Source organism: Hydra viridissima, unplaced genomic scaffold, assembly GCF_058129835.1.
Source record: "Hydra viridissima isolate aposymbiotic clone 2 unplaced genomic scaffold, HvirCarnegie_v1 scaffold_30, whole genome shotgun sequence".
Classification (NCBI taxonomy): Eukaryota; Metazoa; Cnidaria; class Hydrozoa; order Anthoathecata; family Hydridae; genus Hydra; species Hydra viridissima.
In genome coordinates this window covers 118,643-189,030 of record NW_028324325.1, presented here as the reverse complement: position 1 = coordinate 189,030, position 70,388 = coordinate 118,643, and the positions used below count along the sequence as shown (strand labels likewise).

The 70,388-nt window shown below is 34.6% G+C and overlaps 4 protein-coding genes across 6 annotated transcripts; all 4 read left to right on the top strand.

Annotated features, from left to right (window-relative positions):
• The first annotated feature begins 622 nt into the window (after positions 1–622).
• Positions 623–6,332, top strand: LOC149876121 (uncharacterized). Its single transcript, XM_090075692.1, has 4 exons — positions 623–5,028; positions 5,285–5,350; positions 5,612–5,668; positions 5,826–6,332. Exons 1-4 carry the CDS (start codon positions 2,037–2,039, stop codon positions 6,143–6,145), a joined length of 3,435 nt encoding a protein of 1,144 aa, XP_089931818.1. The 5' UTR covers positions 623–2,036; the 3' UTR covers positions 6,146–6,332.
• Positions 6,333–18,579: 12,247 nt separating this feature from the next.
• On the top strand, positions 18,580–29,072 carry LOC149876120 (uncharacterized). Its single transcript, XM_090075691.1, has 7 exons — positions 18,580–18,651; positions 21,626–22,711; positions 23,636–24,646; positions 24,903–24,968; positions 25,231–25,287; positions 25,444–25,562; positions 29,061–29,072. The coding sequence occupies exons 2-7, from the start codon at positions 21,655–21,657 to the stop codon at positions 29,070–29,072; spliced, it is 2,322 nt and encodes a 773-aa protein (XP_089931817.1). The 5' UTR covers positions 18,580–18,651; positions 21,626–21,654.
• Positions 29,073–37,084: 8,012 nt separating this feature from the next.
• LOC149876119 (uncharacterized) lies at positions 37,085–44,979 on the top strand. 2 transcript variants are annotated; one of them, XM_090075687.1, is made up of 5 exons: positions 37,085–37,137; positions 40,798–43,818; positions 44,076–44,141; positions 44,403–44,459; positions 44,616–44,979. In XM_090075687.1, exons 2-5 carry the CDS (start codon positions 40,827–40,829, stop codon positions 44,933–44,935), a joined length of 3,435 nt encoding a protein of 1,144 aa, XP_089931813.1. In that variant the 5' UTR covers positions 37,085–37,137; positions 40,798–40,826; the 3' UTR covers positions 44,936–44,979. The 2 variants fall into 2 exon arrangements, with proteins under 2 accessions (XP_089931813.1, XP_089931814.1); XM_090075688.1 differs by lacking the exon at positions 37,085–37,137 and having other exon boundaries at positions 38,295–43,818.
• An 11,257-nt stretch (positions 44,980–56,236) lies between these two features.
• On the top strand, positions 56,237–64,155 carry LOC149876118 (uncharacterized). Of its 2 annotated transcripts, XM_090075686.1 has the most exons (5): positions 56,237–56,308; positions 59,969–62,989; positions 63,247–63,312; positions 63,574–63,630; positions 63,787–64,155. In XM_090075686.1, exons 2-5 carry the CDS (start codon positions 59,998–60,000, stop codon positions 64,104–64,106), a joined length of 3,435 nt encoding a protein of 1,144 aa, XP_089931812.1. In that variant the 5' UTR covers positions 56,237–56,308; positions 59,969–59,997; the 3' UTR covers positions 64,107–64,155. The 2 variants fall into 2 exon arrangements, with proteins under 2 accessions (XP_089931812.1, XP_089931811.1); XM_090075685.1 differs by having other exon boundaries at positions 56,243–62,989.
• The last annotated feature ends 6,233 nt before the right edge of the window (positions 64,156–70,388 follow it).

The following is a 70,388-nucleotide window of genomic DNA, read 5'->3' as shown; positions in this document are numbered from 1 at the left end:
ACCCTTTGAGCCAGTGATGCTGTTGCTGTTGTTTTTGTTATAGCTGCAATGAGTGTTTGTTAATGTTCACCCACTTTGCTTGTTTTGTTTGTGTTTTTGTTTTTGTTTATCAATACCCTTTGAGTCAGTGATGCTGTTTCTGTTGTCGTTGTTATAGTTGCAATGAGTCTTATTAATGTTCACCCACTTTGCTTGTTTTGTTTGTGTTTTTGTTTGTTTTTTTTTTCATCAACACCCTCCTAGTCAGTGATAGTGTTGCTGTTGTTTTTGTTATAGTTGCAATGAGTCTTAATAATATTCACCCACTTTGCTTGTTTTGTTTGTGTTTTTGTTAGCTTTTTTTTCATCAACACCCTCTGAGTCAGTGATAGTGTTGCTGTTGTCGTTGTTATAGTTGCAATGAGTCTTATTAATGTTCACCCACTTTGCTTGTTTTGTTTGTGTTTTTGTTTGTTTTTTTTCATCAACACCCTCCTAGTCAGTGATAGTGTTGCTGTTGTTTTTGTTATAGTTGCAATGAGTCTTAATAATATTCACCCACTTTGCTTGTTTTGTTTGTGTTTTTGTTAGCTTTTTTTTCATCAACACCCTCTGAGTCAGTGATAGTGTTGCTGTTGTCGTTGTTATAGTTGCAATGAGTCTTATTAATGTTCACCCACTTTGCTTGCTTTGTTTGTGTTTTTGTTAGCTTTTTTTTCATCAACACCCTCTGAGTCAGTGATAGTGTTGCTGTTGTCGTTGTTATAGTTGCAATGAGTCTTATTAATGTTCACCCACTTTGCTTGCTTTGTTTGTGTTTTTGTTTTTGTTTATTAACACCCATTGAGTCAGTGATGCTGTTGCTGTTGTTGTTATTATAGTTGCAATGAGTGTTTGTTAATGCTCACCGACTTGGCTTGCTTTGTTTGTTTTTTGTTTTTTGTTTTATCAAAACCTTGTGAGTCAGTGATGCTGCTTTTGTTATTTTACTTGTAATTAGAGTTGTTACTGTTCAGCCGCTTTGGTTGTTTTTTAATCTATCTTATTTTATCACCACTCTCTGATTCGGTGATGATGTTGCTGATGCTGTTGTTGTTGTTTTACTTGCAATGATAGTTGTTACTGTTCAGCAACTTTGCTTTTATTCGTTTTTGTTTGTGTGTTTGTTAGTTGTTTTTTTTTTATCAATATCCTCTGAGTCAGTGATGCTGTTGCTGATGCTGCTGTTGCTGTAGTTGGTTTTTATGCTTGCAATGAGAGTTGTTACTGTTCACCCACTTTGCTTGTTTATAATCTATTTTATTTTGTTAACACTCTCTGAGTCAGTGATGTTGTTGTTGTTATTATGCTTGCAATGAGAGTTGTTACTGTTCACCCAGTTTGCTTGTTTTGTTTTTTTATTTGTTTTGTTTTTTTTTCTTTTTTGTTTTTGTTTTGTTTGTTTTTTTTATCAATACCCTCTGATTAAGTGATGCTGTTGCTGTTGTTATACATGCAATGGTTGTTGTTACTGTTCAGCCACTTTGCTTGTTTTTTTTAATCTGTTTTGTTTTTTCAACACTCTCTGAGTCAGTGATGCTGATGCTGTTGTTGTTATTATGCTTGCAATGAGAGTTGTTACTGTTGTAGTTATGTCTGTCATTTGTCCTTGTTAGCAAGTTCTATTTGCCCTCTCTTGCCTTTTTTCAACACAGTTTCTTTCTTTGAGTCATATGGTTGCGAGATCCTCTCAAACTCCATCTCTTTATTTATTTGTTTCTTTTTTTTTTCTCATTCTCCTTCTCATAATAGCAATCACTGTTGCCACCATGCATGTAATGCTAGTTGCTCTCGTTCTTCTTCTTTTGCTAGTGCAAGCTTTGTTTCTTCTTGTTGCTCTCTTTACTTTCTTCTTGCTCTTTTGCAGAGGACTCGAAAAAACACAGCTCTTCGCTGTAGTTGTGTTTCTCATCAATCCACGCAACATTCCAGGATTGGATACAGGCAGAAGAAAAAAAACTCTCACTAACTGTTTTCTTTTTTTTTTAGCTTAAACCGTTGCAAACAAACACCTGAACATGTCTTCTTCACAAGAAAACAACTCTGTTGTTGCTTCTTCTCCAAACTCTAAAGCAAAAAAAAAGAAAAGAAAGCAGTCACAAGAACAGAGAGACTTAAAGCTCAAAAACAAAGTCAGGGCCGCATTAGTTGCAGCGTGTGGCTCCGTAAACAGGGTTGTACCTTTCTATGGTACCAAGAAGAGGTACGCTGTTAGCTGTCCGATGCCTTTGTGCAAACATTCGTCCACAAGCATTAAAAGACACTTGACTAAAAAAGATCATTCTTGGACTTTGGATGAAGCTTCCATCTTTTACTCTGCAATGGTCAGGAAGTTTCAGCATGCTCGTCTCGAACGCAAGTCCGGCTGTCCAAAACCTTACCCCTGTTTGCAATGTTGGAAGTATTACGACCGACTGGACATACACTTGAAAGAGACTCATTTCTACGATTCCAAGATGATCAAACAAAAGATTGCAGAGGCAAAGCGATACGACAACGAGAAGCTCTATGTCCCTCAATTTATTCGACCTGCCTTCTTTGGTATTAAGCCAGTAGCTGAACAAGCGTCTGCATCAGGCTCTGCATCCTCTGCTCCTGGGCCTTCCTCCTCTTTTTCTTCTCCGGTTCTTTCCTCTGATCCTCTTTTAAGCTTGCCCTCACCAGTTGCTGGTTCGTCCGAGGCTCCTTCTGCAAACCAATGCACCTCTGTAGAAAACAAAGAGCTGAACACCGAATCCGTCCTTGACTCTGATTTCGATTCCTTAGAGCACTTGGTTTCCAGCTCCTATGTCTTGACCGAAGAAAAGAGACTCTTGTTTCAGCTGGACAAAGATGCTTTTCACTTTTATTACCAGTCAGCAGATGAGCTCTTCAGAGACTTTGAAAAGTGGCTTGTGGTAGCCAACAACAACACTTGGTCACAAGCAAAAATCTACAAAAATGCAGTTGTGGAAATATTGACTTGTTGTGACAGCACGTTGACGCTGCACCCAAACGCCCTCACCAATTCCAATGTTTTGGAGGATAGATACTTCTCCTTGCACTTTAAGAAAATTCAGCTCAATTCCAAGCTGAGTGAACTTGACCAAACAAAAGCCATGTCTTGTCACACGTTGTACAACCGCCTCGTCTCCCTTTGTCTCCTGTTTCGTTTCAGTGAAGCCAGAAACGTCTATTTCGGACTTTCTCATGAGGCCATCCGACGTTTGCGCTGCAAGGTGGATGAGTTGCGAAAAGTGCTGAGGCCCTTTCGTTCTTTGAGGAGGAGCCTTGTGAAAAGAAGAAAAAGCATCAACATCATCAATGTCAGTTTGCTGACCGAATATGGCAAGTCTGCATACGTAAGAGACTTAGTGGAATCGATTAGAAAGGCGTCTCTTCCGCTGACTAGAGACAATGCTGTGTCTCTACGAAACCATCTTCTGCTCTCTGTCACTGTAATTAACAGTTTAAGAAAATCTAACATTGCTCTTTTAAACATTAGAGACTACATGGCTGCTGAGAAGAGTGAGTGTGGATATTGCATTGTGCAAGAGCGCTACAAAACAGCATACAAGTACGGAGCCAAAAACATTCTAGTGCCGAACGACTTGAAAGTGTTGATCGATATTTATTTGCTGAGATACAGAGACCTTCTTGTCAACGACTCTCACTACATGGCTGCAGACACCAAGACTGTTTTGGAGTTGAGCGACTGCTACAGGCCCCTTTTTCCTTCGGTGAGAGCCAACAAAGACGAAGGTGTGACACTAGGTGCAACTAGAGTGCCTGTTTACCAGATGGGTTCCTCTGCTATCACCTCTAGCCTGACGTCCTGCTTCAGAAAAAGCCAAGTAAACATTCCCATGAAGCGTCTTACTCCCACTTGCATTCGCGGTTCGATAGCCACTTACTTTGCCAACAACAGCAAAGAAGATCGCGAGCGGTTTGCTACACTCTACATGAAGCACAGCAGACACACAATGGATAGCTTTTATGTGTCCCAGTGGAACGCTGCAGAGGAGTTGCGCTTTGCCCTGGGCATCGGACAGTCCTTCGGAGTCATAGAGTCTTTGACTGTTGAAAAGTCTGAGAGACCACCAAAGGAGGAGAAGGATGTGATGGACTGGCTCCGAACTAATGCAGAGGAGTACGGTTTTCATGATGTTGAGGACATTTTTGAGGAAGATTCAGACTCCGGTTCTGACTCTGAAGAATGTGCTGCTACTTTCGGTTGTACCACAGTGGTTCCATTTTCTCCAGCTGTAGAAAACAATGCTCCTTTAGAGGACAGCAACGAACATGTTGTAGATTTCTTGTGTGAACCTAGCTCAACTCCTGTTTCGTCTGTTCCTTCTGAACAAACAATCGCTGGTCCAGTTCTTGAACTATCCTCTGCTCTTGCACAACTAGTTCCTAATGAACAAGCTGTTTGTATGGATGTAGATCAGACTCTAGCTGTTCCTGTTGGCACAGCTTGTTCTCCTCTTGCATTAACATTATTTCCTGATGAACCGGATTTTATTGAACACCATGCACAACTTTCTCCAGTTTACTTTAGTGAGCAAGTGGTTGCCAAACCTGTTTCTGCTGCTCCTGCTGAACAAGTTGCTTTCAGTCCTTCAAAAGAGGTTTTTTCTGTTCTGCTGGAAACAGTGTCTAATGTTGCTTCACAGCAAGATAATCTTATGGCTGTCACACGTGTTTTCCATGCTCCTCCTGAAGCTGCTCTTCTTGAACCTGCTCTTCTTGAACCTGCTCTTCTTGAACCTGCTCATAAGCAAGTGGTTGCCAAACCTGTTCATGTTGCTCCTTCTCTGCAAGTTGTTTTTAATCCTTCAAAAGAGGTCTTTTCTGTTCCTCTGGCTCCTAATCTTGTTGCTCGTCAGCAAACGATGGCCAAACCCAGTTTGTTTCTTTCAGCTGTTCCAGTCCAACAGGCTGGTACTGTTCTTGAAAAACAGCCCTCACCTGGTGCTGTTCAATCTGTTGGTAGTCTATTTAGCCAAAGTCTTGCTTGTACATCCAGAGGTAAATTCTTTTTGATTTTTGATTTTTATGCAAATCTCAACACGCTTTCAAAAAATAAAAATGCCCAAATTAACTCCTTGCCCTATTGTTATTGTTAAAGCTGTAAAAAAAAAAAAAAAAAAGAAAAACAATAAAAAAAACAAAAAAAAAACAAAAAAAACAACACAGAAGTGTGTATGTATTTGTTGCAGGACTAATTCTGTGATTGCTTAAATGTTTACACAAGTGAATGATACTAAAACTGATTATGTTTTAGAAGTAAAAGATCCAAGAAGAAAAAAAATCAAGTTGGAAATGCCATCTTTTACTCAAGAACACATCGGTAATGTAAAACCTAATTTATACAAACATATATAAACACAAACCTCTTCTTGCACAATTTCAGATGGTTAACTGTTAATAAAAACTTGCCATCATTGCTAAGTGCACTTTTAGAAAGTTGTGTCTACCCGATTTCTAATGATGAAGTTAGAAACTTCACCGTTAGAAATCATGCACAGCTTGTTATTATCTCTAACACTTAGAAACTGTTGATGGTTTTTTTATGAATTAGAAAAATGAACATGGTTTTATTTTATTTCAGGATCAACTCAGCCAAGAACAAAGGAAAACAAAGCAGAAGTTAGCCAATGCCAATTAGGTAATCTTTCAAAAACCAGTTGTTGCTATCAGTGCAAACAATAAGGTCAACAAAAAAAAACAAATAAAAAAACAAAATTAATCTTGTCATGCTTCAGAACCAAATGAATATTCGATTTAATCTCTTTGTGTTATGACTTGAGTTTGTAAAATTTTAGATGAAATAGTTGAAAAGCTGAATGCTTGCCCTGGCCACAACGAATGGTTCAACACCAGAAGTTTTCCACGATGTGCAGCTTTGGTGTTGGCATACATCTTGCAAGACGTGTTTACAGATGTAAGCTCAAGTTGCTCGTACAAAGATTACCTTGGCATCTTGGCAAATCATAGCAGTGACAAGCTCATTCATGTCTTGCAAAAGTACTCCTACCGAAGCCATATTAAAGACAAAATTAAAAACATGAAGCTAAAAATTCAAAAAGAGGGTAGTTTAGAAAAGTTTGTTCAATATGGCAATATAGTGAGACCATTTATGTAGTTTAGAAAAGTTTGTTCAGTTTGGCAATAAAGATGGGCCTTTTGTGTAGTTTGTTTTCTCTATGCTTTTGCAAATATATTTATCTGTTTCGCTAAATACATAATAAACAAGAAGTTCTGTTAAACTGTTCTCACATTTCTTATTTAAAGATAGTTCAAACTTTTTTTATCTTTAAAAAAAAAAAAAAGTCGTTTTGTTATTCTGTTAACACTTTTAATAGAGTTGCATTTAGAATTATTTCTGATGTTTTTAAGAGTTTGTTAAAAAGCAAATTAATATTTTCTGTGATGTTAAACTGCATAAGTGAAATTTAAAAAAGGAAAACTGCTCCAACCATTTTTCGGAAAAAGAAATCAAAAAGTTCCTTATTTTAAAAGATCTAGACATCCATTTCTTCTTCAGCAAAATAGCGAGGCTTTTTTTATGAACTCTTACTCTCTATTTTTTCATATATTTACACAAAGGATTTTATTTAGTTCAATGTAAACATACATAGAAGTATATTATGTTTTTTTTTTGTTTTTTTTTTTTTTATGGTGTCTAACTTTTGTTTCACTTCTATTTTATTTTACGTTTATCTTGTATTTTATCATGCCTTATTGGTTTTTGCGTTTTGTGATGTCAAGCTGCGTAAGCTAAACTTAAAAGAGGAAAACTACGCTAACTTTTCTTTGAAAAAATATTCAAAAAGTACCTTAAAAGAGAAAGCACACGAATTTAAAAAGTTGTATCTTGCCATCCAATTCTTCTTCTGCAAAGTAGTGAGGCTTTTGCTCTCTAACTTATCTCTATTTACGCAAAGGGTTTTATTTCAATGTAAACACGTATAAAAGAATACTTTGTTAAAAATAATGTTAAAGGAGTTGCGTAAAAAAAACGTCTGAATAAACTTTCTTTACAAAAAAAAACAACTAAGAAACAAGCGCGCCTAAGAAAAACCAGATCGCGATTCACTAAGTCAATAGACGAAAGAAACAAACTTTAAAAAGTCTTTCTAGACAACAAATTCTATTTTTGGCAATGCAGTTTTTGTATTTATGCAACCTATCTTTTGTTTCACTTCTACTTTATTTTACGTTTACCTTGTATTTTGTCTTGCCTTTTTGCGTTTTGTGATGTCAAGCTACATAATCTAAACTTAAAAGAGGAAAACTAGGCTAGTAGAATATTATGTTGTTGGTTTTATATGCAGCCTAACTTTAGTTTCATCTATATTTTGTTTTGCGTTTATCTTATATTTTATCTTGTCTTTTTGAGTTTTGTGTTTTGTGATGTCAAGCTACATAAGCTAAACTTTAAAGAGGAAAACTACGCTAACCTTTTTTTGAAAAACTATTCAAAAACTACCTTTAACAAAGTAGCGGGGCTTTTTATGCACTTTTACTCTCTAACATACCTATATTTGCGCAGAGGATTTTATTTAACTCAATGTAAACATACGTAGAAAAATATTGTTACCCGTTTATTTTATGCAGCCTAACTTTAGCTTCATCTGTATTTTATTTTACGTTTATCTTATATTTTATTTTGTCTTTTTGAGTTTTGTGTTTCTTTGTGATGTCAAGCTACATAAGCTAATGTTAAAAGAGGAAAACTACGCTAACCTTTTTTTGAAAAACTATTCAAAAACAACCTTTAACAAAGTAGCGAGGCTTTTTATGCACTTTTACTCTCTAACATACCTATATTTGCGCAGAGGATTTTATATAACTCAATGTAAACATACATAGAAAAATATTGTTACCCGTTTATTTCATGCAGCCTAACTTTAGCTTCATCTACATTTTATTTTACGTTTATCTTATATTTTATTTTGTCTTTTTGAGTTTTGTGTTTTGTGATGTCAAGCTACATAAGCTAATGTTAAAAGAGGAAAGCTACGCTAACCTTTCTTTGAAAAACTGTTCAAAAACTACCTTAGACATAATCTAGATTTAAAAGAGGAAGACTACGCTATTTTTGCTTTGAAAAAACTTTCGAAAACTACCTTAATCGATAGAGATAGCACACGATTTTAAAATGTTGTATCTAGTCATGCACTTCTTTTACACCAAAGTAGCGAGGCTTTCTATGCACTTTTACTCTCTAACATAGCTATTTTTGCGCAAACGGTTTTATTTATTTCAATTTAAACATGCCTAGTAGATTATTATGTTGTTGGTTTTTTATGCAGCCTAACTTTAGTTTCATCTATATTTTATTTTGCGTTTATCTTATATTTTATCTTGTCTTTTTGAGTTTTATATTTTGTGATGTCAAGCTACATAAGCTAAACTTTAAAGAGGAAATTTACGCTAACCTGTCTTTGAAAAACTATTCAAAAACTACCTTTAACAAAGTAGCGAGGCTTTTTATGCCTTTTTACTCTCTAGCATACCTATATTTGCGCAGAGGGTTTTATTTAATTCAACTTAAACATACCTGTTAGATTATTATGTTGTTGGTTTTTTATGCAGTCTAACTTAAGCTACATCTATTTTTCATGTTACGTTTGTCTTATATTTTATTTTATGTTTTTGTGTTCTGTGATGTCAAGCTACATAAGCTAATGTTAAAAGAGGAAAGCTACGCTAACCTTTCTTTGAAAAACTATTCGAAATCTATTTTTGAGATAATCTAGATTTAAAAGAGGAACACTACGCTAATTTTGCTTTGAAAAAACTCTCGAAAACTACCTTATTCGATAGAGATAGCACACAAATTTAAAAAAGTGTATCTAGTCATCCACTTCTTCTACAGCAAAGTAGCGAGGCTTTCTATGCACTTTTACTCTCTAACATTATGCATTTTACTCTCTATTTTTGCGCAAAGGGTTTTATTTAATTCAATTTAAACATGCCTAGTAGATATTTTATGTTGTTGGTTTTTTATGCAGCCTAACTTTAGCTACATCTATTTGTCTTATATTTTATTTTATGTTTTTGTGTTCTGTGATGTCAAGCTACATAAGCTAATGTTAAAAGAGGAAAGCTACGCTAACTTTTCTTTGAAAAACTATTCAAAATCTACCTTTGAGATAATCTAGATTTAAAAGAGGAACACTACGCTAATTTTGCTTTGAAAAAACATTCGAAAACTACCTTATATTTTATCTTGCCTTTGTTAGTTTTGTGTTTTATTATGTCAAGCTTCATAATCTAATCTTAAAAGAGGAAAACTGCGCTAACTTTCCATTGAAAAAGTACTCAAAAAGGACCTAAATCGATATAGATAGCTCACGATTTTAAAAAGTTGCATATAGTCATCTTCTTCAGCAAAGTATCGAGGCTTTTTATGGATTTTTACTTTAACAAAGTTGCGAGGCTTTTAATGCTTTTTTACTAACATACCTATATTTGCGCAAAGGATTTTATATAATTCAATTTAAACATGCCTAGTAGATTATTATGTTGTTAGTTTTTTATGCAGCTTATCTTTAGTTTCATTTATATTATGTTTTAGGTTTATCTTATATTTTATCTTATCTTTTTGAGTTTTGTGTTTTGTGATGCCAAGAATTTTAAGCTAAACTTAAAAGAGGAATGCTACGCTAACCTTTCTTTGAAAATCTATTCATAAACTACCTTAGACAAAAGCTAGATTTAAAAGAGGAAAACTACGCTATTTTTGCTTTGAAAAAACTTTCGAAAACCACCTTAATCGATAGAGATAGCACACAATTTTAAAAAGTTGCATATAGTCATCCACTTCTTCTGCAGCAAAGTAGCGATGCTTTTTATGCACTTTTTCTCACTAGTTTGCTTATATTTACGCAAAGGAATTCATTTAATTCAATCCAAGCATATATAGAAGATTATTATGCTATGATTTTTTTTTTCTTTTATGCAGCCTAACAATTATTTCACCTATATTTTATTTTACGATTAACTTTTATCTTACTTTTCTTTTTTGAGTTTTGTGTTTTGTGATATCAAGCTACATAAACTAAACTTTAAAGAGGAAAACTACGCTAACCTTTCTTTGAAAAACTATTCAAAAACTACCTTTAACAAAGTAGCGAGGCTTTTTCTCTCTAACATACCTATATTTGCGCATAGGATTTTATTTAATTTAATGTAAACATACCTAGTAGATTATTATGTTGTTGGTTTTTTATGCAGTCTAACTTTAGCTTCATCTGTATTTTATTTTACGTTTATCTTATATTTTATTTTGTCTTTTTGAGCTTTGTGTTTTGTGATGTCAAGCTACATAAGCTAAACTTAAAAGAGGAAAGCTACGCTAACCTTTCTTTGAAAAACTATTCAAAAACTACCTTTAACAAAGTAGCGAGGCTTTTTCTCTCTAACATACCTATATTTGCGCATAGGATTTTATTTAATTTAATGTAAACATACCTAGTAGATTATTATGTTGTTGGTTTTTTATGCAGTCTAACTTTAGCTTCATCTGTATTTTATTTTACGTTTATCTTATATTTTATTTTGTCTTTTTGAGCTTTGTGTTTTGTGATGTCAAGCTACATAAGCTAAACTTAAAAGAGGAAAGCTACGCTAACCTTTCTTTGAAAAACTATTCAAAATCTACCTTTGAGATAATCTAAATTTAAAAGAGGAACACTGCGCTATTTTTGCTTTGAAAAAACTTTCGAAAACTACCTTATTCGATAGAGACAGCACACAAATTTAAAAGTTTGTATCTAGTCATCCACTTCTTCTACAGCAATGTAGCGAGGCTTTTTATGCACTTTTACTCTCTAACATACCTATATTTGCGCAAAGGATTTTATTTAACTCAATGTAAATATACATAGAAGAGTATTGTTACCCGTTTATTTTATGCAGCCTAACTTTAGTTTCATCTATATTTTATATTGCGTTTACCTTATATTTTGTCTTGCCTTTGTTACTTTTGTGTTTTGTTATGTCAAGCTTCATGATCCAATCTTAAAAGAGGAAAACTGCGCTAACTTCTCATTGAAAAAGTACTCAAAAAGGACCTAAATCGATATAGATAGCTCACGATTTTAAAAAGTTGCATATAGTCATCTTCTTCTTCAGCAAAGTATCGAGGCTTTTTATGGACTTTTAATCTCTTATTTACCCAAATTTGCGCAAAGGACTTTACTTAATTCAACTTAAACATGTCTAGTAGATTATTAAGTTGTTTGTTTTTTATGCAGCCTAACTTTAGTTTCATTTATATTTTATTTTACGTTTATCTGATATTTTATCTTGTCTTTTTGTGTGTTGTTTTGTCAAGCTACATAAGCTAAACTTAAAAGTGGAAAACTACGCTAACCTTTCTTTGAAAATCTATTCAAAAACTGCCTTAGACATAAGGTAGATTTAAAAGAGGAAGACTGCGCTATTTTTGCTTTAAAAAAACTTTCGAAAAATACCTTAATCCATCGAGGTAGTACACGAATTTACAAAGTTGTATCTAGTCATCCACATCTTCTATAGCAAAGTAGCGAGGCTTTTTATGCACTTTTGAGTTCTATTATCTCTGTTTACGCAAATGGTTTTTGTTTTTTCTGTGTAATGATATACAAAAGAGTATTTTGTTAAAGATTATGCTGCAGGAGCTGCGTAAAAAAACTCTGGTGACCTTTCCTTAAGAAAAAAGCAACTGAGAGGCATGTGCGCTTTAGAAAATTCAAAATCGCGATTCTTCAAATTAAAAGACGAAAAGAACGAACTTTAAAGCTCTTACTAGACGTTTGTGTTTATGATAGGCAATGCAGTTTTAGATTTTATGCAGCCTAACATTTGTTTCATCTATATCTTATTTTACGTTTATCTTATACTTTATCTTGCCTTTTTGAGTTAGTATTTTTGTGATGTCATGCTAAATAAGCTAAACTTTGCTAATTTTTATTTGAAAAAATATTCAAAAACTACCTGATTATAAGCTAGATCTAAAAGAGGAAACTGCGCTAACTTTTCTTTGAAAAAAAATTTAAAAACTACCTTAAACATAAGCTAGATCTAAAAGAGGAAAACTACGCTAACTTTTCTTTGAAAAAATATTCAAAAACTACCTTAAACATAAGCTAGATCTGAAAGAGAAAAACTACGCTAACTTTTCTTTGAAAAATTATTCAAAAACTACCTTAAACATAAGCTAGATCTGAAAGAGAAAAACTACGCTAACTTTTCTTTGAAAAATTATTCAAAAACTACCTTTAAACATGATTTAGATTTAAAAGATGAAAAATACACTAACATTTCTTTGAAAAAATATTTAAAAACTACCTTAAACATAAGCTATATCTAAAAGAGAAAACTACGCTAACTTTTCTTTGAAAAATTATCAAAAACTACCTTTAAACATGATTTAGATTTAAAAGATGAAAACTACACTAACATTACTTTGAAAAAAATATTTAAAAACTACCTTAAACATAAGCTAGATCTAAAAGAGGAAAACACGCTAACTTTTCTTTGAAAAAATATTCAAAAACTACCTTAAACATAGCTAGATCTGAAAGAGAAAAACTACGCTAACTTTTCTTTGAAAAATTATTCAAAAACTACCTTTAAACATGATTTAGATTTAAAAGATGAAAACTACACTAACATTTCTTTGAAAAAATATTTAAAAACTACCTAAACATAAGCTAGATCTAAAAGAGGAAACTACGCTAACTTTTCTTTGAAAAAATATTTAAATACTACCTTAAACATAAGCTAGATCTAAAAGAGGAAAACTACGCTAACTTTTCTTTGAAAAAATATTCAAAAACTACCTTAAACAAGCTAGATCTGAAAGAGAAAAACTACGCTAACTTTTCTTTGAAAAATTATTCAAAAAACTACCTTTAAACATGATTTAGATTTAAAAGATGAAAACTACACTAACATTTCTTTGAAAAATATTTAAAAACTACCTTAAACATAAGCTAGATCTAAAAGAGGAAAACTACGCTAACTTTTCTTTGAAAAAATATTCAAAAACTACCTTAAACATAAGCTAGATCTGAAAGGGGAAAACTACGCTACCTTTTCTTTGAAAAAATATTCAAAAACTACCTTTAAACATGATTTAAATTTAAAAAAGGAAAACTACGCTAACATTTCTTTGAAAAAATATTTAAAAACTACCTTAAACATAAGCTAGATCTAAAAGAGAAACTACGCTAACTTTCTTTGAAAAAATATTCAAAAACCTACCTTAAACATAAGCTAGATCTGAAAGGGGAAAACTACGCTAACTTTTCTTTGAAAAAATATTCAAAAACTACCTTTAAACATGATTTAAATTTAAAAAAGGAAAACTACGCTAACATTTCTTTGAAAAAATATTTAAAAACTACCTTAAACATAAGCTAGATCTAAAAGAGGAAAACTACGCTAACTTTTCTTTGAAAAAATATTCAAAAACTACCTTAAACATAAGCTAGATCTGAAAGGGGAAAACTACGCTAACTTTTTCTTTGAAAAAAATATTCAAAAACTACCTTTAACATGATTTAAATTTAAAAAAGGAAAACTACGCTAACATTTCTTTGAAAAAATATTCAAAAAGTACCTTAATCGAAAGAGATAGCACACGAATTTAAAAAGTTGCATCTAGTCATCCGTTTCTTCTTCATCATCAAAGTAGCACACGAATTTAAAAGTTGCATCTAGTCATCCGTTTCTTCTTCATCAAAGTAGCGAGGCGTTTATGCACTTTTTATTCTCTAATTTATCTCTACTTACGCAAATGGCTTTTGTTTATTTCAATTTAAAAATTTTCAAAAGAGTATTTTGTTAAAGATATGCTGCAGGAGCTGTGTAAAAAAACTCTGGTGACCTTTCCTTAAGAAAAAGCAACTAAAATAGATGTGAGCCGAAGAAAATCCAAATTGCGATTCACTAAATTAAAAGACAAAAACAACAAACTTTAAAAGTGAAACCATTTTTACAAGCGTATTTTGTAAAGATGAAATGTTCTTATTACATTCTAACGTTACGAAAAGGATTTTCTTCTGTTCAAATATTTATTACAATTTAAAGTGTTAAATAATGTTACAGAAACGACCTAAGACGCCTGTTATATTAATTTAAACGAACAAAATATAGATAAAAAAAAAAGAAAAAACTATCATTTAAAAAAAAAGAAAAAAAGAAAAGAAATAGAAATTGAGGAAAAACAAAAATAAGAACTTCTAACAAAGAGCTTTTCTTTTTATTTTTCAGATTTTAGATGCTTAATTCCTTGGAATGAAAAGTTGAACTGATGACCCACTACTAAGGTTGTTCCTAGCCTTCCGTTCTCAAACTAGGCAATTCTGAGAGGCTGTTTGATTAAGTACCGTTGATAGTAGTATCGCACGTAAGAGACTTCTAAAACTCTGATTATTAATTCCTTGAATGAAGAGATGACTTCATACTCACTAACGAGGTTGTTCTTAGCCATCCGTTCTCAAACTATGCAAAACAGTGAAGTTGTTTGATTAAGTATCACAGTTTGCTGATTTGCGTGCACCATTGCCGAAACTGTGATGCTTGGTTCCTTGATTGGATTGAAGAAGCTCATCACCATGCTTTTTACAGACTTGTCCGTTGTTATGTTTTGCAATTCAGTGGTTCTGTTTTGCAATTCATTTTCTGTTTGTTTAAGTACCATCGATGGTGGTGTCGTGCATGCAAACTTTCCGAACTCTGATGCTTGTTTTTCTTGAATGGAGAGATGAGCTTATACTTTAGGTGACTTTAAAACTGCAGTAATTAGATGCCTCGAATGGAAAAACGAACTCATTCATTACAGACCAAGGTTGTTCCTGGCCATCCGTTAACATATTAGGCAAAGGAGAAAGTTAGCTTTATTTGTCGTGCAGATTGTCCGCTTTGACGTAAAATGCGACAAATTTGCTGAACGCTCTGTTTGCGCCGCCCAAGAGTCATTCTGTTTCTGCGTTGCTAGCGTCTGTCGGCTAAATACAACTGTAGACTCCGCGCAAGCTTTTTCACCGCAAAAGTTGTACAGAGCCACACCGAAGGCTAAAATCGACTTTAAGGTCGAAGGTTAAAATCGACCCTAGAGCTTTGAAAACGACGTCACGAAATTTTCAAGTACATCATCGAAGAAAATTACGGCGGCCAGATGCGACTCTTAGTACTAACTCTTCTAATCTTAGTACGTTAAGCATTCCAGTCGAGAGATCAGACGTTTTTTCGTCACCTAAGAGACCGGCCGATCCGTTTGCGACGCTGCGGAAAGAAAGAAGATGGCAAACCACAGGGTTGTTACCGTAACAAACCTCCGTGAGTACCTCCATCTCGAATGGCTTTTGGGGAAACGTTCGTTTTAAACTCAAAGGGATGGTTGTTAAAGCTCACAAAAGCCTGGTTAACGATTTTCTAACGGCAGAGACCGTGTTTACAATGGATGCAGGCCGTTTGCCCGAGCCCAAAGCGCAAGACCTTTCGGAGAACTCCTCTAGGTCGATGCAACGAAACTACTAGACGCGTGCACCTAGCGGCACGTTACAACCGAAGGACGCCCCTCGTGGACACTATACGAACGCAATTTTTCATTGTCCCCAGGCTTCCAAACCGTAAAACCATCCCCCTCCAATCCTAACCCCGTAATTTTCTTACTCTTTCCCCCCCCCCCCCCCCACCCCTCTTAATAAAAAAAAAAAAGTTTCCTTCTCTCTTTTTTTCTAGCTTTTAGCCGGCCCTCCGCTAGAAGGGAATAGGGAGTAACGAAGGTTTGACATCAAAGTAGCGTTTCGTATAAGATTTGTTTGGAAAAATTTGACAATTTTTATGAAAGCCAAGCACTAGTTCAAACTGGAGATAATAAAACGAAGTCGAATGATCTCACTTCTCAAACCACTGAGCTGCCATTGGTCGGCAGTTTCATGTTTGGAGACTATTGAGCTGCCATTGGTCGGCTGTTTAATCGTTGCGATTGGTCGGCAGTTTTATCGTTGGAGACCATTGAGAGATATAAAAGGCACTTTTTTTTTTTTTTTGAGCACAACATTAAACGCTTAATCGTTAGATCTTGTTACAAAGGCACCCTTAGAATGCCGAATTGAAAAAAAAAAACAAAAACCAAAACAAACAGAAAAAAAAAAAAAAATGAAACCGAAACGGGCATTCTTTTGAGCATAACGTTAAAAGCTAAATCGTTAGAGGTTTTATTAAAAAGGCTCCTTTAGGATGCAAAAGACAAAAACGGAAAGTTTTGCTTTCCTGGCCACAAGCGATAAAATTGTTAGTAAAACGCACTCTAGCATTCTCACGTTTCAGACGTGACCCAATGTTCGAGTACTCGAACAGGTCCGCTCTACCGTGAATAAAGGTGGAACTAACACACACTACGAACTAGTCACTGTGTTGGTTTCCTGAAATTTCTACAGTCCATGAAACGTATCTTGTACAGAGTTCATAATTTTGGATCATGGGTGGGCTGCTCAAATGAGCACTCTGCCCAATTGAAACAAAGGAAAAAAAAGAAAAAAAAGAAAAAAGAAACCGAAACGGGCATTCTTTTGAGCATAACGTTAAAAGCTAAATCGTTAGATGTTTTATTAAAAAGGCACCTTTAGAATGCGATGTCCTAAAATATTTTCCTCGATATTTTAAAAAGTAAACAAATACAAAACTAAGCCTCACAACTGGCGACAACTTTCAATAAGCAAACAAAGCAACAACCTTCCTTTCGAATTCTTTATATTTTAAACGAAGACGAACAAACAAAAACACAAACAAAAACAAAAACACAAACAAAAACAAAAACACAAACAAAAACAAAAACACAAACAAAAACAAAAACACAAACAAAAACAAAAACACAAACAAAAACAAAAACACAAACAAAAACAAAAACAAAAACAAAAACGTGAGTCGACTGATTTCGCTCAACTGCCTTAGACGAGAAGTCATAAACGTTTGCTTGTGCCAGCAAATTGCAAATTAAGTTGTAAATGAACTGCACCGCAAAAGCTTAACCACAGTTTATTAAGCATATTAAGCCTTTGCTGACATGTTAGGACATTTTAAGCCTTTGCTATTATCATGAGGCTTTTGCTCCACGAGCCAAAAAAGTACGCTAGAGTTTGACAAACTGCATCGCGGTCGAAAAGTGTAATTACGCCAACACTTTTATCCGTTTTAAGCATTTCGTTTTCGCACGAACAACAATTAAAGCAGCTCGTTGAGCTTAACGACGTTCGTGTATTTTTTTTCGAAGCCAAAACTTCGGCTATAAGTAGAATGAAGAGGCACTTCGAAAAACAACAAAGCTGTTCGCAGTCGATAGCAACGAGCGACAACATCTCTGCGAGTCTGGCATCAAGGTAAACATTTTTTTTTACATTTTCATTTGTTAGTGCCACTTTTGTGTACATTATGTATTCAAAAATTTCTTGCTGACGCTAGATTTTTCGTTTTCAATGAACAACAGTTGCAACCTCTAGTCGTTTGCTAAAACAGCTTGCTAGGACAACCAAATCAATCATATGTTGTGAAAATTTCTTTTTGTTCAACTGACTAAGGAAGATCGAGCGAACGCTTTTTTTTTTTATAACTTGTTTGTATCATATTGCTATTAAGAAAACAGCGTTGTGTATACTAAACGTGACATAATTGGCAATTATCCGTAACTAAAAATAAGATAGAAATTACAAACTTGATACCATATTTTAATTACTGTAACAAAACTAGACGTCATCGCGTGAGAAAATAAATGTTTATGACACATAACCTATTTTTTTGTTTTTTTTTTTCTTCTCTTTTTTCCTTTTAATCTCTTTTCTTTCGTCCAAAAAGCGTTTTGATTTTTGCCTCGCCACAAGCGATGAAATCGATAAAAAAACCTGCTCGGACATTCTCAATTCTCAACAACAAAAGCAATCAAAGTTCTAGCTCTCGAGCACGTGCGCCAACAGGTTGATGAAACCGTTCAAATATGCTCGATCGCTAGAATTTAAAAAAAGAAACAAGCCAGAAACAAACCAAAATAAAAAAAAGCCAAAAACAAAAATGGACATCTTTAGAACGCTTAAATTTTATAAAATATTTTCCTCTGCGTTTTTAACCAGCTAAACTGTCGTAAAGTTTTTTCGGTGCAGTTCATTTAAAAAACTTAGTTTTCAACTTTTAAACGTTTTAGACTTCTCGTTTAAGGCAGTCGAAAGAAATGAGTCGACTCACTCTCTCTCTCCCTTTTCGGTTTTGTTTTTGTTTACTTGTTTTTGTTTTTTCTTCGTTTGCCTTCGTTTGCCTTTGTTTGCTTTTGGAAAAGTTGTCGCCATGCGAGACTTAGTTTTTTTTTGGCTCAATTTGTGATTAAGTGAAGTTCTAGTCTTGAAAGTGTGCAAAGTGTGGGCCAATCTGGTGGCTGGAGTGATGACACGTGAATGCTGGAAATTCCAGACTTTGAGCGGATTCAGCGTACATAGAAAGAAAAAGTAACATTCACGTGGGTCTCTCCTAAGCTTGCCATTGGTCGGTCTGCTGGCCTTAAGTACCCCCCCCCCCCCCCTCAACGTCACGTTTGCTCAACTTTCTCGGTCTTTGGCGCCCAAAGAAAGCTCGAGGAAGGATAAAAATGGCGAGGTTTCGGTACAGCGTTTTCTGTTTTTCCTATTTGTTTTTGTTTGTTTGTTTGTTTGTTTCGTTTGTTTGTTTATTTATTTAATCGTTTTTTTGTTTGTTTCGTTCGTTTGTTTGTTTGTTTCGTTTGCTTCGTTTGTTTCGTGATGTTTTGTTTTCCCTTCTTGATGGCACAAAACAGAAGCAAACAAGACTTTCGGTTATGTTCGGTTATATTCGGTTCAATAAAAGTTTGTTGGTTTCTGCACAACAACAACAACAAAAGTCCCTCTGTCCCTCAAAAGCAGTTTCTCCTCTGTCCAAAAGAAGAGCTTCTTTGTAATCGATCTTGTCTGAATGCAGCTCTCCTTTTGCCTATAGGTTTTTATTCCAACCCTTTTGTTGTTGTTAGTGCCATGTTGTTGTTATTGTTATACTCTGTAAAAGCAGTTGTTGCTGTTGTACTTGTTTGTTGTTTCTAAAGACACTGTTGTTGCTGCTGTTTGCGCTGTTAGTAATCACCCACTTGGCTTGTATTTTTGTTTTTTGTTTTTTGTTTTATTTATAAACACTCTCTGAGTAAGTTTTTATGCTTGCAATGAGTGTTTGTTAATGTTCACCCACTTTGCTTGTTTATAATCTATTTTATTTTATCAACACTCTCTGAGTCAGTGATGGTGTTGCTGTTGTTTTTGTTAGAGCTGCAATGAGTGTTTGTTAATGTTCACACACTTTGCTTGTTTTGTTTTTATTTCTTTATTTTATCAACACCCTTTGAGCCAGTGATGCTGTTGCTGTTGTTTTTGTTATAGCTGCAATGAGTGTTGTTAATGTTCACCCACTTTGCTTGTTTTGTTTTTTTTAATTTATTTATTTTACCAACACCCTTTGAGCCAGTGATGCTGTTGCTGTTGTTTTTGTTATAGCTGCAATGAGTGTTGTTAATGTTCACCCACTTTGCTTGTTTTGTTTTTATTAATTTTTTTATTTTACCAACACCCTTTGAGCCAGTGATGCTGTTGCTGTTGTTTTTGTTATAGCTGCAATGAGTGTTTGTTAATGTTCACCCACTTTGCTTGTTTTGTTTGTGTTTTTGTTTTTGTTTATCAATACCCTTTGAGTCAGTGATGCTGTTTCTGTTGTCGTTGTTATAGTTGCAATGAGTCTTATTAATGTTCACCCACTTTGCTTGTTTTGTTTGTGTTTTTGTTTGTTTTTTTTTTCATCAACACCCTCCTAGTCAGTGATAGTGTTGCTGTTGTTTTTGTTATAGTTGCAATGAGTCTTAATAATATTCACCCACTTTGCTTGTTTTGTTTGTGTTTTTGTTAGCTTTTTTTTCATCAACACCCTCTGAGTCAGTGATAGTGTTGCTGTTGTCGTTGTTATAGTTGCAATGAGTCTTATTAATGTTCACCCACTTTGCTTGTTTTGTTTGTGTTTTTGTTTGTTTTTTTTTCATCAACACCCTCCTAGTCAGTGATAGTGTTGCTGTTGTTTTTGTTATAGTTGCAATGAGTCTTAATAATATTCACCCACTTTGCTTGTTTTGTTTGTGTTTTTGTTAGCTTTTTTTTCATCAACACCCTCTGAGTCAGTGATAGTGTTGCTGTTGTCGTTGTTATAGTTGCAATGAGTCTTATTAATGTTCACCCACTTTGCTTGCTTTGTTTGTGTTTTTGTTAGCTTTTTTTTCATCAACACCCTCTGAGTCAGTGATAGTGTTGCTGTTGTCGTTGTTATAGTTGCAATGAGTCTTATTAATGTTCACCCACTTTGCTTGCTTTGTTTGTGTTTTTGTTTTTGTTTATTAACACCCATTGAGTCAGTGATGCTGTTGCTGTTGTTGTTATTATAGTTGCAATGAGTGTTTGTTAATGCTCACCGACTTGGCTTGCTTTGTTTGTTTTTTGTTTTTTGTTTTATCAAAACCTTGTGAGTCAGTGATGCTGCTTTTGTTATTTTACTTGTAATTAGAGTTGTTACTGTTCAGCCGCTTTGGTTGTTTTTTAATCTATCTTATTTTATCACCACTCTCTGATTCGGTGATGATGTTGCTGATGCTGTTGTTGTTGTTTTACTTGCAATGATAGTTGTTACTGTTCAGCAACTTTGCTTTTATTCGTTTTTGTTTGTGTGTTTGTTAGTTGTTTTTTTTTTATCAATATCCTCTGAGTCAGTGATGCTGTTGCTGATGCTGCTGTTGCTGTAGTTGGTTTTTATGCTTGCAATGAGAGTTGTTACTGTTCACCCACTTTGCTTGTTTATAATCTATTTTATTTTGTTAACACTCTCTGAGTCAGTGATGTTGTTGTTGTTATTATGCTTGCAATGAGAGTTGTTACTGTTCACCCAGTTTGCTTGTTTTGTTTTTTTATTTGTTTTGTTTTTTTTTCTTTTTTGTTTTGTTTTGTTTGTTTTTTTTATCAATACCCTCTGATTAAGTGATGCTGTTGCTGTTGTTATACATGCAATGGTTGTTGTTACTGTTCAGCCACTTTGCTTGTTTTTTTTAATCTGTTTTGTTTTTTCAACACTCTCTGAGTCAGTGATGCTGATGCTGTTGTTGTTATTATGCTTGCAATGAGAGTTGTTACTGTTGTAGTTATGTCTGTCATTTGTCCTTGTTAGCAAGTTCTATTTGCCCTCTCTTGCCTTTTTTCAACACAGTTTCTTTCTTTGAGTCATATGGTTGCGAGATCCTCTCAAACTCCATCTCTTTATTTATTTGTTTCTTTTTTTTTTCTCATTCTCCTTCTCATAATAGCAATCACTGTTGCCACCATGCATGTAATGCTAGTTGCTCTCGTTCTTCTTCTTTTGCTAGTGCAAGCTTTGTTTCTTCTTGTTGCTCTCTTTACTTTCTTCTTGCTCTTTTGCAGAGGACTCGAAAAAACACAGCTCTTCGCTGTAGTTGTGTTTCTCATCAATCCACGCAACATTCCAGGATTGGATACAGGCAGAAGAAAAAAAACTCTCACTAACTGTTTTCTTTTTTTTTTAGCTTAAACCGTTGCAAACAAACACCTGAACATGTCTTCTTCACAAGAAAACAACTCTGTTGTTGCTTCTTCTCCAAACTCTAAAGCAAAAAAAAAGAAAAGAAAGCAGTCACAAGAACAGAGAGACTTAAAGCTCAAAAACAAAGTCAGGGCCGCATTAGTTGCAGCGTGTGGCTCCGTAAACAGGGTTGTACCTTTCTATGGTACCAAGAAGAGGTACGCTGTTAGCTGTCCGATGCCTTTGTGCAAACATTCGTCCACAAGCATTAAAAGACACTTGACTAAAAAAGATCATTCTTGGACTTTGGATGAAGCTTCCATCTTTTACTCTGCAATGGTCAGGAAGTTTCAGCATGCTCGTCTCGAACGCAAGTCCGGCTGTCCAAAACCTTACCCCTGTTTGCAATGTTGGAAGTATTACGACCGACTGGACATACACTTGAAAGAGACTCATTTCTACGATTCCAAGATGATCAAACAAAAGATTGCAGAGGCAAAGCGATACGACAACGAGAAGCTCTATGTCCCTCAATTTATTCGACCTGCCTTCTTTGGTATTAAGCCAGTAGCTGAACAAGCGTCTGCATCAGGCTCTGCATCCTCTGCTCCTGGGCCTTCCTCCTCTTTTTCTTCTCCGGTTCTTTCCTCTGATCCTCTTTTAAGCTTGCCCTCACCAGTTGCTGGTTCGTCCGAGGCTCCTTCTGCAAACCAATGCACCTCTGTAGAAAACAAAGAGCTGAACACCGAATCCGTCCTTGACTCTGATTTCGATTCCTTAGAGCACTTGGTTTCCAGCTCCTATGTCTTGACCGAAGAAAAGAGACTCTTGTTTCAGCTGGACAAAGATGCTTTTCACTTTTATTACCAGTCAGCAGATGAGCTCTTCAGAGACTTTGAAAAGTGGCTTGTGGTAGCCAACAACAACACTTGGTCACAAGCAAAAATCTACAAAAATGCAGTTGTGGAAATATTGACTTGTTGTGACAGCACGTTGACGCTGCACCCAAACGCCCTCACCAATTCCAATGTTTTGGAGGATAGATACTTCTCCTTGCACTTTAAGAAAATTCAGCTCAATTCCAAGCTGAGTGAACTTGACCAAACAAAAGCCATGTCTTGTCACACGTTGTACAACCGCCTCGTCTCCCTTTGTCTCCTGTTTCGTTTCAGTGAAGCCAGAAACGTCTATTTCGGACTTTCTCATGAGGCCATCCGACGTTTGCGCTGCAAGGTGGATGAGTTGCGAAAAGTGCTGAGGCCCTTTCGTTCTTTGAGGAGGAGCCTTGTGAAAAGAAGAAAAAGCATCAACATCATCAATGTCAGTTTGCTGACCGAATATGGCAAGTCTGCATACTTAAGAGACTTAGTGGAATCGATTAGAAAGGCGTCTCTTCCGCTGACTAGAGACAATGCTGTGTCTCTACGAAACCATCTTCTGCTCTCTGTCACTGTAATTAACAGTTTAAGAAAATCTAACATTGCTCTTTTAAACATTAGAGACTACATGGCTGCTGAGAAGAGTGAGTGTGGATATTGCATTGTGCAAGAGCGCTACAAAACAGCATACAAGTACGGAGCCAAAAACATTCTAGTGCCGAACGACTTGAAAGTGTTGATCGATATTTATTTGCTGAGATACAGAGACCTTCTTGTCAACGACTCTCACTACATGGCTGCAGACACCAAGACTGTTTTGGAGTTGAGCGACTGCTACAGGCCCCTTTTTCCTTCGGTGAGAGCCAACAAAGACGAAGGTGTGACACTAGGTGCAACTAGAGTGCCTGTTTACCAGATGGGTTCCTCTGCTATCACCTCTAGCCTGACGTCCTGCTTCAGAAAAAGCCAAGTAAACATTCCCATGAAGCGTCTTACTCCCACTTGCATTCGCGGTTCGATAGCCACTTACTTTGCCAACAACAGCAAAGAAGATCGCGAGCGGTTTGCTACACTCTACATGAAGCACAGCAGACACACAATGGATAGCTTTTATGTGTCCCAGTGGAACGCTGCAGAGGAGTTGCGCTTTGCCCTGGGCATCGGACAGTCCTTCGGAGTCATAGAGTCTTTGACTGTTGAAAAGTCTGAGAGACCACCAAAGGAGGAGAAGGATGTGATGGACTGGCTCCGAACTAATGCAGAGGAGTACGGTTTTCATGATGTTGAGGACATTTTTGAGGAAGATTCAGACTCCGGTTCTGACTCTGAAGAATGTGCTGCTACTTTCGGTTGTACCACAGTGGTTCCATTTTCTCCAGCTGTAGAAAACAATGCTCCTTTAGAGGACAGCAACGAACATGTTGTAGATTTCTTGTGTGAACCTAGCTCAACTCCTGTTTCGTCTGTTCCTTCTGAACAAACAATCGCTGGTCCAGTTCTTGAACTATCCTCTGCTCTTGCACAACTAGTTCCTAATGAACAAGCTGTTTGTATGGATGTAGATCAGACTCTAGCTGTTCCTGTTGGCACAGCTTGTTCTCCTCTTGCATTAACATTATTTCCTGATGAACCGGATTTTATTGAACACCATGCACAACTTTCTCCAGTTTACTTTAGTGAGCAAGTGGTTGCCAAACCTGTTTCTGCTGCTCCTGCTGAACAAGTTGCTTTCAGTCCTTCAAAAGAGGTTTTTTCTGTTCTGCTGGAAACAGTGTCTAATGTTGCTTCACAGCAAGATAATCTTATGGCTGTCACACGTGTTTTCCATGCTCCTCCTGAAGCTGCTCTTCTTGAACCTGCTCTTCTTGAACCTGCTCTTCTTGAACCTGCTCATAAGCAAGTGGTTGCCAAACCTGTTCATGTTGCTCCTTCTCTGCAAGTTGTTTTTAATCCTTCAAAAGAGGTCTTTTCTGTTCCTCTGGCTCCTAATCTTGTTGCTCGTCAGCAAACGATGGCCAAACCCAGTTTGTTTCTTTCAGCTGTTCCAGTCCAACAGGCTGGTACTGTTCTTGAAAAACAGCCCTCACCTGGTGCTGTTCAATCTGTTGGTAGTCTATTTAGCCAAAGTCTTGCTTGTACATCCAGAGGTAAATTCTTTTTGATTTTTGATTTTTATGCAAATCTCAACACGCTTTCAAAAAATAAAAATGCCCAAATTAACTCCTTGCCCTATTGTTATTGTTAAAGCTGTAAAAAAAAAAAAAAAAAAGAAAAACAATAAAAAAAACAAAAAAAAAACAAAAAAAACAACACAGAAGTGTGTATGTATTTGTTGCAGGACTAATTCTGTGATTGCTTAAATGTTTACACAAGTGAATGATACTAAAACTGATTATGTTTTAGAAGTAAAAGATCCAAGAAGAAAAAAAATCAAGTTGGAAATGCCATCTTTTACTCAAGAACACATCGGTAATGTAAAACCTAATTTATACAAACATATATAAACACAAACCTCTTCTTGCACAATTTCAGATGGTTAACTGTTAATAAAAACTTGCCATCATTGCTAAGTGCACTTTTAGAAAGTTGTGTCTACCCGATTTCTAATGATGAAGTTAGAAACTTCACCGTTAGAAATCATGCACAGCTTGTTATTATCTCTAACACTTAGAAACTGTTGATTGGTTTTTTTATGAATTAGAAAAATGAACATGGTTTTATTTTATTTCAGGATCAACTCAGCCAAGAACAAAGGAAAACAAAGCAGAAGTTAGCCAATGCCAATTAGGTAATCTTTCAAAAACCAGTTATTGCTATCAGTGCAAACAATAAGGTCAACAAAAAAAACAAATAAAAAAACAAAATTAATCTTGTCATGCTTCAGAACCAAATGAATATTCGATTTAATCTCTTTGTGTTATGACTTGAGTTTGTAAAATTTTAGATGAAATAGTTGAAAAGCTGAATGCTTGCCCTGGCCACAACGAATGGTTCAACACCAGAAGTTTTCCTCGATGTGCAGCTTTAGTGTTGGCATACATCTTGCAAGACGTGTTTACAGATGTAAGCTCAAGTTGCTCGTACAAAGATTACCTTGGCATCTTGGCAAATCATAGCAGTGACAAGCTCATTCATGTCTTGCAAAAGTACTCCTACCGAAGCCATATTAAAGACAAAATTAAAAACATGAAGCTAAAAATTCAAAAAGAGGGTAGTTTAGAAAAGTTTGTTCAATATGGCAATATAGTGAGACCATTTATGTAGTTTAGAAAAGTTTGTTCAGTTTGGCAATAAAGATGGGCCTTTTGTGTAGTTTGTTTTCTCTATGCTTTTGCAAATATATTTATCTGTTTCGCTAAATACATAATAAACAAGAAGTTCTGTTAAACTGTTCTCACATTTCTTATTTAAAGATAGTTCAAACTTTTTTTATCTTTAAAAAAAAAAAAAAGTCGTTTTGTTATTCTGTTAACACTTTTAATAGAGTTGCATTTAGAATTACTTCTGATGTTTTTAAGAGTTTGTTAAAAAGCAAATTAATATTTTCTGTGATGTTAAACTGCATAAGTGAAATTTAAAAAAGGAAAACTGCTCCAACCATTTTTCGGAAAAAGAAATCAAAAAGTTCCTTATTTTAAAAGATCTAGACATCCATTTCTTCTTCAGCAAAATAGCGAGGCTTTTTTTATGAACTCTTACTCTCTATTTTTTCATATATTTACACAAAGGATTTTATTAAGTTCAATGTAAACATACATAGAAGTATATTATGTTTTTTTTTTTGTTTGTTTTTTTTTTATGGTGTCTAACTTTTGTTTCACTTCTATTTTATTTTACGTTTATCTTGTATTTTATCATGCCTTATTGGTTTTTGCGTTTTGTGATGTCAAGCTGCGTAAGCTAAACTTAAAAGAGGAAAACTACGCTAACTTTTCTTTGAAAAAATATTCAAAAAGTACCTTAAAAGAGAAAGCACACGAATTTAAAAAGTTGTATCTTGCCATCCAATTCTTCTTCTGCAAAGTAGTGAGGCTTTTGCTCTCTAATTTATCTCTATTTACGCAAAGGGTTTTATTTCAATGTAAACACGTATAAAAGAATACTTTGTTAAAAATAATGTTAAAGGAGTTGCGTAAAAAAAACGTCTGAATAAACTTTCTTTACAAAAAAAAACAACTAAGAAACAAGCGCGCCTAAGAAAAACCAGATCGCGATTCACTAAGTCAATAGACGAAAGAAACAAACTTTAAAAAGTCTTTCTAGACAACAAATTCTATTTTTGGCAATGCAGTTTTTGTATTTATGCAACCTATCTTTTGTTTCACTTCTACTTTATTTTACGTTTACCTTGTATTTTGTCTTGCCTTTTTGCGTTTTGTGATGTCAAGCTACATAATCTAAACTTAAAAGAGGAAAACTAGGCTAGTAGAATATTATGTTGTTGGTTTTATATGCAGCCTAACTTTAGTTTCATCTATATTTTGTTTTGCGTTTATCTTATATTTTATCTTGTCTTTTTGAGTTTTGTGTTTTGTGATGTCAAGCTACATAAGCTAAACTTTAAAGACCTTTTTTTTGAAAAACTATTCAAAAACTACCTTTAACAAAGTAGCGAGGCTTTTTATGCACTTTTACTCTCTAACATACCTATATTTGCGCAGAGGATTTTATTTAACTCAATGTAAACATACATAGAAAAATATTGTTACCCGTTTATTTTATGCAGCCTAACTTTAGCTTCATCTGTATTTTATTTTACGTTTATCTTATATTTTATTTTGTCTTTTTGAGTTTTGTGCTTTGTGATGTCAAGCTACATAAGCTAATGTTAAAAGAGGAAAACTACGCTAACCTTTTTTTGAAAAACTATTCAAAAACAACCTTTAACAAAGTAGCGAGGCTTTTTATGCACTTTTACTCTCTAACATACCTATATTTGCGCAGAGGATTTTATATAACTCAATGTAAACATACATAGAAAAATATTGTTACCCGTTTATTTCATGCAGCCTAACTTTAGCTTCATCTACATTTTATTTTACGTTTATCTTATATTTTATTTTGTCTTTTTGAGTTTTGTGTTTTGTGATGTCAAGCTACATAAGCTAATGTTAAAAGAGGAAAGCTACGCTAACCTTTCTTTGAAAAACTGTTCAAAAACTACCTTAGACATAATCTAGATTTAAAAGAGGAAGACTACGCTATTTTTGCTTTGAAAAAACTTTCGAAAACCACCTTAATCGATAGAGATAGCACACGATTTTAAAATGTTGTATCTAGTGATCCACTTCTTTTACACCAAAGTAGCGAGGCTTTCTATGCACTTTTACTCTCTAACATAGCTATTTTTGCGCAAACGATTTTATTTATTTCAATTTAAACATGCCTAGTAGATTATTATGTTGTTGGTTTTTTATGCAGCCTAACTTTAGTTTCATCTATATTTTATTTTGCGTTTATCTTATATTTTATCTTGTCTTTTTGAGTTTTATATTTTGTGATGTCAAGCTACATAAGCTAAACTTTAAAGAGGAAATTTACGCTAACCTGTCTTTGAAAAACTATTCAAAAACTACCTTTAACAAAGTAGCGAGGCTTTTTATGCCTTTTTACTCTCTAGCATACCTATATTTGCGCAGAGGGTTTTATTTAATTCAACTTAAACATACCTGTTAGATTATTATGTTGTTGGTTTTTTATGCAGTCTAACTTAAGCTACATCTATTTTTCATTTTACGTTTGTCTTATATTTTATTTTATCTTTTTGTGTTCTGTGATGTCAAGCTACATAAGCTAATGTTAAAAGAGGAAAGCTACGCTAACCTTTCTTTGAAAAACTATTCGAAATCTATTTTTGAGATAATCTAGATTTAAAAGAGGAACACTACGCTAATTTTGCTTTGAAAAAACTCTCGAAAACTACCTTATTCGATAGAGATAGCACACAAGTTTAAAAAAGTGTATCTAGTCATCCACTTCTTCTACAGCAAAGTAGCGAGGCTTTCTATGCACTTTTACTCTCTAACATTATGCATTTTACTCTCTATTTTTGCGCAAAGGGTTTTATTTAATTCAATTTAAACATGCCTAGTAGATATTTTATGTTGTTGGTTTTTTATGCAGCCTAACTTTAGCTACATCTATTTGTCTTATATTTTATTTTATGTTTTTGTGTTCTGTGATGTCAAGCTACATAAGCTAATGTTAAAAGAGGAAAGCTACGCTAACTTTTCTTTGAAAAACTATTCAAAATCTACCTTTGAGATAATCTAGATTTAAAAGAGGAACACTACGCTAATTTTGCTTTGAAAAAACATTCGAAAACTACCTTATATTTTATCTTGCCTTTGTTAGTTTTGTGTTTTATTATGTCAAGCTTCATAATCTAATCTTAAAAGAGGAAAACTGCGCTAACTTTCCATTGAAAAAGTACTCAAAAAGGACCTAAATCGATATAGATAGCTCACGATTTTAAAAAGTTGCATATAGTCATCTTCTTCAGCAAAGTATCGAGGCTTTTTATGGATTTTTACTGTCTAACTTTCCCATATTTGCGCAAAGGAATTTATTTAGTTCAACTTAAACATGCCTAGTAGATAATTATGTTGTTTGTTTATTATGCAGTGTAAACTTTGTTTCATCTATATTTTACGTTTATCTTATATTTTATTTTGTCTTTTTGAGCTTTGTGTTTTGTGATGTCAAGCTACATAATCTAAACATAAAAGAGGAAAACTACGCTAACCTTTCTTTGAAAAACTATTCAAAATCTACCTTTAACAAAGTTGCGAGGCTTTTAATGCTTTTTTACTAACATACCTATATTTGCGCAAAGGATTTTATATAATTCAATTTAAACATGCCTAGTAGATTATTATGTTGTTAGTTTTTTATGCAGCTTATCTTTAGTTTCATTTATATTATGTTTTAGGTTTATCTTATATTTTATCTTATCTTTTTGAGTTTTGTGTTTTGTGATGCCAAGAATTTTAAGCTAAACTTAAAAGAGGAATGCTACGCTAACCTTTCTTTGAAAATCTATTCATAAACTACCCTAGACAAAAGCTAGATTTAAAAGAGGAAAACTACGCTATTTTTGCTTTGAAAAAACTTTCGAAAACCACCTTAATCGATAGAGATAGCACACAATTTTAAAAAGTTGCATATAGTCATCCACTTCTTCTGCAGCAAAGTAGCGATGCTTTTTATGCACTTTTTCTCACTAGTTTGCTTATATTTACGCAAAGGAATTCATTTAATTCAATCCAAGCATATATAGAAGATTATTATGCTATGATTTTTTTTTTCTTTTATGCAGCCTAACAATTATTTCACCTATATTTTATTTTACGATTAACTTTTATCTTACTTTTCTTTTTTGAGTTTTGTGTTTTGTGATATCAAGCTACATAAACTAAACTTTAAAGAGGAAAACTACGCTAACCTTTCTTTGAAAAACTATTCAAAAACTACCTTTAACAAAGTAGCGAGGCTTTTTCTCTCTAACATACCTATATTTGCGCATAGGATTTTATTTAATTTAATGTAAACATACCTAGTAGATTATTATGTTGTTGGTTTTTTATGCAGTCTAACTTTAGCTTCATCTGTATTTTATTTCACGTTTATCTTATATTTTATTTTGTCTTTTTGAGCTTTGTGTTTTGTGATGTCAAGCTACATAAGCTAAACTTAAAAGAGGAAAGCTACGCTAACCTTTCTTTGAAAAACTATTCAAAATCTACCTTTGAGATAATCTAAATTTAAAAGAGGAACACTGCGCTATTTTTGCTTTGAAAAAACTTTCGAAAACTACCTTATTCGATAGAGACAGCACACAAATTTAAAAGTTTGTATCTAGTCATCCACTTCTTCTACAGCAATGTAGCGAGGCTTTTTATGCACTTTTACTCTCTAACATACCTATATTTGCGCAAAGGATTTTATTTAACTCAATGTAAATATACATAGAAGAGTATTGTTACCCGTTTATTTTATGCAGCCTAACTTTAATTTCATCTATATTTTATATTGCGTTTACCTTATATTTTGTCTTGCCTTTGTTAGTTTTGTGTTTTGTTATGTCAAGCTTCATGATCCAATCTTAAAAGAGGAAAACTGCGCTAACTTCTCATTGAAAAAGTACTCAAAAAGGACCTAAATCGATATAGATAGCTCACGATTTTAAAAAGTTGCATATAGTCATCTTCTTCTTCAGCAAAGTATCGAGGCTTTTTATGGACTTTTAATCTCTTATTTACCCAAATTTGCGCAAAGGACTTTACTTAATTCAACTTAAACATGTCTAGTAGATTATTAAGTTGTTTGTTTTTTATGCAGCCTAACTTTAGTTTCATTTATATTTTATTTTACGTTTATCTGATATTTTATCTTGTCTTTTTGTGTGTTGTTTTGTCAAGCTACATAAGCTAAACTTAAAAGTGGAAAACTACGCTAACCTTTCTTTGAAAATCTATTCAAAAACTGCCTTAGACATAAGGTAGATTTAAAAGAGGAAGACTGCGCTATTTTTGCTTTAAAAAAACTTTCGAAAAATACCTTAATCCATCGAGGTAGTACACGAATTTACAAAGTTGTATCTAGTCATCCACTTCTTCTATAGCAAAGTAGCGAGGCTTTTTATGCACTTTTGAGTTCTAATTTATCTCTGTTTACGCAAATGGTTTTTGTTTATTTCTGTGTAATGATATACAAAAGAGTATTTTGTTAAAGATTATGCTGCAGGAGCTGCGTAAAAAAACTCTGGTGACCTTTCCTTAAGAAAAAAGCAACTGAGAGGCATGTGCGCTTTAGAAAATTCAAATCGCGATTCACCAAATTAAAAGACGAAAAGAACGAACTTTAAAAGCTCTTACTAGACGTTTGTGTTTATGATAGGCAATGCAGTTTTAGATTTTATGCAGCCTAACATTTGTTTCATCTATATCTTATTTTACGTTTATCTTATACTTTATCTTGCCTTTTTGAGTTTAGTATTTTGTGATGTCATGCTAAATAAGCTAAACTTTGCTAATTTTTATTTGAAAAAATATTCAAAAACTACCTGAATTATAAAGCTAGATCTAAAGGAGGAAAACTACGCTAACTTTTCTTTAAAAAAATATTTAAAAACTACCTTAAACATAAGCTATATCCAAAAGAGGAAAACTATGCTAACTTTTCTTTGAAAAAATACTCAAAAACTACCTTAAACATAAGCTAGATCTAAAAGAGGAAAACTACGCTAACTTTTCTTTGAAAAAATACTCAAAAACTACCTTAAACATAAGCTAGATCTAAAAGAGGAAACCTACGCTAACTTTTCTTTGAAAAAATATTCGAAAACTACCTTTAAACATGATTTAGATTTAATAGATGAAAACTACGCTAACATTTCTTTGAAAAAACATTCAAAAACTACCTTTAAACATGATTTAAATTTAAAAAAGGAAAACTACGCTAACATTTCTTTGAAAAAATATTCAAAAAGTACCTTAATCGAAAGAGATAGCACGCGAAATTAAAAAGTTGCATCTAGTCATCCGTTTCTTCTTCATCAAAGTAGCGAGGCGTTTATGCACTTTTTATTCTCTAATTTATCTCTATTTACGCAAATGGCTTTTGTTTATTTCAATGTAAAACTTTTCAAAAGAGTATTTTGTTAAAGATTATGCTGCAGGAGCTGTGTAAGATAACTCTGGTGACCTTTCTTTAAGAAAAAGCAACTAAAGTAGATGTGCGCCTAAGAGAATCCAAATTGCGATTCACTAAATTAAAAGACATATACAACAAACTTTAAAAGTGAAACTATTTTTACAAGCGTATTTGGTAAAGATGAAATGTTCTTATGACATTTTAACGTTACGAAAAGGATTTTCTTCAGTTCAAATATTTATTACAATTTAAAGTGTTAAATAATGTTACAGAAACGACCTAAAACGCCTGTTGTATTAATTTAAACGAACAAAATAGATAAAAAAAAAAGAAAAACTATCATTAAAAAAAAAAAAGAAAAAAAGAAAAGAAATAGAAGTTGAGGAAAAATAAAAATAAGAACTTCTAACAAAGAGCTCTTCTTTTTATTTTTCAGATTTTAGATGCTTAATTCCTTGAATGAAAAGTTGAACTGATGACCCACTACTAAGGTTGTTCCTAGCCTTCCGTTCTCAAACTAGGCCATTCTGAGAGGCTGTTTGATTAAGTACCGTTGATAGTAGTATCGCACGTAAGAGACTTCTAAAACTCTGATTATTAATTCCTTGAATGAAGAGATGACTTCATACTCACTAACGAGGTTGTTCTTAGCCATCCGTTCTTAAACTAAGCAAAACAGTGAAGTTGTTTGATTAAGTATCACAGTTTGCTGATTTGCACATGCACCATTGCCGAAACTGTGATGCTTGGTTCCTTGATTGGATTGAAGAAGCTCATCACCATGCTTTTTACAAGCTGTCCGTTGTTATGTTTTGCAATTCAGTGGTTCTGTTTTGCAATTCATTTTCTGTTTGTTTAAGTATCATCGATGGTGGTGTCGTGCATGCAAACTTTCCGAAACTCTGATGCTTGTTTTTCTTGAATGGAGAGATGAGCTTATACTTTAGGTGACTTTTAAAACTGCAGTAATTAGTGCCTCGAATGGAAAAACGAACTCATTCTTTACAGACCAAGGTTGTTCCTGGCCATCCGTTAACATACTAGGCAACAGTACAGCGAAGCTGTTTGTTTTACAAGCTTTTGTCGTTTCGAGAAATCACTACATTAAGCATTCGATGGTGATACACGACTGATGGCCAGGTTCTGATTTTCGAATGAAAAGAAGAGTCGCATCCGACCACCGGTCGGCTTTCGACGCAAAACAGCTGTACACACTCGTCCAACGTCCAGTGACTAACTGTTGCAACGAGAAAGTTAGCTTTATTTGTCGTGCAGATTGTCCGCTTTGACGTAAAATGCTAGAAATTTGCTGAACGCTCGGTTTGCGCCGCCCAAGAGTCATTCTGTTTCTGCGTTGCCAGCGTCTGTCGGCTAAATACAACTGTAGACTCCGCGCAAGCTTTTTCACCGCAAAAGTTGTACAGAGCCACACCGAAGGCTAAAATCGACTTTAAGGTCGAAGGTTAAAATCGACCCTAGAGCTTTGAAAACGACGTCACGAAATTTTCAAGTACATCATCGAAGAAAATTACGGCGGCCAGATGCGACTCTTAGTACTAACTCTTCTAATCTTAGTACGTTAAGCATTCCAGTCGAGAGATCAGACGTTTTTTCGTCACCTAAGAGACCGGCCGATCCGTTTGCGACGCTGCGGAAAGAAAGAAGATGGCAAACCACAGGGTTGTTACCGTAACAAACCTCCGTGAGTACCTCCATCTCGAATGGCTTTTGGGGAAACGTTCGTTTTAAACTCAAAGGGATGGTTGTTAAAGCTCACAAAAGCCTGGTTAACGATTTTCTAACGGCAGAGACCGTGTTTACAATGGATGCAGGCCGTTTGCCCGAGCCCAAAGCGCAAGACCTTTCGGAGAACTCCTCTAGGTCGATGCAACGAAACTACTAGACGCGTGCACCTAGCGGCACGTTACAACCGAAGGACGCCCCTCGTGGACACTATACGAACGCAATTTTTCATTGTCCCCAGGCTTCCAAACCGTAACCTCATCCCCCTCCAATCCTAACCCCGTAATTCTCTTACTCCTTCCCCCCCCCCCCCCCCCACCCCTACCCCTCTTAAAAAAAAAAAAAAAAAAAGATAAAGAAAAAAAGAAAAAAGTTTCCTTCTCTCTTTTTTTCTAGCTTTTAGCCGGCCCTCCGCTAGAAGGGAATAGGGAGTAACGAAGGTTTGACATCAAAGTAGCGTTTCGTATAAGATTTGCTTGGCAAAATTTGACAATTTTTATAAAAGCCAAGCACTAGTTCAAACTGGAGATAATAAAACGAAATCGAATGATCTCACTTCTCAAACCACTGAGCTGCCATTGGTCGGCAGTTTCATGTTTGGAGACTATTGAGCTGCCATTGGTCGGCTGTTTAATCGTTGCGATTGGTCGGCAGTTTTATCGTTGGAGACCATTGAGAGATATAAAAGGCACTTTTTTTTTTTTTGAGCACAACATTAAACGCTATATCGTTAGATCTTGTTATAAAGGCACCCTTAAAATGCCGAATTGAAAAAAAAAAACAAAAACAAAAACAAACAGAAAAAAAAAATGAAATCGAAACGGGCATTCTTTTAAGCATAACGTTAAAAGCTAAATCGTTAGAGGTTTTATTAAGAAGGCACCTTTAGAATGCAAAAGACAAAAACGGAAAGTTTTGCTTTCCTGGCCACAAGCGATAAAATTGTTAGTAAAACGCACTCTAGCATTCTCACGTTCCAGACGTGACCAATGTTCGAGTAATCGAACAGGTCCGCTCAACCGTGAATGAAAGCGGAACTAACACACACTACCAACTAGTCACTGTGTTGGTCTGCTGAAATTACAACAGTCCATGAAAAGTATCTCGTAGAAAAGTCCTAATTTTGGATCATGGGCGGGCTGCTCAAATGAGCACTCTGCCCAATTGAAACAAAGGAAAAAAAAAAAAAAAAAAAGAAAAAAGAAACCGAAACGGGCATTCTTTTGAGCATAACGTTAAAAGCTAAATCGTTAGATGTTTTATTAAAAAGGCACCTTTAGAATGCGATGTCCTCAAATATTTTCCTCGATATTTTAATAAGTAAACAAAAACAAAACTAAGTCTTGCAACTGGCGAAAACTTTCAATAAGCAAACAAAGCAACAACTTTCCTTTCGAGTTTTTTACATTTTAAACAAAAGACAAACAAAGAAAAAAAAAACAAACAAAAACAAAAACAAAAAAACAAAACAAAAACAAAACAGAAAAGGGAGAATGAGTGAGTCGACTGATTTCGCTCAACTGTCTTAAACGAGAAGTCATAAACGTTTGCTTGTGCCAGCAAGTTGCAAATTAAGTTGTTAATGAGCTGCACCGCAAAAACTTAACCCACAGTTTATTAAGCATATTAAGCCTTTGCTGACATGTTAAGACATTTTAAGCCTTTGCTATTATCATGAGGCTTTTTTGCTCCACGAGCCAAAAAAGTACGCTAGAGTTGTTGACAAACTGCATCGCGGTCGAAAAGTGTAATTACGCCAACACTTTTATCCGTTTAAGCATTTCGTTTTCGCACGAACAACAATTAAAGCAGCTCGTTGAGCTTAACGACGTTCGTATTTTTTTTCGAAGCCAAAACTTCGGCTATAAGTAGAGTGAAGAGGCACTTCGAAAAACAACAAAGCTGTTCGCAGTCGATAGCAACGAGCGACAACATCTCTGCGAGTCTGGCATCAAGGTAAACATTTTTTTTTACATTTTCATTTGTTAGTGCCACTTTTGTGTACATTATGTATTCAAAAATTTCTTGCTGACGCTAGATTTTTCGTTTTCAATGAACAACAGTTGCAACCTCTAGTCGTTTGCTAAAACAGCTTGCTAGGACAACCAAATCAATCATATGTTGTGAAAATTTCTTTTTGTTCAACTGACTAAGGAAGATCGAGCGAACGCTTTTTTTTTTTATAACTTGTTTGTATCATATTGCTATTAAGAAAACAGCGTTGTGTATACTAAACGTGACATAATTGGCAATTATCCGTAACTAAAAATAAGATAGAAATTACAAACTTGATACCATATTTTAATTACTCTAACAAAACTAGACGTCATCGCGTGAGAAAATAAATGTTTATGACACATAACCTATTTTTTTGTTTTTTTTTTTCTTCTCTTTTTTCCTTTTAATCTCCTTTCTTTCGTCCAAAAAGCGTTTTGATTTTTGCCTCGCCACAAGCGATGAAATCGATAAAAAAACCTGCTCGGACATTCTCAATTCTCAACAACAAAAGCAATCAAAGTTCTAGCTCTCGAGCACGTGCGCCAACAGGTTGATGAAACCGTTCAAATATGCTCGATCGCTAGAATTTAAAAAAAAAAAAAGAAGCAAACCAGAAACAAACCAAAATAAAAAAAAAACAAAAACAAAAATGGACATCTTTAGAACGCTTAAATTTTATAAAATATTTTCCTCTGCGTTTTTAACCAGCTAAACTGTCGTAAAGTTTTTTCGGTGCAGTTCATTTAAAAAACTTAGTTTTCAACTTTTAAACGTTTTAGACTTCTCGTTTAAGGCAGTCGAAAGAAATGAGTCGACTTGCTCTCTCTCTCTCCCTTTTCGGTTTTGTTTTTGTTTACTTGTTTTTGTTTTTTCTTCGTTTGCCTTCGTTTGCCTTTGTTTGCCTTTGTTTGCTTTTGGAAAAGTTGTCGCCATGCGAGACTTAGTTTTTTTTTGGCTCAATTTGTGATTAAGTGAAGTTCTAGTCTTGAAAGTGTGCAAAGTGTGGGCCAATCTGGTGGCTGGAGTGATGACACGTGAATGCTGGAAATTCCAGACTTTGAGCGGATTCAGCGTACATAGAAAGAAAATGTAACATTCACGTGGGTCTCTCCTAAGCTTGCCATTGGTCGGTCTGCTGGCCTTAAGTACCCCCCCCCCCCCCCTCAACGTCACGTTTGCTCAACTTTCTCGGTCTTTGGCGCCCAAAGAAAGCTCGAGGAAGGATAAAAATGGCGAGGTTTCGGTACTGCGTTTTTTGTTTTTCCTATTTGTTTTTGTTTGTTTGTTTGTTTCGTTTGTTTGTTTATTTATTTAATCGTTTTTTTGTTTGTTTCGTTCGTTTGTTTGTTTGTTTCGTTTGCTTCGTTTGTTTTGTGATGTTTTGTTTTCCCTTCTTGATGGCACAAAACAGAAGCAAACAAGACTTTCGGTTATATTCGGTTATATTCGGTTCAATAAAAGTTTGTTGGTTTCTGCACAACAACAACAACAACAACAAAAGTCCCTCTGTCCCTCAAAAGCAGTTTCTCCTCTGTCCTAAAGAAGAGCCTCTTTGTAATCGATCTTGTCTGAATGCAGCTCTCCTTTTGCCTACAGGTTTTTATTCCAACCCTTTTGTTGTTGTTAGTGCCATGTTGTTGTTATTGTTATACTCTGTAAAAGCAGTTGTTGCTGTTGTACTTGTTTGTTGTTTCTAAAGACACTGTTGTTGCTGCTGTTAGCGCTGTTAGTAATCACCCACTTGGCTTGTATTTTTGTTTCTTGTTTTTGTTTTTTGTTTTATTTATAAACACTCTCTGAGTAAGTGATGCTGTTGCTGTTGTTGTTGTTACAGTTGCAATGAGTGTTTGTTAATGTTCCCCCACTTGGCTTGTTTATAATCTATTTTATTTTATCAACACTCTCTGAGTCAGTGATGGTGTTGCTGTTGCTGTTGTCGTTATTATGCTTGCAATGGGAGTTGTTACTGTTCACCCACTTTGCTTGTTTTGTTTTTGTTTCTTTATTTTATCAACACCCTTTGAGCCAGTGATGCTGTTGCTGTTGTTGTTGTTATAGTTGCAATGAGTGTTGTTAATGTTCACCCACTTTGCTTGTGTTTTTGTTTTTGTTTATCAACACCCTTTGTGTCAGTGATGCTGTTGCTGTTGTTCTTATTACAGTTGCAATGAGTGTTTGTTAATGTTCACCAACTTGGCTTGTTTATAATCTATTTTGTTTTATCAACACTCTCTGAGTCAGTGATGCTGATGCTGTTGTTGTTATTGTGCTTGCAATAAGTGTTGTTAATGTTCACCCACTTTGCTTGTTTTGTTTGTGCTTTTGTTTTTCTTTATCAACACCCTTTGAGTCACTGATGCTGTTGCTGTTGGTGTTATTATAGTTGCAATGAGTGTTAATGTTCACCCACTTTGCTTGCTTTATTTGTTTGTTGCTTTTTTTTTTATCAACACCCTGCGAGTTAGTGATGCTGTTGCTGCTTTTGTCATTTTACTTGTATTTATAGTTGTTACTGTTCAGCCACTTTGCTTGTTTTTTAATCTGTTTTATTTTATCACCACACTCTGAGTCAGTGATGATGTTGCTGATGCTGTTGTTGTTATTTTACTTGCAATGATAGCTGTTACTGTTCAGCCACTTTGCTTGTTTTGTTTGTTTGTTTGTTTGTTTTTTTTATCAATATCCTCTGAGCAAGTGATGCTGTTGCTGTTGTTGTTGTTATAGTTGCAATGAGTGTTTGTTAATGTTCACAAACTTGGCATGTTTATAATCTATTTTATTTTATCAACACTCTCTGAGTCAGTGATGCTGATGCTGTTGTTGTTATTATGCTTGCAATAAGTGTTGTTAATGTTCACCCACTCTGCTTGTTTTGTTTGTGCCTTTGTTTTTGTTTATCAACACCCTTTGAGTCACTGATGCTGTTGCTGTTGGTGTTATTATAGTTGCAATGAGTGTTAATGTTCACCCACTTTGCTTGCTTTGTTTGTTTGTTGCTTTTTTTTTTATCAACACCCTGCGAGTTAGTGATGCTGTTGCTGCTTTTGTCATTTTACTTGTATTTATAGTTGTTACTGTTCAGCCACTTTGCTTGTTTTTTAATCTGTTTTATTTTATCACCACTCTCTGAGTCAGTGATGATGTTGCTGATGCTGTTGTTGTTATTTTACTTGCAATGATAGCTGTTACTGTTCAGCCACTTTGCTTGTTTTGTTTGTTTGTTTGTTTGTTTTTTTTATCAATATCCTCTGAGCAAGTGATGCTGTTGCTGTTGTTGTTGTTTTAGTTGCAATGAGTGTTTGTTAATGTTCCCCCACTTGGCTTGTACTTCTGTTTTCTGTTTTGTTTTGTTTTTGTTTTTTTTGTTGTTTTTTTTCTCAACACTCTCTGAGTAAGTGATGCTGTTGCTGTAGTCGTTGTTATAGTTGCAATGAGTGTTTGTTAATGTTCACAAACTTGGCATGTTTATAATCTATTTTATTTTATCAACACTCTCTGAGTCAGAGATGCTGATGCTGTTGTTGTTATTATGCTTGCAATAAGTGTTGTTAATGTTCCCCCACTCTGCTTGTTTTGTTTGTGCCTTTGTTTTTGTTTATCAACACCCTTTGAGTCACTGATGCTGTTGCTGTTGGTGTTATTATAGTTGCAATGAGTGTTAATGTTCACCCACTTTGCTTGCTTTGTTTGTTTGTTGCTTTTTTTTTTTATCAACACCCTGCGAGTTAGTGATGCTGTTGCTGCTTTTGTCATTTTACTTGTATTTATAGTTGTTACTGTTTAGCCACTTTGCTTGTTTTTTAATCTGTTTTATTTTATCACCACTCTCTGAGTCAGTGATGATGTTGCTGATGCTGTTGTTGTTATTTTACTTGCAATGATAGCTGTTACTGTTCAGCCACTTTGCTTGTTTTTTTTTGTTTTTGTTTTGTTTGTTTGTTTGTTTGTTTTTTTATATATCCTCTGAGTTAGTGATGCTGTTGCTGATGCTGTTGTTGTTATTATGCTTTCAATGAGAGCTGTTACTGTTCACCCACTTTGTTTGTTTATAATCTGTTTTATTTTATCAACACTCTCTGAGTCAGTGATGCTGATGCTGATGCTGTTGTTGTTATTATGCTTGCAGTGAGAGTTGTTACTGTTCACCCACTTTGCTTGCTTATTGTCTATTTTATTTTGTCAACACTCTCTGAGTCAGTGATGCTGATGCTGATGCTGTTGTTGTTATTATGCTTGCAATGAGAGTTGTTACTGTTCACCCAATTTGCTTGTTTTGTTTTTTTATTTGTTTTTTTGTTTGTTTTTGTTTTGCTTGTTTTTTTTTATCAATACCCTCTGAGTCAGTGATGCTGTTGCTGTTGTTGTTGTTGTTATAGTTGCAATGAGTGTTTGTTAATGTTCCCCCACTTGGCTTGTACTTTTGTTTTCTTTTTTGTTATGTCAACACTCTCTGAGTCAGTGATGCTGATGCTGTTGTTATTATGCTTGCAATGAGAGTTGTTACTGTTGTAGTTATGTCTGTCATTTGTCCTTGTTAGCAAGTTCTATTTGCCCTCTCTTGCCTTTTTTCAACACAGTTTCTTTCTTTGAGTCATATGGTTGCGAGATCCTCTCAAACTCCATCTCTTTATTTATTTGTTTCTTTTCTTTTTCTTTTTTTTTTTCTCATTCTCCTTCTCATAATAGCAATCACTGCTGCCACCATGCATGTAATGCTAGTTGCTCTCATTCTTTTTCATTTGCTAGTGGAAACTTTGTTTCTTCTTGTTGCTCTCTTTTCTTTCTTTTTTTCTCTTTTGCAGAGGATTCGAAAAAACACAGCTCTTCCCTGCAGTTGTAAACATTCCAGGATTGGATGCAGGCAGAAGAAAAAAACTCTCACTGACTGGTTTCCTTTTTTTAGCAAAAACCGTTGCAAACAAACACCTGAACATGTCTTCTTCACAAGAAAACAACTCTGTTGTTGCTTCTTCTCCAAACTCTAAAGCAAAAAAAAAGAAAAGAAAGCAGTCACAAGAACAGAGAGACTTAAAGCTCAAAAACAAAGTCAGGGCCGCATTAGTTGCAGCGTGTGGCTCCGTAAACAGGGTTGTACCTTTCTATGGTACCAAGAAGAGGTACGCTGTTAGCTGTCCGATGCCTTTGTGCAAACATTCGTCCACAAGCATTAAAAGACACTTGACTAAAAAAGATCATTCTTGGACTTTGGATGAAGCTTCCATCTTTTACTCTGCAATGGTCAGGAAGTTTCAGCATGCTCGTCTCGAACGCAAGTCCGGCTGTCCAAAACCTTACCCCTGTTTGCAATGTTGGAAGTATTACGACCGACTGGACATACACTTGAAAGAGACTCATTTCTACGATTCCAAGATGATCAAACAAAAGATTGCAGAGGCAAAGCGATACGACAACGAGAAGCTCTATGTCCCTCAATTTATTCGACCTGCCTTCTTTGGTATTAAGCCAGTAGCTGAACAAGCGTCTGCATCAGGCTCTGCATCCTCTGCTCCTGGGCCTTCCTCCTCTTTTTCTTCTCCGGTTCTTTCCTCTGATCCTCTTTTAAGCTTGCCCTCACCAGTTGCTGGTTCGTCCGAGGCTCCTTCTGCAAACCAATGCACCTCTGTAGAAAACAAAGAGCTGAACACCGAATCCGTCCTTGACTCTGATTTCGATTCCTTAGAGCACTTGGTTTCCAGCTCCTATGTCTTGACCGAAGAAAAGAGACTCTTGTTTCAGCTGGACAAAGATGCTTTTCACTTTTATTACCAGTCAGCAGATGAGCTCTTCAGAGACTTTGAAAAGTGGCTTGTGGTAGCCAACAACAACACTTGGTCACAAGCAAAGATCTACAAAAATGCAGTTGTGGAAATATTGACTTGTTGTGACAGCACGTTGACGCTGCACCCAAACGCCCTCACCAATTCCAATGTTTTGGAGGATAGATACTTCTCCTTGCACTTTAAGAAAATTCAGCTCAATTCCAAGCTGAGTGAACTTGACCAAACAAAAGCCATGTCTTGTCACACGTTGTACAACCGCCTCGTCTCCCTTTGTCTCCTGTTTCGTTTCAGTGAAGCCAGAAACGTCTATTTCGGACTTTCTCATGAGGCCATCCGACGTTTGCGCTGCAAGGTGGATGAGTTGCGAAAAGTGCTGAGGCCCTTTCGTTCTTTGAGGAGGAGCCTTGTGAAAAGAAGAAAAAGCATCAACATCATCAATGTCAGTTTGCTGACCGAATATGGCAAGTCTGCATACGTAAGAGACTTAGTGGAATCGATTAGAAAGGCGTCTCTTCCGCTGACTAGAGACAATGCTGTGTCTCTACGAAACCATCTTCTGCTCTCTGTCACTGTAATTAACAGTTTAAGAAAATCTAACATTGCTCTTTTAAACATTAGAGACTACATGGCTGCTGAGAAGAGTGAGTGTGGATATTGCATTGTGCAAGAGCGCTACAAAACAGCATACAAGTACGGAGCCAAAAACATTCTAGTGCCGAACGACTTGAAAGTGTTGATCGATATTTATTTGCTGAGATACAGAGACCTTCTTGTCAACGACTCTCACTACATGGCTGCAGACACCAAGACTGTTTTGGAGTTGAGCGACTGCTACAGGCCCCTTTTTCCTTCGGTGAGAGCCAACAAAGACGAAGGTGTGACACTAGGTGCAACTAGAGTGCCTGTTTACCAGATGGGTTCCTCTGCTATCACCTCTAGCCTGACGTCCTGCTTCAGAAAAAGCCAAGTAAACATTCCCATGAAGCGTCTTACTCCCACTTGCATTCGCGGTTCGATAGCCACTTACTTTGCCAACAACAGCAAAGAAGATCGCGAGCGGTTTGCTACACTCTACATGAAGCACAGCAGACACACAATGGATAGCTTTTATGTGTCCCAGTGGAACGCTGCAGAGGAGTTGCGCTTTGCCCTGGGCATCGGACAGTCCTTCGGAGTCATAGAGTCTTTGACTGTTGAAAAGTCTGAGAGACCACCAAAGGAGGAGAAGGATGTGATGGACTGGCTCCGAACTAATGCAGAGGAGTACGGTTTTCATGATGTTGAGGACATTTTTGAGGAAGATTCAGACTCCGGTTCTGACTCTGAAGAATGTGCTGCTACTTTCGGTTGTACCACAGTGGTTCCATTTTCTCCAGCTGTAGAAAACAATGCTCCTTTAGAGGACAGCAACGAACATGTTGTAGATTTCTTGTGTGAACCTAGCTCAACTCCTGTTTCGTCTGTTCCTTCTGAACAAACAATCGCTGGTCCAGTTCTTGAACTATCCTCTGCTCTTGCACAACTAGTTCCTAATGAACAAGCTGTTTGTATGGATGTAGATCAGACTCTAGCTGTTCCTGTTGGCACAGCTTGTTCTCCTCTTGCATTAACATTATTTCCTGATGAACCGGATTTTATTGAACACCATGCACAACTTTCTCCAGTTTACTTTAGTGAGCAAGTGGTTGCCAAACCTGTTTCTGCTGCTCCTGCTCAACAAGTTGCTTTCAGTCCTTCAAAAGAGGTCTTTTCTGTTCTGCTGGAAACAGTGTCTAATGTTGCTTCACAGCAAGATAATCTTATGGCTGTCACACGTGTTTTCCATGCTCCTCCTGAAGCTGCTCTTCTTGAACCTGCTCTTCTTGAACCTGCTCTTCTTGAACCTGCTCATAAGCAAGTGGTTGCCAAACCTGTTCATGTTGCTCCTTCTCTGCAAGTTGTTTTTAATCCTTCAAAAGAGGTCTTTTCTGTTCCTCTGGCTCCTAATCTTGTTGCTCGTCAGCAAACGATGGCCAAACCCAGTTTGTTTCTTTCAGCTGTTCCAGTCCAACAGGCTGGTACTGTTCTTGAAAAACAGCCCTCACCTGGTGCTGTTCAATCTGTTGGTAGTCTATTTAGCCAAAGTCTTGCTTGTACATCCAGAGGTAAATTCTTTTTGATTTTTGATTTTTATGCAAATCTCAACACGCTTTCAAAAAATAAAAATGCCCAAATTAACTCCTTGCCCTATTGTTATTGTTAAAGCTGTAAAAAAAAAAAAAAAAAAGAAAAACAATAAAAAAAACAAAAAAAAAAACAAAAAAAACAACACAGAAGTGTGTATGTATTTGTTGCAGGACTAATTCTGTGATTGCTTAAATGTTTACACAAGTGAATGATACTAAAACTGATTATGTTTTAGAAGTAAAAGATCCAAGAAGAAAAAAAATCAAGTTGGAAATGCCATCTTTTACTCAAGAACACATCGGTAATGTAAAACCTAATTTATACAAACATATATAAACACAAACCTCTTCTTGCACAATTTCAGATGGTTAACTGTTAATAAAAACTAGCCATCATTGCTAAGTGCACTTTTAGAAAGTTGTGTCTACCCGATTTCTAATGATGAAGTTAGAAACATCACCGTTAGAAATCATGCACAGCTTGTTATTATCTCTAACACTTAGAAACTGTTGATGGTTTTTTTATGAATTAGAAAAATGAACATGGTTTTATTTTATTTCAGGATCAACTCAGCCAAGAACAAAGGAAAACAAAGCAGAAGTTAGCCAATGCCAATTAGGTAATCTTTCAAAAACCAGTTATTGCTATCAGTGCAAACAATAAGGTCAACAAAAAAAACAAATAAAAAAACAAAATTAATCTTGTCATGCTTCAGAACCAAATGAATATTCGATTTAATCTCTTTGTGTTATGACTTGAGTTTGTAAAATTTTAGATGAAATAGTTGAAAAGCTGAATGCTTGCCCTGGCCACAACGAATGGTTCAACACCAGAAGTTTTCCTCGATGTGCAGCTTTAGTGTTGGCATACATCTTGCAAGACGTGTTTACAGATGTAAGCTCAAGTTGCTCGTACAAAGATTACCTTGGCATCTTGGCAAATCATAGCAGTGACAAGCTCATTCATGTCTTGCAAAAGTACTCCTACCGAAGCCATATTAAAGACAAAATTAAAAACATGAAGCTAAAAATTCAAAAAGAGGGTAGTTTAGAAAAGTTTGTTCAATATGGCAATATAGTGAGACCATTTATGTAGTTTAGAAAAGTTTGTTCAGTTTGGCAATAAAGATGGGCCTTTTGTGTAGTTTGTTTTCTCTATGCTTTTGCAAATATATTTATCTGTTTCGCTAAATACATAATAAACAAGAAGTTCTGTTAAACTGTTCTCACATTTCTTATTTAAAGATAGTTCAAACTTTTTTTATCTTTAAAAAAAAAAAAAAGTCGTTTTGTTATTCTGTTAACACTTTTAATAGAGTTGCATTTAGAATTACTTCTGATGTTTTTAAGAGTTTGTTAAAAAGCAAATTAATATTTTCTGTGATGTTAAACTGCATAAGTGAAATTTAAAAAAGGAAAACTGCTCCAACCATTTTTCGGAAAAAGAAATCAAAAAGTTCCTTATTTTAAAAGATCTAGACATCCATTTCTTCTTCAGCAAAATAGCGAGGCTTTTTTTATGAACTCTTACTCTCTATTTTTTCATATATTTACACAAAGGATTTTATTAAGTTCAATGTAAACATACATAGAAGTATATTATGTTTTTTTTTTTGTTTGTTTTTTTTTTATGGTGTCTAACTTTTGTTTCACTTCTATTTTATTTTACGTTTATCTTGTATTTTATCATGCCTTATTGGTTTTTGCGTTTTGTGATGTCAAGCTGCGTAAGCTAAACTTAAAAGAGGAAAACTACGCTAACTTTTCTTTGAAAAAATATTCAAAAAGTACCTTAAAAGAGAAAGCACACGAATTTAAAAAGTTGTATCTTGCCATCCAATTCTTCTTCTGCAAAGTAGTGAGGCTTTTGCTCTCTAATTTATCTCTATTTACGCAAAGGGTTTTATTTCAATGTAAACACGTATAAAAGAATACTTTGTTAAAAATAATGTTAAAGGAGTTGCGTAAAAAAAACGTCTGAATAAACTTTCTTTACAAAAAAAAACAACTAAGAAACAAGCGCGCCTAAGAAAAACCAGATCGCGATTCACTAAGTCAATAGACGAAAGAAACAAACTTTAAAAAGTCTTTCTAGACAACAAATTCTATTTTTGGCAATGCAGTTTTTGTATTTATGCAACCTATCTTTTGTTTCACTTCTACTTTATTTTACGTTTACCTTGTATTTTGTCTTGCCTTTTTGCGTTTTGTGATGTCAAGCTACATAATCTAAACTTAAAAGAGGAAAACTAGGCTAGTAGAATATTATGTTGTTGGTTTTATATGCAGCCTAACTTTAGTTTCATCTATATTTTGTTTTGCGTTTATCTTATATTTTATCTTGTCTTTTTGAGTTTTGTGTTTTGTGATGTCAAGCTACATAAGCTAAACTTTAAAGACCTTTTTTTTGAAAAACTATTCAAAAACTACCTTTAACAAAGTAGCGAGGCTTTTTATGCACTTTTACTCTCTAACATACCTATATTTGCGCAGAGGATTTTATTTAACTCAATGTAAACATACATAGAAAAATATTGTTACCCGTTTATTTTATGCAGCCTAACTTTAGCTTCATCTGTATTTTATTTTACGTTTATCTTATATTTTATTTTGTCTTTTTGAGTTTTGTGCTTTGTGATGTCAAGCTACATAAGCTAATGTTAAAAGAGGAAAACTACGCTAACCTTTTTTTGAAAAACTATTCAAAAACAACCTTTAACAAAGTAGCGAGGCTTTTTATGCACTTTTACTCTCTAACATACCTATATTTGCGCAGAGGATTTTATATAACTCAATGTAAACATACATAGAAAAATATTGTTACCCGTTTATTTCATGCAGCCTAACTTTAGCTTCATCTACATTTTATTTTACGTTTATCTTATATTTTATTTTGTCTTTTTGAGTTTTGTGTTTTGTGATGTCAAGCTACATAAGCTAATGTTAAAAGAGGAAAGCTACGCTAACCTTTCTTTGAAAAACTGTTCAAAAACTACCTTAGACATAATCTAGATTTAAAAGAGGAAGACTACGCTATTTTTGCTTTGAAAAAACTTTCGAAAACCACCTTAATCGATAGAGATAGCACACGATTTTAAAATGTTGTATCTAGTGATCCACTTCTTTTACACCAAAGTAGCGAGGCTTTCTATGCACTTTTACTCTCTAACATAGCTATTTTTGCGCAAACGATTTTATTTATTTCAATTTAAACATGCCTAGTAGATTATTATGTTGTTGGTTTTTTATGCAGCCTAACTTTAGTTTCATCTATATTTTATTTTGCGTTTATCTTATATTTTATCTTGTCTTTTTGAGTTTTATATTTTGTGATGTCAAGCTACATAAGCTAAACTTTAAAGAGGAAATTTACGCTAACCTGTCTTTGAAAAACTATTCAAAAACTACCTTTAACAAAGTAGCGAGGCTTTTTATGCCTTTTTACTCTCTAGCATTCCTATATTTGCGCAGAGGGTTTTATTTAATTCAACTTAAACATACCTGTTAGATTATTATGTTGTTGGTTTTTTATGCAGTCTAACTTAAGCTACATCTATTTTTCATTTTACGTTTGTCTTATATTTTATTTTATCTTTTTGTGTTCTGTGATGTCAAGCTACATAAGCTAATGTTAAAAGAGGAAAGCTACGCTAACCTTTCTTTGAAAAACTATTCGAAATCTATTTTTGAGATAATCTAGATTTAAAAGAGGAACACTACGCTAATTTTGCTTTGAAAAAACTCTCGAAAACTACCTTATTCGATAGAGATAGCACACAAGTTTAAAAAAGTGTATCTAGTCATCCACTTCTTCTACAGCAAAGTAGCGAGGCTTTCTATGCACTTTTACTCTCTAACATTATGCATTTTACTCTCTATTTTTGCGCAAAGGGTTTTATTTAATTCAATTTAAACATGCCTAGTAGATATTTTATGTTGTTGGTTTTTTATGCAGCCTAACTTTAGCTACATCTATTTGTCTTATATTTTATTTTATGTTTTTGTGTTCTGTGATGTCAAGCTACATAAGCTAATGTTAAAAGAGGAAAGCTACGCTAACTTTTCTTTGAAAAACTATTCAAAATCTACCTTTGAGATAATCTAGATTTAAAAGAGGAACACTACGCTAATTTTGCTTTGAAAAAACATTCGAAAACTACCTTATATTTTATCTTGCCTTTGTTAGTTTTGTGTTTTATTATGTCAAGCTTCATAATCTAATCTTAAAAGAGGAAAACTGCGCTAACTTTCCATTGAAAAAGTACTCAAAAAGGACCTAAATCGATATAGATAGCTCACGATTTTAAAAAGTTGCATATAGTCATCTTCTTCAGCAAAGTATCGAGGCTTTTTATGGATTTTTACTGTCTAACTTTCCCATATTTGCGCAAAGGAATTTATTTAGTTCAACTTAAACATGCCTAGTAGATAATTATGTTGTTTGTTTATTATGCAGTGTAAACTTTGTTTCATCTATATTTTACGTTTATCTTATATTTTATTTTGTCTTTTTGAGCTTTGTGTTTTGTGATGTCAAGCTACATAATCTAAACATAAAAGAGGAAAACTACGCTAACCTTTCTTTGAAAAACTATTCAAAATCTACCTTTAACAAAGTTGCGAGGCTTTTAATGCTTTTTTACTAACATACCTATATTTGCGCAAAGGATTTTATATAATTCAATTTAAACATGCCTAGTAGATTATTATGTTGTTAGTTTTTTATGCAGCTTATCTTTAGTTTCATTTATATTATGTTTTAGGTTTATCTTATATTTTATCTTATCTTTTTGAGTTTTGTGTTTTGTGATGCCAAGAATTTTAAGCTAAACTTAAAAGAGGAATGCTACGCTAACCTTTCTTTGAAAATCTATTCATAAACTACCCTAGACAAAAGCTAGATTTAAAAGAGGAAAACTACGCTATTTTTGCTTTGAAAAAACTTTCGAAAACCTTAATCGATAGAGATAGCACACAATTTTAAAAAGTTGCATATAGTCATCCACTTCTTCTGCAGCAAAGTAGCGATGCTTTTTATGCACTTTTTCTCACTAGTTTGCTTATATTTACGCAAAGGAATTCATTTAATTCAATCCAAGCATATATAGAAGATTATTATGCTATGATTTTTTTTTTCTTTTATGCAGCCTAACAATTATTTCACCTATATTTTATTTTACGATTAACTTTTATCTTACTTTTCTTTTTTGAGTTTTGTGTTTTGTGATATCAAGCTACATAAACTAAACTTTAAAGAGGAAAACTACGCTAACCTTTCTTTGAAAAACTATTCAAAAACTACCTTTAACAAAGTAGCGAGGCTTTTTCTCTCTAACATACCTATATTTGCGCATAGGATTTTATTTAATTTAATGTAAACATACCTAGTAGATTATTATGTTGTTGGTTTTTTATGCAGTCTAACTTTAGCTTCATCTGTATTTTATTTCACGTTTATCTTATATTTTATTTTGTCTTTTTGAGCTTTGTGTTTTGTGATGTCAAGCTACATAAGCTAAACTTAAAAGAGGAAAGCTACGCTAACCTTTCTTTGAAAAACTATTCAAAATCTACCTTTGAGATAATCTAAATTTAAAAGAGGAACACTGCGCTATTTTTGCTTTGAAAAAACTTTCGAAAACTACCTTATTCGATAGAGACAGCACACAAATTTAAAAGTTTGTATCTAGTCATCCACTTCTTCTACAGCAATGTAGCGAGGCTTTTTATGCACTTTTACTCTCTAACATACCTATATTTGCGCAAAGGATTTTATTTAACTCAATGTAAATATACATAGAAGAGTATTGTTACCCGTTTATTTTATGCAGCCTAACTTTAATTTCATCTATATTTTATATTGCGTTTACCTTATATTTTGTCTTGCCTTTGTTAGTTTTGTGTTTTGTTATGTCAAGCTTCATGATCCAATCTTAAAAGAGGAAAACTGCGCTAACTTCTCATTGAAAAAGTACTCAAAAAGGACCTAAATCGATATAGATAGCTCACGATTTTAAAAAGTTGCATATAGTCATCTTCTTCTTCAGCAAAGTATCGAGGCTTTTTATGGACTTTTAATCTCTTATTTACCCAAATTTGCGCAAAGGACTTTACTTAATTCAACTTAAACATGTCTAGTAGATTATTAAGTTGTTTGTTTTTTATGCAGCCTAACTTTAGTTTCATTTATATTTTATTTTACGTTTATCTGATATTTTATCTTGTCTTTTTGTGTGTTGTTTTGTCAAGCTACATAAGCTAAACTTAAAAGTGGAAAACTACGCTAACCTTTCTTTGAAAATCTATTCAAAAACTGCCTTAGACATAAGGTAGATTTAAAAGAGGAAGACTGCGCTATTTTTGCTTTAAAAAAACTTTCGAAAAATACCTTAATCCATCGAGGTAGTACACGAATTTACAAAGTTGTATCTAGTCATCCACTTCTTCTATAGCAAAGTAGCGAGGCTTTTTATGCACTTTTGAGTTCTAATTTATCTCTGTTTACGCAAATGGTTTTTGTTTATTTCTGTGTAATGATATACAAAAGAGTATTTTGTTAAAGATTATGCTGCAGGAGCTGCGTAAAAAAACTCTGGTGACCTTTCCTTAAGAAAAAAGCAACTGAGAGGCATGTGCGCTTTAGAAAATTCAAATCGCGATTCACCAAATTAAAAGACGAAAAGAACGAACTTTAAAAGCTCTTACTAGACGTTTGTGTTTATGATAGGCAATGCAGTTTTAGATTTTATGCAGCCTAACATTTGTTTCATCTATATCTTATTTTACGTTTATCTTATACTTTATCTTGCCTTTTTGAGTTTAGTATTTTGTGATGTCATGCTAAATAAGCTAAACTTTGCTAATTTTTATTTGAAAAAATATTCAAAAACTACCTGAATTATAAAGCTAGATCTAAAGGAGGAAAACTACGCTAACTTTTCTTTAAAAAAATATTTAAAAACTACCTTAAACATAAGCTATATCCAAAAGAGGAAAACTATGCTAACTTTTCTTTGAAAAAATACTCAAAAACTACCTTAAACATAAGCTAGATCTAAAAGAGGAAAACTACGCTAACTTTTCTTTGAAAAAATACTCAAAAACTACCTTAAACATAAGCTAGATCTAAAAGAGGAAACCTACGCTAACTTTTCTTTGAAAAAATATTCGAAAACTACCTTTAAACATGATTTAGATTTAATAGATGAAAACTACGCTAACAACATTTCTTTGAAAAAACATTCAAAAACTACCTTTAAACATGATTTAAATTTAAAAAAGGAAAACTACGCTAACATTTCTTTGAAAAAATATTCAAAAAGTACCTTAATCGAAAGAGATAGCACGCGAAATTAAAAAGTTGCATCTAGTCATCCGTTTCTTCTTCATCAAAGTAGCGAGGCGTTTATGCACTTTTTATTCTCTAATTTATCTCTATTTACGCAAATGGCTTTTGTTTATTTCAATGTAAAACTTTTCAAAAGAGTATTTTGTTAAAGATTATGCTGCAGGAGCTGTGTAAGATAACTCTGGTGACCTTTCTTTAAGAAAAAGCAACTAAAGTAGATGTGCGCCTAAGAGAATCCAAATTGCGATTCACTAAATTAAAAGACATATACAACAAACTTTAAAAGTGAAACTATTTTTACAAGCGTATTTGGTAAAGATGAAATGTTCTTATGACATTTTAACGTTACGAAAAGGATTTTCTTCAGTTCAAATATTTATTACAATTTAAAGTGTTAAATAATGTTACAGAAACGACCTAAAACGCCTGTTGTATTAATTTAAACGAACAAAATAGATAAAAAAAAAAGAAAAACTATCATTAAAAAAAAAAAAGAAAAAAAGAAAAGAAATAGAAGTTGAGGAAAAATAAAAATAAGAACTTCTAACAAAGAGCTCTTCTTTTTATTTTTCAGATTTTAGATGCTTAATTCCTTGAATGAAAAGTTGAACTGATGACCCACTACTAAGGTTGTTCCTAGCCTTCCGTTCTCAAACTAGGCCATTCTGAGAGGCTGTTTGATTAAGTACCGTTGATAGTAGTATCGCACGTAAGAGACTTCTAAAACTCTGATTATTAATTCCTTGAATGAAGAGATGACTTCATACTCACTAACGAGGTTGTTCTTAGCCATCCGTTCTTAAACTAAGCAAAACAGTGAAGTTGTTTGATTAAGTATCACAGTTTGCTGATTTGCACATGCACCATTGCCGAAACTGTGATGCTTGGTTCCTTGATTGGATTGAAGAAGCTCATCACCATGCTTTTTACAAGCTGTCCGTTGTTATGTTTTGCAATTCAGTGGTTCTGTTTTGCAATTCATTTTCTGTTTGTTTAAGTATCATCGATGGTGGTGTCGTGCATGCAAACTTTCCGAAACTCTGATGCTTGTTTTTCTTGAATGGAGAGATGAGCTTATACTTTAGGTGACTTTTAAAACTGCAGTAATTAGTGCCTCGAATGGAAAAACGAACTCATTCTTTACAGACCAAGGTTGTTCCTGGCCATCCGTTAACATACTAGGCAACAGTACAGCGAAGCTGTTTGTTTTACAAGCTTTTGTCGTTTCGAGAAATCACTACATTAAGCATTCGATGGTGATACACGACTGATGGCCAGGTTCTGATTTTCGAATGAAAAGAAGAGTCGCATCCGACCACCGGTCGGCTTTCGACGCAAAACAGCTGTACACACTCGTCCAACGTCCAGTGACTAACTGTTGCAACGAGAAAGTTAGCTTTATTTGTCGTGCAGATTGTCCGCTTTGACGTAAAATGCTAGAAATTTGCTGAACGCTCGGTTTGCGCCGCCCAAGAGTCATTCTGTTTCTGCGTTGCCAGCGTCTGTCGGCTAAATACAACTGTAGACTCCGCGCAAGCTTTTTCACCGCAAAAGTTGTACAGAGCCACACCGAAGGCTAAAATCGACTTTAAGGTCGAAGGTTAAAATCGACCCTAGAGCTTTGAAAACGACGTCACGAAATTTTCAAGTACATCATCGAAGAAAATTACGGCGGCCAGATGCGACTCTTAGTACTAACTCTTCTAATCTTAGTACGTTAAGCATTCCAGTCGAGAGATCAGACGTTTTTTCGTCACCTAAGAGACCGGCCGATCCGTTTGCGACGCTGCGGAAAGAAAGAAGATGGCAAACCACAGGGTTGTTACCGTAACAAACCTCCGTGAGTACCTCCATCTCGAATGGCTTTTGGGGAAACGTTCGTTTTAAACTCAAAGGGATGGTTGTTAAAGCTCACAAAAGCCTGGTTAACGATTTTCTAACGGCAGAGACCGTGTTTACAATGGATGCAGGCCGTTTGCCCGAGCCCAAAGCGCAAGACCTTTCGGAGAACTCCTCTAGGTCGATGCAACGAAACTACTAGACGCGTGCACCTAGCGGCACGTTACAACCGAAGGACGCCCCTCGTGGACACTATACGAACGCAATTTTTCATTGTCCCCAGGCTTCCAAACCGTAACCTCATCCCCCTCCAATCCTAACCCCGTAATTCTCTTACTCCTTCCCCCCCCCCCCCCCCACCCCTACCCCTCTTAAAAAAAAAAAAAAAAAAAGATAAAGAAAAAAAGAAAAAAGTTTCCTTCTCTCTTTTTTTCTAGCTTTTAGCCGGCCCTCCGCTAGAAGGGAATAGGGAGTAACGAAGGTTTGACATCAAAGTAGCGTTTCGTATAAGATTTGCTTGGCAAAATTTGACAATTTTTATAAAAGCCAAGCACTAGTTCAAACTGGAGATAATAAAACGAAATCGAATGATCTCACTTCTCAAACCACTGAGCTGCCATTGGTCGGCAGTTTCATGTTTGGAGACTATTGAGCTGCCATTGGTCGGCTGTTTAATCGTTGCGATTGGTCGGCAGTTTTATCGTTGGAGACCATTGAGAGATATAAAAGGCACTTTTTTTTTTTTTGAGCACAACATTAAACGCTATATCGTTAGATCTTGTTATAAAGGCACCCTTAAAATGCCGAATTGAAAAAAAAAAACAAAAACAAAAACAAACAGAAAAAAAAAATGAAATCGAAACGGGCATTCTTTTAAGCATAACGTTAAAAGCTAAATCGTTAGAGGTTTTATTAAGAAGGCACCTTTAGAATGCAAAAGACAAAAACGGAAAGTTTTGCTTTCCTGGCCACAAGCGATAAAATTGTTAGTAAAACGCACTCTAGCATTCTCACGTTCCAGACGTGACCAATGTTCGAGTAATCGAACAGGTCCGCTCAACCGTGAATGAAAGCGGAACTAACACACACTACCAACTAGTCACTGTGTTGGTCTGCTGAAATTACAACAGTCCATGAAAAGTATCTCGTAGAAAAGTCCTAATTTTGGATCATGGGCGGGCTGCTCAAATGAGCACTCTGCCCAATTGAAACAAAGGAAAAAAAAAAAAAAAAAAAGAAAAAAGAAACCGAAACGGGCATTCTTTTGAGCATAACGTTAAAAGCTAAATCGTTAGATGTTTTATTAAAAAGGCACCTTTAGAATGCGATGTCCTCAAATATTTTCCTCGATATTTTAATAAGTAAACAAAAACAAAACTAAGTCTTGCAACTGGCGAAAACTTTCAATAAGCAAACAAAGCAACAACTTTCCTTTCGAGTTTTTTACATTTTAAACAAAAGACAAACAAAGAAAAAAAAAACAAACAAAAACAAAAACAAAAAAACAAAACAAAAACAAAACAGAAAAGGGAGAATGAGTGAGTCGACTGATTTCGCTCAACTGTCTTAAACGAGAAGTCATAAACGTTTGCTTGTGCCAGCAAGTTGCAAATTAAGTTGTTAATGAGCTGCACCGCAAAAACTTAACCCACAGTTTATTAAGCATATTAAGCCTTTGCTGACATGTTAAGACATTTTAAGCCTTTGCTATTATCATGAGGCTTTTTTGCTCCACGAGCCAAAAAAGTACGCTAGAGTTGTTGACAAACTGCATCGCGGTCGAAAAGTGTAATTACGCCAACACTTTTATCCGTTTAAGCATTTCGTTTTCGCACGAACAACAATTAAAGCAGCTCGTTGAGCTTAACGACGTTCGTATTTTTTTTCGAAGCCAAAACTTCGGCTATAAGTAGAGTGAAGAGGCACTTCGAAAAACAACAAAGCTGTTCGCAGTCGATAGCAACGAGCGACAACATCTCTGCGAGTCTGGCATCAAGGTAAACATTTTTTTTTACATTTTCATTTGTTAGTGCCACTTTTGTGTACATTATGTATTCAAAAATTTCTTGCTGACGCTAGATTTTTCGTTTTCAATGAACAACAGTTGCAACCTCTAGTCGTTTGCTAAAACAGCTTGCTAGGACAACCAAATCAATCATATGTTGTGAAAATTTCTTTTTGTTCAACTGACTAAGGAAGATCGAGCGAACGCTTTTTTTTTTTATAACTTGTTTGTATCATATTGCTATTAAGAAAACAGCGTTGTGTATACTAAACGTGACATAATTGGCAATTATCCGTAACTAAAAATAAGATAGAAATTACAAACTTGATACCATATTTTAATTACTCTAACAAAACTAGACGTCATCGCGTGAGAAAATAAATGTTTATGACACATAACCTATTTTTTTGTTTTTTTTTTTCTTCTCTTTTTTCCTTTTAATCTCCTTTCTTTCGTCCAAAAAGCGTTTTGATTTTTGCCTCGCCACAAGCGATGAAATCGATAAAAAAACCTGCTCGGACATTCTCAATTCTCAACAACAAAAGCAATCAAAGTTCTAGCTCTCGAGCACGTGCGCCAACAGGCTGATGAAACCGTTCAAATATGCTCGATCGCTAGAATTTAAAAAAAAAAAAAGAAGCAAACCAGAAACAAACCAAAATAAAAAAAAAACAAAAACAAAAATGGACATCTTTAGAACGCTTAAATTTTATAAAATATTTTCCTCTGCGTTTTTAACCAGCTAAACTGTCGTAAAGTTTTTTCGGTGCAGTTCATTTAAAAAACTTAGTTTTCAACTTTTAAACGTTTTAGACTTCTCGTTTAAGGCAGTCGAAAGAAATGAGTCGACTTGCTCTCTCTCTCTCCCTTTTCGGTTTTGTTTTTGTTTACTTGTTTTTGTTTTTTCTTCGTTTGCCTTCGTTTGCCTTTGTTTGCCTTTGTTTGCTTTTGGAAAAGTTGTCGCCATGCGAGACTTAGTTTTTTTTTGGCTCAATTTGTGATTAAGTGAAGTTCTAGTCTTGAAAGTGTGCAAAGTGTGGGCCAATCTGGTGGCTGGAGTGATGACACGTGAATGCTGGAAATTCCAGACTTTGAGCGGATTCAGCGTACATAGAAAGAAAATGTAACATTCACGTGGGTCTCTCCTAAGCTTGCCATTGGTCGGTCTGCTGGCCTTAAGTACCCCCCCCCCCCCCCTCAACGTCACGTTTGCTCAACTTTCTCGGTCTTTGGCGCCCAAAGAAAGCTCGAGGAAGGATAAAAATGGCGAGGTTTCGGTACTGCGTTTTCTGTTTTTCCTATTTGTTTTTGTTTGTTTGTTTGTTTCGTTTGTTTGTTTATTTATTTAATCGTTTTTTTGTTTGTTTCGTTCGTTTGTTTGTTTGTTTCGTTTGCTTCGTTTGTTTTGTGATGTTTTGTTTTCCCTTCTTGATGGCACAAAACAGAAGCAAACAAGACTTTCGGTTATATTCGGTTATATTCGGTTCAATAAAAGTTTGTTGGTTTCTGCACAACAACAACAACAACAACAAAAGTCCCTCTGTCCCTCAAAAGCAGTTTCTCCTCTGTCCTAAAGAAGAGCCTCTTTGTAATCGATCTTGTCTGAATGCAGCTCTCCTTTTGCCTACAGGTTTTTATTCCAACCCTTTTGTTGTTGTTAGTGCCATGTTGTTGTTATTGTTATACTCTGTAAAAGCAGTTGTTGCTGTTGTACTTGTTTGTTGTTTCTAAAGACACTGTTGTTGCTGCTGTTAGCGCTGTTAGTAATCACCCACTTGGCTTGTATTTTTGTTTCTTGTTTTTGTTTTTTGTTTTATTTATAAACACTCTCTGAGTAAGTGATGCTGTTGCTGTTGTTGTTGTTACAGTTGCAATGAGTGTTTGTTAATGTTCCCCCACTTGGCTTGTTTATAATCTATTTTATTTTATCAACACTCTCTGAGTCAGTGATGGTGTTGCTGTTGCTGTTGTCGTTATTATGCTTGCAATGGGAGTTGTTACTGTTCACCCACTTTGCTTGTTTTGTTTTTGTTTCTTTATTTTATCAACACCCTTTGAGCCAGTGATGCTGTTGCTGTTGTTGTTGTTATAGTTGCAATGAGTGTTGTTAATGTTCACCCACTTTGCTTGTGTTTTTGTTTTTGTTTATCAACACCCTTTGTGTCAGTGATGCTGTTGCTGTTGTTCTTATTACAGTTGCAATGAGTGTTTGTTAATGTTCACCAACTTGGCTTGTTTATAATCTATTTTGTTTTATCAACACTCTCTGAGTCAGTGATGCTGATGCTGTTGTTGTTATTGTGCTTGCAATAAGTGTTGTTAATGTTCACCCACTTTGCTTGTTTTGTTTGTGCTTTTGTTTTTCTTTATCAACACCCTTTGAGTCACTGATGCTGTTGCTGTTGGTGTTATTATAGTTGCAATGAGTGTTAATGTTCACCCACTTTGCTTGCTTTATTTGTTTGTTGCTTTTTTTTTTATCAACACCCTGCGAGTTAGTGATGCTGTTGCTGCTTTTGTCATTTTACTTGTATTTATAGTTGTTACTGTTCAGCCACTTTGCTTGTTTTTTAATCTGTTTTATTTTATCACCACACTCTGAGTCAGTGATGATGTTGCTGATGCTGTTGTTGTTATTTTACTTGCAATGATAGCTGTTACTGTTCAGCCACTTTGCTTGTTTTGTTTGTTTGTTTGTTTGTTTTTTTTATCAATATCCTCTGAGCAAGTGATGCTGTTGCTGTTGTTGTTGTTATAGTTGCAATGAGTGTTTGTTAATGTTCACAAACTTGGCATGTTTATAATCTATTTTATTTTATCAACACTCTCTGAGTCAGTGATGCTGATGCTGTTGTTGTTATTATGCTTGCAATAAGTGTTGTTAATGTTCACCCACTCTGCTTGTTTTGTTTGTGCCTTTGTTTTTGTTTATCAACACCCTTTGAGTCACTGATGCTGTTGCTGTTGGTGTTATTATAGTTGCAATGAGTGTTAATGTTCACCCACTTTGCTTGCTTTGTTTGTTTGTTGCTTTTTTTTTTATCAACACCCTGCGAGTTAGTGATGCTGTTGCTGCTTTTGTCATTTTACTTGTATTTATAGTTGTTACTGTTCAGCCACTTTGCTTGTTTTTTAATCTGTTTTATTTTATCACCACTCTCTGAGTCAGTGATGATGTTGCTGATGCTGTTGTTGTTATTTTACTTGCAATGATAGCTGTTACTGTTCAGCCACTTTGCTTGTTTTGTTTGTTTGTTTGTTTGTTTTTTTTATCAATATCCTCTGAGCAAGTGATGCTGTTGCTGTTGTTGTTGTTTTAGTTGCAATGAGTGTTTGTTAATGTTCCCCCACTTGGCTTGTACTTCTGTTTTCTGTTTTGTTTTGTTTTTGTTTTTTTTGTTGTTTTTTTTCTCAACACTCTCTGAGTAAGTGATGCTGTTGCTGTAGTCGTTGTTATAGTTGCAATGAGTGTTTGTTAATGTTCACAAACTTGGCATGTTTATAATCTATTTTATTTTATCAACACTCTCTGAGTCAGAGATGCTGATGCTGTTGTTGTTATTATGCTTGCAATAAGTGTTGTTAATGTTCCCCCACTCTGCTTGTTTTGTTTGTGCCTTTGTTTTTGTTTATCAACACCCTTTGAGTCACTGATGCTGTTGCTGTTGGTGTTATTATAGTTGCAATGAGTGTTAATGTTCACCCACTTTGCTTGCTTTGTTTGTTTGTTGCTTTTTTTTTTTATCAACACCCTGCGAGTTAGTGATGCTGTTGCTGCTTTTGTCATTTTACTTGTATTTATAGTTGTTACTGTTTAGCCACTTTGCTTGTTTTTTAATCTGTTTTATTTTATCACCACTCTCTGAGTCAGTGATGATGTTGCTGATGCTGTTGTTGTTATTTTACTTGCAATGATAGCTGTTACTGTTCAGCCACTTTGCTTGTTTTTTTTTGTTTTTGTTTTGTTTGTTTGTTTGTTTGTTTTTTTATATATCCTCTGAGTTAGTGATGCTGTTGCTGATGCTGTTGTTGTTATTATGCTTTCAATGAGAGCTGTTACTGTTCACCCACTTTGTTTGTTTATAATCTGTTTTATTTTATCAACACTCTCTGAGTCAGTGATGCTGATGCTGATGCTGTTGTTGTTATTATGCTTGCAGTGAGAGTTGTTACTGTTCACCCACTTTGCTTGCTTATTGTCTATTTTATTTTGTCAACACTCTCTGAGTCAGTGATGCTGATGCTGATGCTGTTGTTGTTATTATGCTTGCAATGAGAGTTGTTACTGTTCACCCAATTTGCTTGTTTTGTTTTTTTATTTGTTTTTTTGTTTGTTTTTGTTTTGCTTGTTTTTTTTTATCAATACCCTCTGAGTCAGTGATGCTGTTGCTGTTGTTGTTGTTGTTATAGTTGCAATGAGTGTTTGTTAATGTTCCCCCACTTGGCTTGTACTTTTGTTTTCTTTTTTGTTATGTCAACACTCTCTGAGTCAGTGATGCTGATGCTGTTGTTATTATGCTTGCAATGAGAGTTGTTACTGTTGTAGTTATGTCTGTCATTTGTCCTTGTTAGCAAGTTCTATTTGCCCTCTCTTGCCTTTTTTCAACACAGTTTCTTTCTTTGAGTCATATGGTTGCGAGATCCTCTCAAACTCCATCTCTTTATTTATTTGTTTCTTTTCTTTTTCTTTTTTTTTTTCTCATTCTCCTTCTCATAATAGCAATCACTGCTGCCACCATGCATGTAATGCTAGTTGCTCTCATTCTTTTTCATTTGCTAGTGGAAACTTTGTTTCTTCTTGTTGCTCTCTTTTCTTTCTTTTTTTCTCTTTTGCAGAGGATTCGAAAAAACACAGCTCTTCCCTGCAGTTGTAAACATTCCAGGATTGGATGCAGGCAGAAGAAAAAAACTCTCACTGACTGGTTTCCTTTTTTTAGCAAAAACCGTTGCAAACAAACACCTGAACATGTCTTCTTCACAAGAAAACAACTCTGTTGTTGCTTCTTCTCCAAACTCTAAAGCAAAAAAAAAGAAAAGAAAGCAGTCACAAGAACAGAGAGACTTAAAGCTCAAAAACAAAGTCAGGGCCGCATTAGTTGCAGCGTGTGGCTCCGTAAACAGGGTTGTACCTTTCTATGGTACCAAGAAGAGGTACGCTGTTAGCTGTCCGATGCCTTTGTGCAAACATTCGTCCACAAGCATTAAAAGACACTTGACTAAAAAAGATCATTCTTGGACTTTGGATGAAGCTTCCATCTTTTACTCTGCAATGGTCAGGAAGTTTCAGCATGCTCGTCTCGAACGCAAGTCCGGCTGTCCAAAACCTTACCCCTGTTTGCAATGTTGGAAGTATTACGACCGACTGGACATACACTTGAAAGAGACTCATTTCTACGATTCCAAGATGATCAAACAAAAGATTGCAGAGGCAAAGCGATACGACAACGAGAAGCTCTATGTCCCTCAATTTATTCGACCTGCCTTCTTTGGTATTAAGCCAGTAGCTGAACAAGCGTCTGCATCAGGCTCTGCATCCTCTGCTCCTGGGCCTTCCTCCTCTTTTTCTTCTCCGGTTCTTTCCTCTGATCCTCTTTTAAGCTTGCCCTCACCAGTTGCTGGTTCGTCCGAGGCTCCTTCTGCAAACCAATGCACCTCTGTAGAAAACAAAGAGCTGAACACCGAATCCGTCCTTGACTCTGATTTCGATTCCTTAGAGCACTTGGTTTCCAGCTCCTATGTCTTGACCGAAGAAAAGAGACTCTTGTTTCAGCTGGACAAAGATGCTTTTCACTTTTATTACCAGTCAGCAGATGAGCTCTTCAGAGACTTTGAAAAGTGGCTTGTGGTAGCCAACAACAACACTTGGTCACAAGCAAAGATCTACAAAAATGCAGTTGTGGAAATATTGACTTGTTGTGACAGCACGTTGACGCTGCACCCAAACGCCCTCACCAATTCCAATGTTTTGGAGGATAGATACTTCTCCTTGCACTTTAAGAAAATTCAGCTCAATTCCAAGCTGAGTGAACTTGACCAAACAAAAGCCATGTCTTGTCACACGTTGTACAACCGCCTCGTCTCCCTTTGTCTCCTGTTTCGTTTCAGTGAAGCCAGAAACGTCTATTTCGGACTTTCTCATGAGGCCATCCGACGTTTGCGCTGCAAGGTGGATGAGTTGCGAAAAGTGCTGAGGCCCTTTCGTTCTTTGAGGAGGAGCCTTGTGAAAAGAAGAAAAAGCATCAACATCATCAATGTCAGTTTGCTGACCGAATATGGCAAGTCTGCATACGTAAGAGACTTAGTGGAATCGATTAGAAAGGCGTCTCTTCCGCTGACTAGAGACAATGCTGTGTCTCTACGAAACCATCTTCTGCTCTCTGTCACTGTAATTAACAGTTTAAGAAAATCTAACATTGCTCTTTTAAACATTAGAGACTACATGGCTGCTGAGAAGAGTGAGTGTGGATATTGCATTGTGCAAGAGCGCTACAAAACAGCATACAAGTACGGAGCCAAAAACATTCTAGTGCCGAACGACTTGAAAGTGTTGATCGATATTTATTTGCTGAGATACAGAGACCTTCTTGTCAACGACTCTCACTACATGGCTGCAGACACCAAGACTGTTTTGGAGTTGAGCGACTGCTACAGGCCCCTTTTTCCTTCGGTGAGAGCCAACAAAGACGAAGGTGTGACACTAGGTGCAACTAGAGTGCCTGTTTACCAGATGGGTTCCTCTGCTATCACCTCTAGCCTGACGTCCTGCTTCAGAAAAAGCCAAGTAAACATTCCCATGAAGCGTCTTACTCCCACTTGCATTCGCGGTTCGATAGCCACTTACTTTGCCAACAACAGCAAAGAAGATCGCGAGCGGTTTGCTACACTCTACATGAAGCACAGCAGACACACAATGGATAGCTTTTATGTGTCCCAGTGGAACGCTGCAGAGGAGTTGCGCTTTGCCCTGGGCATCGGACAGTCCTTCGGAGTCATAGAGTCTTTGACTGTTGAAAAGTCTGAGAGACCACCAAAGGAGGAGAAGGATGTGATGGACTGGCTCCGAACTAATGCAGAGGAGTACGGTTTTCATGATGTTGAGGACATTTTTGAGGAAGATTCAGACTCCGGTTCTGACTCTGAAGAATGTGCTGCTACTTTCGGTTGTACCACAGTGGTTCCATTTTCTCCAGCTGTAGAAAACAATGCTCCTTTAGAGGACAGCAACGAACATGTTGTAGATTTCTTGTGTGAACCTAGCTCAACTCCTGTTTCGTCTGTTCCTTCTGAACAAACAATCGCTGGTCCAGTTCTTGAACTATCCTCTGCTCTTGCACAACTAGTTCCTAATGAACAAGCTGTTTGTATGGATGTAGATCAGACTCTAGCTGTTCCTGTTGGCACAGCTTGTTCTCCTCTTGCATTAACATTATTTCCTGATGAACCGGATTTTATTGAACACCATGCACAACTTTCTCCAGTTTACTTTAGTGAGCAAGTGGTTGCCAAACCTGTTTCTGCTGCTCCTGCTCAACAAGTTGCTTTCAGTCCTTCAAAAGAGGTCTTTTCTGTTCTGCTGGAAACAGTGTCTAATGTTGCTTCACAGCAAGATAATCTTATGGCTGTCACACGTGTTTTCCATGCTCCTCCTGAAGCTGCTCTTCTTGAACCTGCTCTTCTTGAACCTGCTCTTCTTGAACCTGCTCATAAGCAAGTGGTTGCCAAACCTGTTCATGTTGCTCCTTCTCTGCAAGTTGTTTTTAATCCTTCAAAAGAGGTCTTTTCTGTTCCTCTGGCTCCTAATCTTGTTGCTCGTCAGCAAACGATGGCCAAACCCAGTTTGTTTCTTTCAGCTGTTCCAGTCCAACAGGCTGGTACTGTTCTTGAAAAACAGCCCTCACCTGGTGCTGTTCAATCTGTTGGTAGTCTATTTAGCCAAAGTCTTGCTTGTACATCCAGAGGTAAATTCTTTTTGATTTTTGATTTTTATGCAAATCTCAACACGCTTTCAAAAAATAAAAATGCCCAAATTAACTCCTTGCCCTATTGTTATTGTTAAAGCTGTAAAAAAAAAAAAAAAAAAGAAAAACAATAAAAAAAACAAAAAAAAAAACAAAAAAAACAACACAGAAGTGTGTATGTATTTGTTGCAGGACTAATTCTGTGATTGCTTAAATGTTTACACAAGTGAATGATACTAAAACTGATTATGTTTTAGAAGTAAAAGATCCAAGAAGAAAAAAAATCAAGTTGGAAATGCCATCTTTTACTCAAGAACACATCGGTAATGTAAAACCTAATTTATACAAACATATATAAACACAAACCTCTTCTTGCACAATTTCAGATGGTTAACTGTTAATAAAAACTAGCCATCATTGCTAAGTGCACTTTTAGAAAGTTGTGTCTACCCGATTTCTAATGATGAAGTTAGAAACATCACCGTTAGAAATCATGCACAGCTTGTTATTATCTCTAACACTTAGAAACTGTTGATGGTTTTTTTATGAATTAGAAAAATGAACATGGTTTTATTTTATTTCAGGATCAACTCAGCCAAGAACAAAGGAAAACAAAGCAGAAGTTAGCCAATGCCAATTAGGTAATCTTTCAAAAACCAGTTATTGCTATCAGTGCAAACAATAAGGTCAACAAAAAAAACAAATAAAAAAACAAAATTAATCTTGTCATGCTTCAGAACCAAATGAATATTCGATTTAATCTCTTTGTGTTATGACTTGAGTTTGTAAAATTTTAGATGAAATAGTTGAAAAGCTGAATGCTTGCCCTGGCCACAACGAATGGTTCAACACCAGAAGTTTTCCTCGATGTGCAGCTTTAGTGTTGGCATACATCTTGCAAGACGTGTTTACAGATGTAAGCTCAAGTTGCTCGTACAAAGATTACCTTGGCATCTTGGCAAATCATAGCAGTGACAAGCTCATTCATGTCTTGCAAAAGTACTCCTACCGAAGCCATATTAAAGACAAAATTAAAAACATGAAGCTAAAAATTCAAAAAGAGGGTAGTTTAGAAAAGTTTGTTCAATATGGCAATATAGTGAGACCATTTATGTAGTTTAGAAAAGTTTGTTCAGTTTGGCAATAAAGATGGGCCTTTTGTGTAGTTTGTTTTCTCTATGCTTTTGCAAATATATTTATCTGTTTCGCTAAATACATAATAAACAAGAAGTTCTGTTAAACTGTTCTCACATTTCTTATTTAAAGATAGTTCAAACTTTTTTTATCTTTAAAAAAAAAAAAAAGTCGTTTTGTTATTCTGTTAACACTTTTAATAGAGTTGCATTTAGAATTACTTCTGATGTTTTTAAGAGTTTGTTAAAAAGCAAATTAATATTTTCTGTGATGTTAAACTGCATAAGTGAAATTTAAAAAAGGAAAACTGCTCCAACCATTTTTCGGAAAAAGAAATCAAAAAGTTCCTTATTTTAAAAGATCTAGACATCCATTTCTTCTTCAGCAAAATAGCGAGGCTTTTTTTATGAACTCTTACTCTCTATTTTTTCATATATTTACACAAAGGATTTTATTAAGTTCAATGTAAACATACATAGAAGTATATTATGTTTTTTTTTTTGTTTGTTTTTTTTTTATGGTGTCTAACTTTTGTTTCACTTCTATTTTATTTTACGTTTATCTTGTATTTTATCATGCCTTATTGGTTTTTGCGTTTTGTGATGTCAAGCTGCGTAAGCTAAACTTAAAAGAGGAAAACTACGCTAACTTTTCTTTGAAAAAATATTCAAAAAGTACCTTAAAAGAGAAAGCACACGAATTTAAAAAGTTGTATCTTGCCATCCAATTCTTCTTCTGCAAAGTAGTGAGGCTTTTGCTCTCTAATTTATCTCTATTTACGCAAAGGGTTTTATTTCAATGTAAACACGTATAAAAGAATACTTTGTTAAAAATAATGTTAAAGGAGTTGCGTAAAAAAAACGTCTGAATAAACTTTCTTTACAAAAAAAAACAACTAAGAAACAAGCGCGCCTAAGAAAAACCAGATCGCGATTCACTAAGTCAATAGACGAAAGAAACAAACTTTAAAAAGTCTTTCTAGACAACAAATTCTATTTTTGGCAATGCAGTTTTTGTATTTATGCAACCTATCTTTTGTTTCACTTCTACTTTATTTTACGTTTACCTTGTATTTTGTCTTGCCTTTTTGCGTTTTGTGATGTCAAGCTACATAATCTAAACTTAAAAGAGGAAAACTAGGCTAGTAGAATATTATGTTGTTGGTTTTATATGCAGCCTAACTTTAGTTTCATCTATATTTTGTTTTGCGTTTATCTTATATTTTATCTTGTCTTTTTGAGTTTTGTGTTTTGTGATGTCAAGCTACATAAGCTAAACTTTAAAGACCTTTTTTTTGAAAAACTATTCAAAAACTACCTTTAACAAAGTAGCGAGGCTTTTTATGCACTTTTACTCTCTAACATACCTATATTTGCGCAGAGGATTTTATTTAACTCAATGTAAACATACATAGAAAAATATTGTTACCCGTTTATTTTATGCAGCCTAACTTTAGCTTCATCTGTATTTTATTTTACGTTTATCTTATATTTTATTTTGTCTTTTTGAGTTTTGTGCTTTGTGATGTCAAGCTACATAAGCTAATGTTAAAAGAGGAAAACTACGCTAACCTTTTTTTGAAAAACTATTCAAAAACAACCTTTAACAAAGTAGCGAGGCTTTTTATGCACTTTTACTCTCTAACATACCTATATTTGCGCAGAGGATTTTATATAACTCAATGTAAACATACATAGAAAAATATTGTTACCCGTTTATTTCATGCAGCCTAACTTTAGCTTCATCTACATTTTATTTTACGTTTATCTTATATTTTATTTTGTCTTTTTGAGTTTTGTGTTTTGTGATGTCAAGCTACATAAGCTAATGTTAAAAGAGGAAAGCTACGCTAACCTTTCTTTGAAAAACTGTTCAAAAACTACCTTAGACATAATCTAGATTTAAAAGAGGAAGACTACGCTATTTTTGCTTTGAAAAAACTTTCGAAAACCACCTTAATCGATAGAGATAGCACACGATTTTAAAATGTTGTATCTAGTGATCCACTTCTTTTACACCAAAGTAGCGAGGCTTTCTATGCACTTTTACTCTCTAACATAGCTATTTTTGCGCAAACGATTTTATTTATTTCAATTTAAACATGCCTAGTAGATTATTATGTTGTTGGTTTTTTATGCAGCCTAACTTTAGTTTCATCTATATTTTATTTTGCGTTTATCTTATATTTTATCTTGTCTTTTTGAGTTTTATATTTTGTGATGTCAAGCTACATAAGGCTAAACTTTAAAGAGGAAATTTACGCTAACCTGTCTTTGAAAAACTATTCAAAACTACCTTTAACAAAGTAGCGAGGCTTTTTATGCCTTTTTACTCTCTAGCATACCTATATTTGCGCAGAGGGTTTTATTTAATTCAACTTAAACATACCTGTTAGATTATTATGTTGTTGGTTTTTTATGCAGTCTAACTTAAGCTACATCTATTTTTCATTTTACGTTTGTCTTATATTTTATTTTATCTTTTTGTGTTCTGTGATGTCAAGCTACATAAGCTAATGTTAAAAGAGGAAAGCTACGCTAACCTTTCTTTGAAAAACTATTCGAAATCTATTTTTGAGATAATCTAGATTTAAAAGAGGAACACTACGCTAATTTTGCTTTGAAAAAACTCTCGAAAACTACCTTATTCGATAGAGATAGCACACAAGTTTAAAAAAGTGTATCTAGTCATCCACTTCTTCTACAGCAAAGTAGCGAGGCTTTCTATGCACTTTTACTCTCTAACATTATGCATTTTACTCTCTATTTTTGCGCAAAGGGTTTTATTTAATTCAATTTAAACATGCCTAGTAGATATTTTATGTTGTTGGTTTTTTATGCAGCCTAACTTTAGCTACATCTATTTGTCTTATATTTTATTTTTATGTTTTTGTGTTCTGTGATGTCAAGCTACATAAGCTAATGTTAAAAGAGGAAAGCTACGCTAACTTTTCTTTGAAAAAACTATTCAAAATCTACCTTTGAGATAATCTAGATTTAAAAGAGGAACACTACGCTAATTTTGCTTTGAAAAAACATTCGAAAACTACCTTATATTTTATCTTGCCTTTGTTAGTTTTGTGTTTTATTATGTCAAGCTTCATAATCTAATCTTAAAAGAGGAAAACTGCGCTAACTTTCCATTGAAAAAGTACTCAAAAAGGACCTAAATCGATATAGATAGCTCACGATTTTAAAAAGTTGCATATAGTCATCTTCTTCAGCAAAGTATCGAGGCTTTTTATGGATTTTTACTGTCTAACTTTCCCATATTTGCGCAAAGGAATTTATTTAGTTCAACTTAAACATGCCTAGTAGATAATTATGTTGTTTGTTTATTATGCAGTGTAAACTTTGTTTCATCTATATTTTACGTTTATCTTATATTTTATTTTGTCTTTTTGAGCTTTGTGTTTTGTGATGTCAAGCTACATAATCTAAACATAAAAGAGGAAAACTACGCTAACCTTTCTTTGAAAAACTATTCAAAATCTACCTTTAACAAAGTTGCGAGGCTTTTAATGCTTTTTTACTAACATACCTATATTTGCGCAAAGGATTTTATATAATTCAATTTAAACATGCCTAGTAGATTATTATGTTGTTAGTTTTTTATGCAGCTTATCTTTAGTTTCATTTATATTATGTTTTAGGTTTATCTTATATTTTATCTTATCTTTTTGAGTTTTGTGTTTTGTGATGCCAAGAATTTTAAGCTAAACTTAAAAGAGGAATGCTACGCTAACCTTTCTTTGAAAATCTATTCATAAACTACCCTAGACAAAAGCTAGATTTAAAAGAGGAAAACTACGCTATTTTTGCTTTGAAAAAACTTTCGAAAACCACCTTAATCGATAGAGATAGCACACAATTTTAAAAAGTTGCATATAGTCATCCACTTCTTCTGCAGCAAAGTAGCGATGCTTTTTATGCACTTTTTCTCACTAGTTTGCTTATATTTACGCAAAGGAATTCATTTAATTCAATCCAAGCATATATAGAAGATTATTATGCTATGATTTTTTTTTTCTTTTATGCAGCCTAACAATTATTTCACCTATATTTTATTTTACGATTAACTTTTATCTTACTTTTCTTTTTTGAGTTTTGTGTTTTGTGATATCAAGCTACATAAACTAAACTTTAAAGAGGAAAACTACGCTAACCTTTCTTTGAAAAACTATTCAAAAACTACCTTTAACAAAGTAGCGAGGCTTTTTCTCTCTAACATACCTATATTTGCGCATAGGATTTTATTTAATTTAATGTAAACATACCTAGTAGATTATTATGTTGTTGGTTTTTTATGCAGTCTAACTTTAGCTTCATCTGTATTTTATTTCACGTTTATCTTATATTTTATTTTGTCTTTTTGAGCTTTGTGTTTTGTGATGTCAAGCTACATAAGCTAAAACTTAAAAGAGGAAAGCTACGCTAACCTTTCTTTGAAAAACTATTCAAAATCTACCTTTGAGATAATCTAAATTTAAAAGAGGAACACTGCGCTATTTTTGCTTTGAAAAAACTTTCGAAAACTACCTTATTCGATAGAGACAGCACACAAATTTAAAAGTTTGTATCTAGTCATCCACTTCTTCTACAGCAATGTAGCGAGGCTTTTTATGCACTTTTACTCTCTAACATACCTATATTTGCGCAAAGGATTTTATTTAACTCAATGTAAATATACATAGAAGAGTATTGTTACCCGTTTATTTTATGCAGCCTAACTTTAATTTCATCTATATTTTATATTGCGTTTACCTTATATTTTGTCTTGCCTTTGTTAGTTTTGTGTTTTGTTATGTCAAGCTTCATGATCCAATCTTAAAAGAGGAAAACTGCGCTAACTTCTCATTGAAAAAGTACTCAAAAAGGACCTAAATCGATATAGATAGCTCACGATTTTAAAAAGTTGCATATAGTCATCTTCTTCTTCAGCAAAGTATCGAGGCTTTTTATGGACTTTTAATCTCTTATTTACCCAAATTTGCGCAAAGGACTTTACTTAATTCAACTTAAACATGTCTAGTAGATTATTAAGTTGTTTGTTTTTTATGCAGCCTAACTTTAGTTTCATTTATATTTTATTTTACGTTTATCTGATATTTTATCTTGTCTTTTTGTGTGTTGTTTTGTCAAGCTACATAAGCTAAACTTAAAAGTGGAAAACTACGCTAACCTTTCTTTGAAAATCTATTCAAAAACTGCCTTAGACATAAGGTAGATTTAAAAGAGGAAGACTGCGCTATTTTTGCTTTAAAAAAACTTTCGAAAAATACCTTAATCCATCGAGGTAGTACACGAATTTACAAAGTTGTATCTAGTCATCCACTTCTTCTATAGCAAAGTAGCGAGGCTTTTTATGCACTTTTGAGTTCTAATTTATCTCTGTTTACGCAAATGGTTTTTGTTTATTTCTGTGTAATGATATACAAAAGAGTATTTTGTTAAAGATTATGCTGCAGGAGCTGCGTAAAAAAACTCTGGTGACCTTTCCTTAAGAAAAAAGCAACTGAGAGGCATGTGCGCTTTAGAAAATTCAAATCGCGATTCACCAAATTAAAAGACGAAAAGAACGAACTTTAAAAGCTCTTACTAGACGTTTGTGTTTATGATAGGCAATGCAGTTTTAGATTTTATGCAGCCTAACATTTGTTTCATCTATATCTTATTTTACGTTTATCTTATACTTTATCTTGCCTTTTTGAGTTTAGTATTTTGTGATGTCATGCTAAATAAGCTAAACTTTGCTAATTTTTATTTGAAAAAATATTCAAAAACTACCTGAATTATAAAGCTAGATCTAAAGGAGGAAAACTACGCTAACTTTTCTTTAAAAAAATATTTAAAAACTACCTTAAACATAAGCTATATCCAAAAGAGGAAAACTATGCTAACTTTTCTTTGAAAAAATACTCAAAAACTACCTTAAACATAAGCTAGATCTAAAAGAGGAAAACTACGCTAACTTTTCTTTGAAAAAATACTCAAAAACTACCTTAAACATAAGCTAGATCTAAAAGAGGAAACCTACGCTAACTTTTCTTTGAAAAAATATTCGAAAACTACCTTTAAACATGATTTAGATTTAATAGATGAAAACTACGCTAACATTTCTTTGAAAAAACATTCAAAAACTACCTTTAAACATGATTTAAATTTAAAAAAGGAAAACTACGCTAACATTTCTTTGAAAAAATATTCAAAAAGTACCTTAATCGAAAGAGATAGCACGCGAAATTAAAAAGTTGCATCTAGTCATC

Bases quoted from the DNA above. Each gene is read 5' to 3' on its own strand.
- LOC149876121 (XM_090075692.1), top strand. From the start codon at position 2,037: ATGTCTTCTTCACAAGAAAACAACTCTGTTGTTGCTTCTTCTCCAAAC. The intron at 5,029-5,284 runs GTAAATTCTTTT...ATTATGTTTTAG, and splicing joins TCTTGCTTGTACATCCAGAG to AAGTAAAAGATCCAAGAAGA. The intron at 5,669-5,825 runs GTAATCTTTCAA...GTAAAATTTTAG, and splicing joins AGTTAGCCAATGCCAATTAG to ATGAAATAGTTGAAAAGCTG.
- LOC149876120 (XM_090075691.1), top strand. From the start codon at position 21,655: ATGTCTTCTTCACAAGAAAACAACTCTGTTGTTGCTTCTTCTCCAAAC. The intron at 22,712-23,635 runs GTGAACTTGACC...GGAACGCTGCAG, and splicing joins TCAGCTCAATTCCAAGCTGA to AGGAGTTGCGCTTTGCCCTG. The intron at 25,288-25,443 runs GTAATCTTTCAA...GTAAAATTTTAG, and splicing joins AGTTAGCCAATGCCAATTAG to ATGAAATAGTTGAAAAGCTG.
- LOC149876119 (XM_090075687.1), top strand. From the start codon at position 40,827: ATGTCTTCTTCACAAGAAAACAACTCTGTTGTTGCTTCTTCTCCAAAC. The intron at 43,819-44,075 runs GTAAATTCTTTT...ATTATGTTTTAG, and splicing joins TCTTGCTTGTACATCCAGAG to AAGTAAAAGATCCAAGAAGA. The intron at 44,460-44,615 runs GTAATCTTTCAA...GTAAAATTTTAG, and splicing joins AGTTAGCCAATGCCAATTAG to ATGAAATAGTTGAAAAGCTG.
- LOC149876118 (XM_090075686.1), top strand. From the start codon at position 59,998: ATGTCTTCTTCACAAGAAAACAACTCTGTTGTTGCTTCTTCTCCAAAC. The intron at 62,990-63,246 runs GTAAATTCTTTT...ATTATGTTTTAG, and splicing joins TCTTGCTTGTACATCCAGAG to AAGTAAAAGATCCAAGAAGA. The intron at 63,313-63,573 runs GTAATGTAAAAC...ATTTTATTTCAG, and splicing joins TTTTACTCAAGAACACATCG to GATCAACTCAGCCAAGAACA.